At 38.5% G+C, this 67,699-nt stretch overlaps 3 protein-coding genes and 2 pseudogenes across 3 annotated transcripts; all 5 read right to left on the bottom strand.

Annotated features, from left to right (window-relative positions):
• Window positions 1–6,562: 6,562 nt before the first annotated feature.
• Window positions 6,563–7,495, bottom strand: LOC148776834 (olfactory receptor 4N2-like). The gene has a single exon (XM_088840119.1). The coding sequence runs from the start codon at window positions 7,487–7,489 to the stop codon at window positions 6,563–6,565; it is 927 nt and encodes a 308-aa protein (XP_088696245.1). The 5' UTR covers window positions 7,490–7,495.
• An 11,621-nt stretch (window positions 7,496–19,116) lies between these two features.
• On the bottom strand, window positions 19,117–20,082 carry LOC148776835 (olfactory receptor 4N4C-like). Its single transcript, XM_088840114.1, has one exon. The coding sequence runs from the start codon at window positions 20,041–20,043 to the stop codon at window positions 19,117–19,119; it is 927 nt and encodes a 308-aa protein (XP_088696240.1). The 5' UTR covers window positions 20,044–20,082.
• A 10,664-nt stretch (window positions 20,083–30,746) lies between these two features.
• LOC129550927 (olfactory receptor 4M1) lies at window positions 30,747–32,102 on the bottom strand. The gene is made up of 2 exons (XM_088840120.1): window positions 31,903–32,102; window positions 30,747–31,497 (listed from the first exon to the last, which is right to left on the bottom strand). The coding sequence occupies exons 1-2, from the start codon at window positions 32,091–32,093 to the stop codon at window positions 30,747–30,749; spliced, it is 942 nt and encodes a 313-aa protein (XP_088696246.1). The 5' UTR covers window positions 32,094–32,102.
• Window positions 32,103–44,374: 12,272 nt separating this feature from the next.
• LOC148776836 (olfactory receptor 4S2-like) lies at window positions 44,375–47,173 on the bottom strand (annotated as a pseudogene).
• A 13,057-nt stretch (window positions 47,174–60,230) lies between these two features.
• On the bottom strand, window positions 60,231–61,175 carry LOC148776837 (olfactory receptor 4Q3-like; annotated as a pseudogene).
• Window positions 61,176–67,699: the final 6,524 nt, after the last annotated feature.

A 67,699-nucleotide genomic window follows, 5' to 3' on the forward strand; every position in this document is an offset into this window, starting at 1 on the left:
TTAATAAAATAATTAATGGACAGTGGTGATATGAAGATCAAAACTGAGGTGATGATGGTAATAATAACTCATGCAAGTAAGTTCAAATCAAAAGTAGCCCTTCAAATATTTTATTAAAATAAATATTATATAGATGTGTCTAATGAAATTAAAAGACGCTTGCTCCTTGGAAGGAAAGTTATGACCAACCTTGATAGTATATTAAAAAGCAGAGACATTACTTTGCCAACCAAGGTCCGTCTAGTCAAGGCAATGGTTTTTCCCGTGGTCATGTATGGATGTGAGAGTTGGACTGTGAAGAAGGCTGATCGCCGAAGAATCGATGCTTTTGAACTGTGGTGTTGGAGAAGACTCTTGAGAGTCCCTTATACTGCAAGGAGATCCAACCAGTCCATTCTAAAGGAGATCAATCCTGGATGTTCATTGGAGGGACTGATGCTAAAGCTGAAACTGCAATACTTTGGCCACCTCATGCGACGAGTTGACTCACTGGAAAAGACTGTGATGCTGGGAAAGGTTGGGGGCGGGAGGAGAAGGGGACGACCGAGAACGAGATGGCTGGATGGCATCCCCGACTCTGTGGACATGAGTTTGAGTGAACTCCGGGAGTTGATGATGGAAAAGGAGGCCTGGCATGCTGTGATTCATGGGGTCGCGGAGAGTCGGACACGACTGAGCGACTGAACTGAACTGAACTGAACTGAATGAAAGGGCCTGGGCTTCCCTGGTGGCTCAGAGGTTAAAGCGTCTGCCCCCAATGTGGGAGACCCGGGTTCGATCCCTGGGTCGGGAAGATCCCCTGGAGAAGGAAACGGTAACCCACTCCAGTATTCTTACCTGGAGAATCCCATGGACGGAGAAGCCTGGTAGGCTACAGTCCACGGGGTCGCAAAAAGTCGGACACGACTGAGCGACGGAACGGAACGGAATGAAAGGGCATATTGCACTAGAGCCTTTGTCAGTGTCTTTAGGATGAACCCTGGGTGATGGTAGCTACACAAATCCAAATGTCTCATTCAGCGAAGCAACTAAAGATTAAATAGCTTTCATGTAAAGTTCCCAATGCAGTCAGCTGTTCGTGCATCAAGATTTTCTCAGTTTCACAACTTCCTATCTAACCATCAAAGTCCTATGTTGATGAATAATAGAATAGGGAACGGTTGAAACTATTAAGTATGTTGAGTATGGAAAATAAGAGATCTGGGCTAATGTTCTGCAAAACTCATAAAATCTTTAAATTATTTCTCTGGAGCCTTAGCCTTTTCATCTCTCTTTCATCTAAGTTTAAAAAGAAAAGAAAATATATCAGTAATTTGCATGCTTGTTGGGTTTTTTTTTCCTTTTTAAAACATTTTATTTTATATTTGCATATAGCTGATTGACAATATTGTGATAGTTTCAGGTGAACAGCAAAGCAACTCAGCCATAGTTATATACATATATATTCCATTTATCCCCAAACTGCACTCCCATCCAGCTTACCACATAACATTGAACAGAGTTCCCTGCACCATACCATAGGATCTTGTTGGTTATCAATTTTAAATATGTTCCTTGGTTTTAAACCACATGTCAATTCTCTGAAAGCTGCTGATCATTTCAATTATGGTAATAGAATTAAAATGTCCACCATTAAAGTATTTCTAAGCATCAAGAAGAGATGGAAGTCTATTGGGGAGAGGGTAGAAAATGCCACACTCATGAATTCAGACCTAAGCCTTTGACCATTCCTGCTCAAACTCTGACCTCTACTCCATTGCATTCCAAGGCAGCTGATGAATCAGTAGAATAGTTACAGTATTTTTTCTATTGTCCTCATCTTGTTTCTCATAAACATGAGTAGTTCCCAAACTCCAGAAATTTGAAACTCCAAGTTTTATGTTGCTCTCACAATGTTGCCAACATCCACATTCCCATAAAACATTAACTGACCATCCTTGTCATTGTTCAAAAATATTTGTCATCACATAGAAAACATTAGATTTTGAAATCTCCTCGAACTCTTTGTGATGCACTGGAGAAAGTGCTTTGGAGATTTGAGACTGCCACAACCCTACTGACTATCTCCAAAGCGAGTTATTATGTCAACTAAATTTGGCAAAGAAAATACCAAAGCTTTGTAAAGGGCAAATATTTTAGAATATGTCATCTAATGCCCCAGGGAGTTAATCCTGAATTCTAACACCAAAATCCTATTAGTGACAGATAATACAACTCTGTTGGAACCCTGTTAGTTAGGTCAAAAGTAAATAGAAAGTTAAGAAAAGTTTATTTTCATCTTAAAATAAAACCAAAAAGAGAAAAAGTGTAAATAAATGATGAGAGATTGTTGATATATATACCGAGGAAACAAGTAAGAGTCAAGATGAGGGTGAGACAGGTGAGGTATTGCCTCTGGCACAAAATTTATCCTGATACCAAATGCCTTAGTAATCAAGATGAATGCTATTTTAATGCAATATTTAAAAGTCAAAGTTAGTGTAGAAGCTATGAACAGAATATCACTTTTTTACAATAAAGCCATCAACATTACAGATTTTTTTCTTGTGCCTCAGGTTCCAATATGGTTCAAAATGATGCTATTACTAATTCAGACTTTATCTAAATTTAGTATTTATTTTATCATGGTTTTTAAATTACTTTTTATTTTTTAAAATATTGATGAGACCCAAAAATATTATTCTTAATAAGTCAGACAAAGAAAGACAAATATTGCATGATATCACTTATATGTGGAATGTAAAAAAGTATTACAAATGAATGTATATGCCAGAGATAGACTCAAGATATAGAATATAAACTAGTGCTCACCAAAGGTGGGAGGAAAGAGAAAAGGCACATTAGTGGTATGGATTAAGAGATACAAACTATTATGTACAAAATAGATAAGCAATAAGAATATATTGCACAGCACAAGGAATTATAGCCATTATATTGTAATAACTTTTAATGGAGTATAATCTATAAAGGAAATCAACTGAATATTCAGTAGAAAGACTGATGGTGAAGCTGAAGCTCCAATAATTTGCCACCTGATACAAAAAGCCAACTCATTGGAAAATACCATGATGCTGGGAAAGATTGAGGACAGGAGGAGAAGGGGGCAACAGAGAAATAATTGGTTGGATGGCATCATCGACTCAATGGACATGAGTTTGAGCAAACTCCAGGAGAGAGTGAAGGACAGGGAAGTCTGGCATGCTGTAGTTCATGGGGTCATGAACAGTCAGACACAACTTAGCGACTGAACAACAAATCTATAAAGACACTGAATATGTAACATTGCAAGTGAACTCTTCTTCAATATAAAAAATATACATAGAAGATAAATAATAATATCTAACTATACTTTGCCTAGTGTTTCAGAGAGTTAACTCCTTTTCTCCTATATAACAGGTAGAATGGGGATCTAATCTTTCAGATTCTTTCAAAGGGTCATTGAGCTGGAGCCTGAAATCATCTTTAATTATATGGAATTTAGCCAAGAGTAGTTTTACCTTCAGTATCTTGCCACTGCTACCAAAGAAGCTATATCTTCAATTTTGCCAGAACTGAAATGAGTTTGAGCCACAATTCTCCTAGTTTTGTTGCCCTTATGACAATTCTGTAGGCATCAACGTCAAGTACCATAATGATGGCTGAGAATATGCATCAGGCAATGTGAAGTGAAAGTCCCTCAGTCGTGTCCAGCTCTTTGCAGCCCCATGGACTGCAGCACAGCAGGCCTCTATTTCATATGCACCTAATAATGTTTTATACGTGTCAGTTCAGTCACTCAGTTATGTATGACTCTTTGCAACCCCATGAACCGCAAAACAGCAGGCCTCCCTGTCCATCACCAACTCCTGGAGTCCACCCAAACCCATGTCCCTCGAGTCGATGATGCCAGCCAACCATCTCATCCTCTGTCGTCCCCTTCTCCTCCTGCCCTCAATCTTTCCCAGCATCAGGGTCTTTTCCAATGAGTCAGCTCTTCGCATCAGGTGGCCAGAGTGTTGGAGTTTCAGCTTCAGCATCAGTCCTTCCAATGAACACCCAGGAATGATCTCCTTTAGGATGGACTGGTTGGATCTCCTTGCAGTCCAAGGGACTCTCAAGAGTCTTCTCCAGCACCACAGTTCAAAAGCATCAATTCTTCGGCGATCAGCTTTCTTCACAGTCCAAATCTCACATCCATACATGGCCACTGGAAAAACCATAGCCTTGACTAGATGGAACTTTGTTTGCAAAGTAATGTCTCTGCTTTTTAATATGTTGTCTAAGTTGGTCATAACTTTCCTTCCAAGGAGTAAGCGTCTTTTAATTTCATTGCTGCAATCGCCATCTGCAGTGATTTTGGAGTCCAGAAAAATAAAGTCAGCCACTGTTTCAACCGTTTCCCCATCTATCTGCCATGAAGCGATGGGACTGGATGCCATGATCTTACTTTTCTGAATGTTGAGCTTTACGCCAACTTTTTCACTCTCCTCTTTCACCTTCATCAAGAGGCTCTTTAGTTCTTCTTCACTTTCTGCCATAAGGGTGGTGTCATCTGCATATCTGAGGTTATTGATATTTCTCCCGGCAATCTTGATTCCAGCTTGTGCTTCATCCAGACCAGCGTTCCTCATGATGTACTCTGCCTGTAAGTTAAATAAGCAGGGTGACAATATACAACCTTGATGTAGTCCTTTTCCAATTTGGAACCAGTCTGTTGTTCCATGTCCAGTTCTAACTGTTGCTTCCTGACCTGCATACAGGTTTCTCAAGAGGCAGGTCAGGTGGTCTAGTATTCCCATCTCTTGAAGAATTTTCCACAGTTTATTGTGATCCACACAGTCAAAGGTTTTGGCAGAGTCAATAAAGCAGAAATAAATGTTTTTCTGGAACTCTTGCTTTTTTGATGATCCATCAGATGTTGGGAATTTGATCTCTGGTTGCTCTGCCTTTTCTGAAACCAGCTTAAACATCTGGAAGTTCAAGGTTCACGTATTGCTGAAGCCTGGCTTGGAGAATATAAGCATTACTTTACTAGCGTGTGAGATGAGTGAATTAATTTCTCATTTATATAAATTTCCTTAACAGTATTTTTACTTTAATTTTATGCATGGATGGTCCTTTATACCATCCTGAGTTAAGGAGGAAACCTCTGTAATTATGCAGAAACGAACTCACACATCCACATGGAATGGGCAGATTTTCATCACTCTTTGCCTTTTGGCCATACATATATTTTTTAACATGTCAAATGTAACCGTTTTTCTTTTCATTTTCTATTTTAATGTCAACTTGTCTTCTCACCTCTAAGATTATAAAACTATTATCCTGTGTTTTACAAGTATTTTTTGCATTGCTTCATTTTTTTTTGCAAAGAAGCTGTGAACATACTAACAGGTTCTTCTAGGATTATCGCATTTAGATTTCCAAATTCTGATTATCAAAAGTACTCATGTATCACTTGAATTGAGAAAAAATAACTGAAAAGAGAAGCAATAACATGAAATAGCCTGTATCATTCTCGTGATTCCACACCATGGTTAATTAATGTGTTCCTTTTAGTTAGACGCTGGCAAAGTGGCTTCTGTTATCCCAATTGCCTCATTACTGCATGGATAGATCATTCAGCAGATTGATTTTATAGTGCACTTATGGAAATCACTTATGGATGCTCAGAATTAAAAAATTGTCTTCAAGTCCTTAAAAGATTTTATAACTACCTAACTTCTTATATTAAAGCCTATTTTAGGTGACAACAGAGATTTATGTAATCTCCAACAAAATCAATAATACTAAATAACACATGTACACCCAGGGTGGATTCATGTCAATGTATGGCAAAACCAACCAATATAATATTGTAAAGTAATTAGCCTCCAATAAAAAAAATAAAAAAATAAATAACTATCATTGCAATAATCAGATGGAAATCAATTGAGAATAAGTTTTAACATCCAGGGAAGATTTGTAAAACCCGTTAATCATAATCAGGAAGCTCTGAAAACAATCAAGTGAAATAATTTCATGACATTTTTTTCCATAAGATCAATTATTTTCTTTTCTTATCATGGTGCCACATTTGGGTGAAGGAGGAAAATATATGTATTTCAAGAATATCAGGCTTTTAAATTGTTCAAAACAGGACTGTAACATAACATATGACTTGTGATGATTCCTTGTCTTTAATGGTCTTTGCCCAGAATCTTGATAATGTTGTCCTAAATCATAAAAGAACAATTGTGAATGCATCACTCACCTGCTTAAAATATTAAGATGAATTCTTACTTCAAATAGAATAGAATAAAACTTTTTTTTGGTGTAAAAAGCATTATTTACATGACACTATAGCCATATATAACTTAAGAACTAAATCTCTCACACTTACTCCTTACTCCAACTAGGCTGGTGTTTCCTTTATGTTCTTGAACAACATAGCATGTTTGTTTTCTTGTTACTATAACTTTCCCTCACTGACTACAATGGTACCTGACAATGGGAAGCACTCAATGAAAAACAATATTTTTTAAATAAGTGAATGATTTTCAGCCAGAATTTCCCCTTCATGACTTCTTATTATAAAATCCACTCAACAAACCATGCGTTGACTCAATATCCTCCTCATGGAAGCTTTTACTTCCTGGTTGCGAAGGGTATAAATCACAGGATTCATCAAAGGAAAGATCATTGTGTGGAAAAAGGAAACAACCTTGTCTGCTGATAAGGCTGTGAAGGGACGAGTGTAGATAAAGATGGCAGGCCCAAACATGAGAAATATAACGATGATGTGGGTGGTGCATGTGGACAGAGCCTTGCTCTTCCCCTCGGAGGAGGAACCATGCACACGGCAGAGGATGACTGCATAGGAGGCCAGAAGCCCCAGGAAACACAGCAGGGTCCTCAGGCCACTGTTGAAGACCATCAGGAGCTCCACCACAAAGGTGTCAGTGCAGGCCAGCTTGATGACCTGCGGCACATCACAGAAGAAGTTGTCCAAGTGGTTTGGACCACAGAAGGGCAAGCGCAGGATGAGGGCCACTTGGATAATGGAATGAACAAAGCCTCCAAACGACTGAGCCAACAACAAGGCATAGCAGGCTCTAGGGGTCATGACAGTTGAATAGTGTAAAGGACGACAGATGGCAATGTAGCGGTCAAAGGCCATCACGAGAAGGAGTAATCCCTCCCCTCCTCCAAGGAAGTGCAAGAAGAAGAGCTGAGTGATGCAGCCTCTATAGGAGATCACCTTCTTCTCAGAGAGGAAGTCCACCAGCATCCTGGGAGCCACAGTGAAGGAGTAGGATGCACCCAGGAAGGCCAGGTTGCCCAGGAAGAAGTAGAGGGGGGCCGTGAGGCCGGGGTCTGACCTGACGGTGAGGATGATGAGGACATTTCCAGGGAGGATGATGAGGTAGAAAAGTAAGACTAGCACAAACACCAGAAGCTGAATATTTTGAGACTGGGTCAGACCAGCAAGGATGAATTCTGTCACCACAGTACTGTTCTCTCGCTCCATGTTCTCTGCCTGTAGTACATAAAGCAGCAGAGTTTATTGTTATTACAATTTCTTACATCTAGACTTGGATTGTTCTCTAAGTAAAAATATCTGAAAAATTCATCACTTCAGTTATAAACAATATGTCTTAAGAAATTTTTTGGAACATGTACAAAGAGACACAAAAACCTTGACAAAATGCTAGTGACTTAGCCACCAGTAAAGAAGGACACAAAGAGAGAGGCATGAGTGAAAAATAAGAGGAACATAATACAAAGGAAAAAACAAAAAAACAAAACAATATGTACAGTGGTTTGTTATGGTACATATTTTAAGAAATATTAAAAATATCTGCTTTACATCTCTCAAAAAGTGAATGGAATGACTAATATACAGGTACTACCATCCACAGATGAAATTTTTGAAAATCTTCCTTTAAAATGTCAGCATACATATGTATAGAAACACTGCATGCATGCACACACACACACACACAGAGCCAAAGTGAGACTTAAAATTGCAATAAAAAATATCTTGTATGGCCTCCAATTAGCCTCTCTGCTTACTTCTTGTCTCTACTTCCACAGACACTTATCTACTTATTCATTCCATCTCCTGTCTATAAAAATACACCCAAGAAACCCAGGAGTGTAGTGAAGAGTTCCCTCTATTTCCTCTTCGGTTCACTGCATCCCACAAGCTCACTCAGAGTTGATGTGGGTGATGTGTCATTTCATGATGTGTCAGCATTTGATGGTATCCCTAAGACATCAGAAGATTTTGAAGGTTTTTATAATTGAGAGTTATAGGCTCTTCCACTCTGCCTATTTCTTGTCATCTCTGCTTTTTCATTGTTTTGCAACAAAAGGATTCCATGCTGCCTGACATACTCGATCCATTCCCTTCCCATATCCTGTTCTTGTCTATGTATTTTCCTGACTGTGATTCTGAAACGGTGCTTCACATCAATCCAGAGACTATGTATCAGGTGAACATTTCTCTAAGTAAAATAAAATACATTTCCAAAAAAAAAAGGCATACAAATTATGACCATCATCAGAATCAAAAATTATATGTTAGCCACATTAGTGGGAAAACTGTTGTCAGGCTGAGGGTGCCCCTGGTGGTTCAGTGGTAAAGAATCTGTCTACCAATGCAGGAGACATGAGTTTGATCCCTGGTCCAACATGCTGCTGTGCATCTAAGCCCATGTACCACAGCTACTGAGCCTGTGCTCTAGAGCCTAAGTACTGCAACTACTGAGCCTACATGTCACAACTACTGAAGCCCAAATACCCTAGAGCCTATACTCCACAGCAAGAGAAGTCACCACGGTGAGGAGCCCAGGCACCTCCCTTAACTCAAGCAGAGTAGACCCTGCTTGCCGCAGCTAGAGAAAAGCCCACACAGCAATGAAGACTTCACACAGCCAAAAATAAATAAATAAATAAAATTATTTTAAAAAGAGCACAAGAATCTTGAAAAAATGTATTTAAAAAACTAAAAAAGGAAGAGTCTGAAAGAGAAATCTCAATTCTCAGCACTATATCCCTAATCTCCCTTAGCACGTCAGCTAATTAAGAGACGCATCAGACTCTGACAGTGATGACACGGTGGAGGAACAGGAGGCCGGGAGGCAGCCTCCTCCACTCTTTGGGAAGAGACACAGTCATCACCAGGCAGCGCTGTGCCTGCCTTGAGGGGGAACTGTGGTCAGACCAGCTCCCGGAGCAAAGCACTCCCCGTCTTTGAACATTTCTTCACGCTTCCTTTCTCAGTTTCTCTCTTTTGTCTTTCTCTCCCCTGTTATTCATCAAGAAGCCTTTCATTTATGAGCTCGATTGTGGTTTGTTTTTCCCCTGTTAATTTATTGTCTCTCATTTTCTCCTAATTTTCTTTCCCATTTTATTTTGTTTTCTTTAAATCTCACTCTTTATCATTTTCTCTTCTTTCTCCCATTCTTTTGCTCAGATCCTTTCACCCTGAAATGTGTTCACTCTCTCCACTTCTCATGTTCATTGTTACCCCATTATGGGTCATGCCTGTCTTGCTATTTTATTTTAAAGAGCATCACTGTTGTTTCCTTTCAAGCAAGAATGAGCAATGTGTATGCTCTCCATCATCTTCCATTCTAAACATTTGGTCTACAAAAGAATACTTCAATATGGAGTACTAACCATTTTCCCGGATTGCCGGAAGAAATATCAATAACCTCAGATATGCAGATGACACCACTCTTATGGCAGAAAGCAAAGAACGAAAGAGCCTCTTGATGAAAGTGGAAGAGGAGAGTGAAAAAGTTGGCTTAAAGCTCAAATTCAGAAATCTAAGGTCATGGCATCCGGTCCCATCACTTCATGGGAAATAGATGGGGAAATAGTGGAAACAGTGGCAGACTTTATTTTTTTGAGCTCCAAAATCACTGCAGATGGTGACTCCAGCCATGAAATTAAGACTCTTACTCCTTGGAAGAAAAGTTACAACCATCCTAGACAGCATATTAAAAAGCAGAGACATTACTTTGCCAACAAAGGTCCGTCTAATCAAGGCTGTGGTTTTTCCAGTAATAATGTATGGATGTGAGAGTTGGACTGTGAAGAAAGCTGAGCCCCAAAGAATGATGCTTTTGAACTGTGGTGCTGGAGAAGACTCTTGAGAGTCCCTTGGACTGCAAGGAGATCCAACCAGTCCATTCTCAAGGAGATCAGTCCTGGGTGTTCACTGGAAGGACTGAAACTGAAAACTCCAATACTCTGGCCACCTGATGCGAAGAACTGACTCACTGGAAAAGCCCCTGATGCTGGGAGGGATTGGGGGCAGGAGGAGACGGGGCGACAAAGGGTGAGATGGCTGGATGGCATCACCGACTCAATGGACATGAGTTTGAGTGAACTCCGGAAGTTGGTGATGGACAGGGAGGCCTGCAGTCCATAGGGTCGCAAAGAGTCGGACATGACTGAGTGACTGAACTGAACTGAACTAACCATTTCCTCTTGAAAGAAGAAATTTATTTTCAATTTACCAAACTTGAACCACTCATTAATTACTATCCATTTCCTCATATATTTATTCTGCATATAAATGAACCTGATACAAAAAGTTGATAAAGAAAAATAAAATCTCATTACTATCATTCTAATGAAATGAATATATTTAACAATATTTCCAAAACTTTGAGTTTTGGAAACTCAACATCTGTCATCATATTGATTGAAGCTTGTAAATTATTTAAACATATATTAACAAGTTTACATATTCTGAAAAATGTCACTTAGGTGACATGATCAAATGTTTAATTGATACTTATGCTAATAATGAATATATAAACAATCAAACAAATGAATGCACCTTTAACAAGGAATTCCCTCATCAATAGAACACATTGGTTATTTAAATTACCTTTAATATCCTTCAAATGCTAGCTTTCTAGACAATGTCCTAACTGAATTTGATTTGGAATCATTTTATCTGATTATGATGACTCTGCTCAGCAATTCACTAACTCTTCACCTTGGACAAGTCACTTAGATTTCAGAAGTCTGAATTTTCATTCAAGAAATAGAATAATGTGTTGACTCTTTCTGACAGGGTTTAAATATCAGAATCAGATTGAGCTGATGATTGTAGTTATAGCTCATTTAAGTAAGTTTAAAGAAGAGCTAAAAACCTGGAAAATATTTAGACATTAAATGGTACCTCCAATGAATGGAGGTACTAGAGCCTCTGTAAATGTCTTTAGGATGAACCCTGGGTGATGGTAGCTGCACAAATCTGAGTGATAAATAGAGATAGGAAACTGTGGAGGTGAAAAAGACTTCATATAAAATTCTCAATGTCATCAGTTGTTTTTACAGGAAACTATTCTCTGTTTCACAACTTTCTATCTAACCATCAAAATCCTGTGTTGAAAAATAACAGAACCACAGGCAACACAAGAAGCTCTCATATATGTTGAGCATAGAAACTAAGATCTGGGCTAATGTTCTGCAAAACATAAAATCTGTGAAGCTTTTCTTTGGAACCCTTGGCCTACCCTCTTTGCATCTTCTTCATCCGTACTTTAAAAAGAAAAAAATATGTATCAGTCATTTGCATGCTTCTTGGTTTTAAATGAGATGTCAACTCTGAAAGCTATTGATCATTTCACTTAATTATGGAAATAGAATGAAAGGGTTTGTCCACCATTAAAATAATTCTAAGTATCAAAAATAAATGGAAATCTACTGGGGAGAGGGTAGAAAATGCCACACTCGTGAATTTAGACCTAAGCCTCTGACTATTCCTGCTCAAACTCTGACCTTTAGTCCATTGCATTCCAAGGCAGCCGATGAACCAGTAGAATAGTTATGGTATTTTTCCATTGTTCTCTCCTTCTTGTTTCTCAAAAATATGAATAGCTCCCAAACTTCAGAAATCTGAATCTCCAGCTTTTACACAACTCTCATAATGTTGCCTTCCTCTCTATTCCCATAAAACATTAACGGACCATCCTTGTCATTGTTCATAAATATTTGTCATCACGTAGAGAACATTAGATTTTGAAATCTCCTCTCTTTATGATGCAATGGAGAAACCGCTTTGGAGATTTGAGACTGCCACAACCCTGTTGACTATTTCCAAAGGGAGTGATTAGATTGTCAACTGAATTTGTCAAGGAAAATACCAGAGCTTTGTAAAGGGCAAATATTTTAGAATATGTCATCTACTGCCCCAGAGGGTTAATCCTGAATTCTGACACCAAAATCCTATCAATGACTGAGGTAGTATGACCTTGTTTGGAAGTCTATTAGAGCAAAAGTAAATAGAAAGTTAAGAAAAGTTTATTTACGTCTTATAATACAATCAAAAAGAGAAAAAAATGTAAATAAATGATGAGAGATTGATATATACATACCAAGGAAGCAAGCAGAATCAGGTTGAGGATGAAACATGTGAATTATTGCCTCAGGTGCAAAATTTACCCTGATACCAAAAGCCCTAGTAATCAAGGTAAATAAAATTTTAATGCAATGTTTAAAAGTCAGAGTCAATGTAAAAATTATGAACAAGAATATCAATTTTTCAAAATAAAGACACCAACATTACAAATGTTTCCTTTTATCTCAGTTTCCAATATGGCTCAAAATGGCACTATTACTAACCCAGCATTTATTTAAAATTTACTGTTTATTTTGTTTATCATAGTTTTGCAAAATTAATTTTGTTTTTTACAATATCAATTAGACCTAGAGAATATTATGCTTAGTGAAATGTCAGACAAATATGTAGAATCTTAAATACTAATGAATGTTTATGCTAAACAGAAACAGACTCACAAATACAGAACACAAACTAGTGGATATCATAGGGACAGGACAAATTAGGGGTATGGAATTAGGAGATACAAGCTCATATGTATAAAATAGATAGGCAACAGGATATATGGTATAGCACAGGGAATTATAGCCATTATCTTGAAATAGCTTTTAATGGTGTGTCTCTGAATCAGTATGCTATACAATTGAAACTAACAAAATATTGTCAATCGACCCCACTTCAAAAATTTGATTAGAATATTGTTTATTACTAAATTTTTGTCACTCCCTTAGATTTTGCCCTCACGGCATAGGCATTACTCATTCCTCTATCTTCACCATCATTCTGACCCCAAAAGCAAATAATGTGATCAAGTCAGTAATGAGTATGTAAGATTCAGCATGTTGCTGGTTGCTGGTGATGCAGACATAGCAGACGGAATATGAACAATGCTCATGAAGATATTCAAAGCCTAGTACTTCTTAGAAAAAAGAACTGTGCGGGGTAAAATGTATCACTTCCTCAAAGGTAAGTGAACTCCTAAACTGGATATGAAAAAATGTATCCTGATCTTGGTATTTGTTGTTTACTCACTTTTTCTTTCCTCAGCTAAAACAAGGAGTGGGGAGGTGGTGTTTTTTTCACTGACTATTACCAAAATAAAAAATTAATAAAAGTTCAGAGTAATTAAATGCAACTTAATTTAATCTTTTTATATCTGGTTGTTGTATTCATTGTTTTGCTTTAAAAGGAAATCTGAGTTTGTGGGTCACTTCAAAACCAAATCACTAAACACACATTTTTGTAAACTAAATAAAATTCATAATCAAATATGTATTTGTTCTAATCTGTTTTCATCTCAAGAACATAGTGTGAGAAATAAAAAAAGAGAAGAAAGAAAAAATAAAGAGGTACAAGGTTAGAAGGACCAAAACAGACCAAGAAAACAGGGAAAAGAAAGACTCATGGAGACATATGGAAAGACAATTGTAAAATTTTCAAAGGTCAAGAGACAGAGAGACACTGGTCTGTAATACACATTCCACAAATCCCCAAACTACAAAAGTAAACCAGTGATAAAGAGGCCTGTATATAGGAAAAAGAAAATACACCGGGTTAGATATGCACTTAGCTGGAGTAAGAGCCCCACTTTGAAGCAGGTTAAAGTTCTGCCCCCCAAAAGTCTTTGACTTTGAAAATTGCTTTTCCATAATTATAATCTGAGGCTTTCCTCATTTATTAAAATTCATCCCAATATGTAAGACAAAATTAATATGAAGATCTAAGCTAGTTCTTATGAGTCTTTTTAAAATGGGGTATTTTTTATTTTAAAAAATATTGAAATTATTTATCTCTATTACTGAGTTTTTTGACACATCCTTAGATTTTGCCCCAAACTCAATTAACTTATTGGGTGTCTCCCCTGAGCCTGACAGTATTGTGTCAACAGTACAGTACAAACAAGACAAAAGTCTTTTCCTTTAGAATTTTACATTCTAATTCAGGGAGACAGACAATAAGCAAACAAGCAGGAAAGTAAACATCAGATAGTAATGAGTGTGTGAAAGGAAATATAGCAGAGTGTGAGTAAGAGAGAGCTTGGGAAAGAGACTGCTGTTTTAGAAAGGATGGTCAGAGAGGATCTTACTGAGGAGGTTTCATTGAAGTAAAATCTGAGTGTCTAAAAGAAGCCATTCCAGTAAGTGGTCATCAAAAAGAAAGATCTGTATATCAAACAATAATATCCACCTTTTTCTGAAAAGGCTAGTAGTCTTCTCTTTTCCAATTTAAAAAGAAAGGAAGATCTGGTGTGTTAAGGAATAAAAAAGGGGTCAGAGTACCAAAAGAGTGAAAAAATTTATACAGAGAGAAAATTCCTTCCCATTTTTTATCCCCCACTCAAACTTCACAATAGGAAATAGCTATTACTCTTTGTGCATCTTCCCCAAAGCATTATGAATATAAAAACTAAAGTCATTATACAGTCTTTTCTCTCTATTAATAAAAAAAAGTGATAAATATGCAAACGTAGGGTTTGTTTAAATGAATTTTAATAGCTGCATACAACTCAATACTTTACAGGCGTTTGAAATATAATAGGCATGTATAACATATACATTCATGCATAATATAGCTTCCAGAATATTTTTTAAGAAGCAATTTAAAAAACAACATATATAATACGTCCTTATATTTAGACAAAAAAGTTTAAGTATGTACCAAAAATGTGGAAAAAATATTTTATGTACATCCTCTGACCTTTATTTTTATTGTATATATTGCTGTTGTTCAGTCACTAAGTCATGTCTGACCCTGTGACCCCATGGACTGCCATACACCAGGCCTCCCTGTCCTCCACTATCTCCCAGAGCATGCTCAGATTCATGTCCTTAGAGTTGATGATGCTGTCTAACCACCTCATCCTCTGACACCCTCTTCTTTTGCCTTTAATCTTTCCAGCATCAGGGTCTTTTTAATGAGCTGGCTCTTCTCATCAGGTGTTATATATGTTTCATCAATTCCTTTCTACCACAAACTCAGTTTTTAAAATTATTATTAAAATAATCACATTAAGCAAAACTCTATATTGGTTTCTATTTAAATTTTTCAAGTCAGCTTTGTACAATAAGAAATCATAATGCTTGCATTACTCATTCACTTCTTACTAGCCATTGTTGAGAATCTATCAGAGCAAGTCATTGTGATGAAACACAAATTTAATAGTACAAACTCTAATTTCAAAGAAGGAAAAAATTTTAAACACAGACACACATAAAATAATGGTAAAATCTTTGTAAAAGAACTGTGCTTAGAGCATCACGAGAGCAAAGAGGAGAAAACACTGGTGTGGGCGCTGGAAATGTATCAAGAAGCAGGAAGCACCACGGTTCAGTCTTCACTGAAAGGTTCATCAGCAAGAGGTAAAGGAGAACAGTGTGCAAAGTCACTCAAGAATCAGACTCCCTTCCTGTGCTGAAACAGTGAGAGGCAAGATTGGAAAAGTGGGTGATTTCTAATAGATTATATTTGATTATATTTATAATTCATTGGAAGAAATTCAGGAGATAATCCATGAGACTGCTGTTCTACACTACACATAAAGGATATATCTAACTGATGATACAATTGACAACTTCTCGGCTATGTTGTGGAGAAGGCAATGGCACCCCACTCCAGTACTCTTGCCTGGAAAATCCCAGGGACAGAGGAGCCTGGTAGGCTGCAGTCCATGGGGTCGCAAAGAGTCAGACATGACTAGGCGACTTCACGTTCACTTTTCACACTCATGCATTGGAGAAGGAAATGGCAACCCACTCAGTGTTCTTGCCTGGAGAATCCCAGGGATGGGGGAGCCTGGTGGGCTGCCTTCTATGGGGTCGCACAGAGTCAGACACAACTGAAGCGACTTAGCAGCAGCAGCAGCAGCTATGTTGAGCTATTGTTGCTGTGTCCTGTAGATATATCATGAGAATTTTTCAATATTTTTCAAAAGTATACTCTTATGTTTTAAATTCAAAACTTAATGATGGCATTCAACATGACAGGTATTAATCTGATAGATTTATTCTGGGACATGGGACAAATTTGAAACTTTTAAAAACTGAGATCATATTAAATATGTTCTTAGACTACAATAGAATTAAACTAGAAAGGTATTAGGCATATTCTCAAAACTTTAGGGAAAAACACACTCTGAATAACCCAAGAGTAAGAAAATCAAAGTCAAAATTAGGATATAATATTAATGGAATGCAAATGAGAACACAAATAAAAAATATGCAATATGTAGATAAAGTAGTGCTTAGAGGGAAATTTGTTGGAGAAGGCAATGGCAAGCCACTCCAGTACTCTTGCCTAGAAAATCCCATGAATAAGGAGCCTGGTAAGCTGAAGTCCATGGGGTCGCTAAGGGTCGGACAGGACTGAGCGACTTCACTTTCACTTTTCACTTTCACACATTGGAGACAGAAATGGCAACCCACTCCAGTGTTCTTGCCTGGAGAATCCCAGGGACGGGGGAGCCTGATGGGTTTCCATCTATGGGGTCACACAGAGTTGGACACGACTGAAGTGATTTAGCAGCAGCAGCAGCAGAGGGAAATTTGTAGCATCAACTGATTTCATTTAAAGGGTTTATAAGAAAGAATTTAAATCAATAACTTAACCTCCAAATTTAGGGAAAAAACATGAAATTAAATCCAAAGAAAGAAGAAACTAAATAATATAGGTAAAGGAAGAAATATATAAATTTCTTAAATAGAGAAAAATAAATGAATCCAAAAGTTAGTTCCGTGTAAAGGACAATAAAATTCATAAAAATTTAGACACATTTTCAAGGGGAAAAAGAGATTGCACAAATTAATAATATCAGGAGTTAAAAAACATTTATTATGAATATTACTGAAAGTAAAAGAATGCTAATGGAACATTCTGATCAGTTTCATGCCAATAAATTTGATAACTTAGCTCTAATGCACAAAATCCTAAGACCATTAATTACCAAAACTAACTCATGAAGAAACAGATAACTTGAATAGCTGTATATTTACCAAGGAAATTTAATTTGTACTTTAAAATCTTCCCACAAAGGAAGCTTCAGACCCAATTGTTCATCTGAAGTATCTGCCAAACAGTTATTCAAGAAATAATCAAATAAGAAATAATCAATTTTCAGAAGATAGATTATTAAAGGAAAAATATTTTTAATATCCCCTGTATTTCCTTTTGGTATACATTAAGTTATTAAAAGCATGTGAATATATTTGCACGTATTTGAGGAATATGTTTCTCTTCTCTGTCGTTTCCAATTTAGATTCATTATGGTCAGAGCATGTATTCTATATGAAATACAGTGAGACTTTTATGGGCTAGCGTATGATCTATCTTTGAGAATGACTGGTGCACTTGAGAAAAAAAACATTTGTTTGTCACTGTTGAGCGCAGTAGTCTATAAATAGCAACTAAGTCAAATTTGTAGATAGTGCTATTCAAATATCTTGTAAGCCTTAGTCGCTCATTTGTGTCCAACCCTTTGTGACCCCACAGACTGTAGCCCACCAGGCTCCTCTGTCCCTGGGATTTTCCAGGCAAAAATACTGAAATGGGTTGCCATACCCTCCTCCAGGGACTCTTTCCAACCCAGGGATTAAACCTGGGTCTCCTGCATTGCAGGCAGATTCCTTACCGTCTGAGCCACCAGGGAAGCCCATCTCTACAGACAACAGCTCACACATACTGTCAATTTTTAAAAAATTAATCTCAGTATAAGCTGTTGGATTCTCTATTTCTTTATTAATATATGTTTAAATGTCTATAGCCCAGCACATATAATGGTCTCCTACTCCATAAAAGATTTTATAAGTACCTAATTTCCCACATTAAACCCCACTATACTGAAAATAACTAGAGTGGTTTATGTAATCTCCAACAGAATACAATACCAATAAGTATCATTTTCATAATCAGATTGAAATCAGTTGAAAGCAGATTTTAACTTCCAGGGAGGATTTGTAATAACTCATTAGTAATGATCAGGAAGCTCTGAAAAACAATTAAGTGAAATAATTACATGATATTTTTCCATAAAACCAATTATTTTCCTTTCATGTCAGTCTACCAACATTGAGGGAGGAAGAATATATATGTTTTCAAGAATTTTCAAACTTTTTAAGCTGCTCAAAACAAGTCTGCAGCATAACATTTGGCTTTTAATGATGTTTTGCTGGTTATTGATCTCTGTCTAGAATCCTGATGATGTTCCTCTAAATCATAGAAGAAACTATTTCAGATAAGTCAACTCTCTTGCTTAAAGTATTAAAAATGAATTCTTACTGCAATTAGAATCAAATAGAACTTCTTATCTTAGCCCGAGACCTTAGTTATTTGACCCTTACATATAAATTAACACCTGAAATCTCTCACACTTATTCATTATACTGCAACCATTCTGGTGTTTCTTTTATGTTCTTTAAACACACAAAGTGTATTCTCTTGTTATGCATAACTTTCCCCCACTAGTTACAATAAAGTGAAGTGAAGTCTCTCAGTTGTGTCCGACTCTCTGCAACCCCATGGACTGTACCCTACCAGGCTCCTCCATCCATGGGATTTTCCAGGCAAGAATACTGGAGTGGGTTGCCATTTCTTTCTCCAGGGGATCTTCCTGGCCCAGGGATCGAACCCAGGTCTCCCACATTGTAGGCAGACACTTACCATCTGAGCCACCAGGGAAGTCCCAAGTTATAGTAGTACATGAAAAATGAAAGGCATTCAATGAAAAGCAGTATTTGTTAAATGAATGAAAGATTTGCAGCCAGAATTTCCCCTTCATGACTTCATATTATAAAACCAATTCAGAAAAACACATGCTGGCTCAATATCCTCCTCATGGAAACTTTCACTTCCTGGTTGCGAAGGGTATAAATCACAGGGTTCATCAAAGGAAAGATCACTGTGTGGAAAAAGGAATCCACCTTGTCTGCTGATAAGGCTGTGAAGGGACGAGTGTAGATAAAGATGGCAGGCCCAAACATGAGAAGTATAATAATGACATGAGTGGTGCATGTGGACAGCGCCTTGCTCTTCCCTTCAGAGGCAGACCCACTTACATGGCAGAGGATGACTGCATAGGAGGCCAGTAGGCCCAGGAAACACAGCAGGGTGAGCAGGCCACTGTTGAAGACCATTAGGAGCTCCACCACAAAGGTGTCAGTGCAGGCCAGCTTGATGACCAGCGGCGCATCACAGAAGAAGTTGTCCAAGTGGTTTGGACCACAGAAGGGTAAGCAGAGGATGAGGGCCACTTGGATAATGGAATGAACAAAGCCTCCAAGCCACAGAACCAATAGCAAGGCATAGCAGGTTCTAGGGTTCATGACAGTTGAATAGTGTAAAGGACGACAGATGGCAATGTAGCGGTCAAAGGCCATCGCGACAAGAAGCAATCCCTCCCCTCCTCCAAGGAAGTGCAAGAAGAAGAGCTGAGTGATGCAGCCTCTGTAGGAGATCATCTTCTTCTCAGAGAGGAAGTCCACCAGCATCCTGGGAGCCACAGTGAAGGAGCAGGATGCATCCAGGAAGGCCAGGTTGCCCAGGAAGAAGTAGAGGGGGGCTGTGAGGCCGGGGTCTGACCTGATGGTGAGGATGATGAGGACATTTCCAGGGAGGATGATGAGGTAGAAAAGTAAGATCAGGACACAGACCAGGAGCTGAATGTTTTGAGACTGGGTCAGACCAAGGAGAATGAATTCTGTCACCACTGTGCTGTTTTCTGTCTTCATCTCCTGTGCCTGTAGTACCTGGGAGAGTAGAGAGTTTGTTCCCAGTTCTTCTCCCACTAAAACCTGTGAATTCTACGTCTGTGTTACACCATTACTCTCCCACAAATGAAGAAAGCTCCTCTACTCTTCACCTGCATGCGTGCTACTGCTTCAGTCGTTTCTGACTCTTTGTGACCTATGACTGTAGCCCGCCAGGCTCCTCTGTCCACGGGATGCTCCAGGCAAGAATACTGGAGGGGGTTGCCATGCGCTACTCCAGGGAATCTTCCCTGACCCAGGGACTGAAGCCGCGTCTCCTGCACTGCAGGTGGATTCTTTACCCATGAGCCGCTGGGGAGGCCCCTTCCACCCTTTATTCTTCTATAAATCATTAAGTGCCAACACCGAAACCTTGACGCCACACTGTTCTGCTTCTGTCCGGTGCTCCTGTTAACTGCTCTCTCCTGCAGCACGCTGTCCTGCCCTGCATTTGTTTATGGTTCACATGAGGCGTATGAACTTCTTACAATTCTTCAAATTTTTATTTGAATGGGGGGAGGTGGTAAGATGGAAATTGACAGCAAAAAGGAATGGCAGAGTTTTTTAAGGCAAGAAACATTCCATATCTCGTCTGTAATGGTTACAAGTGTCTTTTTTCTTCAAAATTTATTGAACTATTAAACGATACAAAAATTAATACATTTACTGTATATAAATTATACCTTAGGGAATGTTTGCCTAAAAAGTTTTTAAAAACCTGCTTACTTAAAATATTTCCATTTTTTCTATTAACCCATCATCTTGGTCTTGATAAAAATAGTCCTGGTTGTTCTGGAGAAATTGAGATCTGTGGCTTATCTGTACAATTGTCTCTAAATTGGCAGTGTGCTTATGCAGTGTACAGGATAATTTATGGCTATGAAAATTTGAAGGCCCAGTGTAGACCACCTCAAAATGTGCCTCAATAGCATACTGATTATTTTGAATTAAAGTAACTTAAGAAATGGTCAATGCAAGGGAGACACTCTGATCCTTCTTTCTGTCTCCCTGAAAGCAGGAAAAAAAATCTCTTCATGTGAAAAGTGCACCACCTGCATCCAGGGGTAAGGGGACGCCCTTGTCCCTAGAGACAGGGATTCAAACGAGAAACTCATATAAACAAACCTTGTTATTTTTTATTTTTCTACCCCAAGCCCAGACTCCATTTAGATTCTTTACTAATTGACCACATAAAGCCTAAATTTCTTTGTCCTATCTGTTACAAAGTTGCCTTGAGTAAATTTTATTATAGTCCAGCCGCAAGAACTCAAGATTGATAGAGCAGAAATTTCCCCATCCTACACAAAAGCAATAACAGTAGAATTTCTATGTATATATGATGATATTCCATTATTTGCAATTCTATTTTTGAAAGTGTCATTATGAAAATGAATATTAAAATGTACAAATAAAATACACATGCTGTTTGCACATGCTAAAAAGTTGTTTATTTTTAGGATGAAACATTTTCAAAACTTGAAGACTTGAACTGGATGATAACACTGCCCTGTAATATAGAAGTATATCTACTCAAAATGTAAAAATGTCTGATTTTGTGTGTCTAAACCCAAATAGATTAATTAAAAGCAGATGTTTTTGCATATAGCTAAAACCTGGAATTATGAAAGAGGTGGTTTTCATCACATAGACACATAGATACGTGTACAAATGCACGTATGCACACACACATGCACAAGCACACGAATTGTTTCCTAAGCAAAACTGAAGCACCAACATTTACAAACGGCACAATCCAAATTAACTTTTCCATTCTGTTCTTTCCTTCCTTTCTTTTTTCCTTTCTCACTTCCTCTTTCCCTCCTTTCCTTCCTTCCTTCTTTCCTTTTTTCCTAGCATTCATTGGCTTAAATATTTATCACTTTTTTCTGTGTATAATAAAACCTCCTGCTCGAAAAGTAAGTCAGGACTCTGTCTGTACTTATTCCTAACTTATGTGCACCTTGCACTCTATTATACAATTGGTTATTTCATACTGTTTCAAACATCAGGACTGTCTTTAGGACATAAGGGAAAACTTTACGTATTAAAGGTTAAGGGTTGCAGATTTTTCCACTGTGCTTGGCTTTCCTGTCATGCACTTATGTTCTTCTATTGACTCCTTAACAGATCGTATTGATTACCATCTAACATCCCTCACTTCTTTCTCTAGTAATATGATATAGAAATTTAAGACCAAGAAAAGTGGTATCTTAATAAAAGTTTTATGTATTCTCAATAAAGTAATTCTAAATATTCAGAGGAACAAGAGTTATATCATTAAGAACAGATAAAAGATGTTACTGTATTACTGAAATCAGATTTCAAATAATAAAAAAAGTTTGTTTCTGCTATAACAGCTCACCATTGCATTATGAGATAGCAGATGTCCCACCAGAAAAGCTGTAAAATGTTTCCATTTATTCCTTCTTCCTATTCCTTATAATATGAAGATTGACAAATATATTTACCTCGCTAGCAATCCAGCATTGCTCTTACACAGCAAACTCCACCTCTTAACAGAAGGGACAATAAAATTTTATTTCCGCCGTTATTAAATTTAATTTCTCTCGAAGACAGACCTCTTAACATTTGAAAACAACAACCAATTTGTGATGCAACAGAGAATGCACTCTGGGAATTCTAAGGCTAACCAAACTATAGAACTCTTCTAAAGGGAATTTTTAGAATGCCAATGAAATCGAAATATTAGAGTAGAGATATCTTAGGTGCAAATACTCAGACATCAGTTAGAGAGACATGGCCTCTCTATTGGAATCTAAAATTAACATTCTATCAGTGACAGAAATGATGGAATGATGAGAATATTTATTGGGTCTGAATGAATAGAAAGTCAAGGGAGGTTTATATTTTATACTGTAATTCAAAAAAGAGAAAAGTAGTGCAACTGACAGGAAATCCAAGGTATATCAAGAAAGAGAATAATGTGGTCAAGTAGAGAGTAACCATGTTAGATTCAACATAACTTCTGGTGACAAAGGGATAAGCAGGGAGAAAATAAATGATGGTCACAAAGCCTCCTTTGAATCATCATTCTACAGAAAAAGAACTGCATGTTGTCGGACTAATTAAAACCTCAGAGATGTCCTCCATACAGAACCTATTTGGTCTTCATATTTGCTGTTTTTCATTTTAAGTTTTGTTCAAGCAATGATGGGGTTTCCTAGGTTGCAGAGTGGCAAAGAATCCTTGCCTATGCAGAAGACACGGGTTCAATTCCTGGGTCGGAAAGATGCCCTGGAGGAGTAATGGCAACCCACTCCAGTATTCTTGCCTGGAAAATTCCATGGACAGAGGAGCCTGGTGGGCTACTGTCCATGGGACCACAGAGTCAGACATAACTGAGTGACTGAGCATGCAAATCAATGATGCAGAGCTATTTATTTTTCAATTTAATATTATTAAGCAGAAGAAGAATAATTAGGAATCATGCAGGAGGCAACATAATTTAAGCTTTAGGGTTTTGATTTTGTTTTAAAGAGACAGATTTTCTATTTAAAAAATTAAAATACTAACCTCATATTTAAAAAATAAAAACAATACACAATCAAACATATTTCATTCAAATTTATAACCAGTTCATAAAAAGCAAGGTAGAAGGAATGACAAATGGGAAAAGTAAAGTAATAAAGAGATATACAAAGCTATGAAGATAAAAATCATACATAAAGAGTAAAGGGAAATTAAGGAATAGCAATACATGCAAACGTAGCCATGAAATTAAAAGACACTTACTCCTTGGAAGGAAAGTTATGACCAACGTAGATAGCATATTAAAAAGCAGAGACATTACTTTGGCAACAAAGGTCCAGCTACTCAAGGCTATGATTTCTCCAGGGGTCATGTATGGATGTGAGAGTTGGACTGTGAAGAAAGCTGATCCCTGAAGAACTGATGCTTTTGAATTATGCTGCTGGAGAAGAATCTTGAGAGTCCCTTGGACTGCAAGGAGATCCAACCAGTCCATCCTAAAGGAGATCAGTCCTGGGTGTTCATCAGGACTGATGTTGAAGCTGAAACTCCAATACTTTGGCCACCTGATGTGAAGAGCTGACTCATTAGAAAAGACCCTGATGCTGGGAAAGATTGAGGGCAGGAGGAGAAGGGGACGACAGAGGATAAGATGGTTGGATGGCATCACCAACTCAATGGACATGGGTTTGGGTGGACTCCAGGAGTTGGTGATGGACAGGGAGGCCTGGCATGTTGTGGTTCATGGGGTCGCAAAGAGTTGGACATGACTGAGCGATTGAACTGACTGAACTGAGTACATGAAAAGACTGTATTAGGAAAATAAGAAATAAATATGAAAGGATACAGAGGCATAAAAATGTATATTCTGAAAATCACATGTTAAAGTAGACAACAGATAAAAGAAAGTTATCTTTTAAAAAAAAAAACAAAAATTAAAGTTGCAGAAAAACACATAGGAAGAAAAATTCACATTTTCGGGTTCATTACAATCTTTATTGCCACCAAAGACTTTTTTAAATATTATTTTTTCATAACTATAGACATAATCAGGAACCTTGCTTCCTAATATTTGCCACAATACTTAAAATAAAATTAAGTTGATGATGTAACTAGTCCTCAGAACAGAGACTTCATATTATTGCTGGTAAAAATTGATAATTTTAGACAATCTTAGATATTAAAGTCATGAACCATGCTGTATTTTAGTGTTCAGTTCAGTTCAGTCACAGTCGTATCCAGCTCTTTGTGACCCCATGAATCACAGCACGCCAGGCCTCCCTGTCCAACACCAACTCCCGGAGTTCACCCAAACTCATGTCCATCGAGTCGGTGATGCCATCCAGCCATTTCGTTCTCTGTTGTCCCCTTCTTCTCCCGCCCCCAATCCCTCCCAGCATCAGGGTCTTTTCCAGTGAGTCAACTCTTCGCATGAGGTAGCCAAAGTATTGGAGTTTCAGCTTTAGCATCAGTCCTTCCAGTGAACACCCAGGACTGATCTCCTTTAGGATGCACTGGTTGGATCTCCTTGCAGTCCAAGGGACTCTCAAGAGTCTTCTCCAACACCACAGTTCAAAAGCATCAATTCTTTGGCGATCAGTTTTCTTCACAGTCCAACTCTCACATCCATCCATGACCACTGGAAAAACCATAGCCTTGACTAGACACACCTTTGTTGGCAATGCAATGCCTCTGCTTTTTATATGCTGTCTAGGTTGGTCATAGCTTTTCTTCCAAGGAGCAAGCATCTTTGAATTTCATGGCTGCAGTGATACTGGAACCAAGAAAATAAAGTCTCTCACTGTTTGCACTGTTTCCCCATCTCTTTGCCATGAAGTGATGGGACCAGATGATCTTAGTTTTTTGAATATTGAGTTTTAAGCCAACTTTTTCACTCTCCTCTTTCACTTTCATCAAGAGGCTCTTTAGTTCCTTTTCGTTTTCTGCCATAAAGGTAGTGTCATCTGTGTATCTGAGGTTATTGATATTTCTCCTGGAAATCATGATTCCAGCTTGTGCTTCCTCCAGCCTGGCATTTCACATGATGTACTCTTCATATAAGTTAAATAAGCAGGGTGACAATATACAGCCTTGATGTACTCCTTTCGCAATTTGGAACCAACCTGTTGTTCCATGTCCAGTTCTTGTTGCTTCTTGACCTGCTGTATCAGGAGGCAGATCAGGTGGTCTGGTATTCTCATCTCTTTGAGAATTTTCCACAGTTTGTTGTTATCCACACAGTCAAAGGTTTTGGCATAGTCAATAAAGGAGAAACAGATGTTTTTCTGAAACTCTCTTGCTTTTTCGATGATCCAACCTATGTTGGCAATTTAGTCTCTGGTTCCTCTGCCTTTGCTAAAACCAGCTTGAATTGGAAGTTCATGGTTCACACACTGTTGAAGCCTGACTTGAGGAATTTTGAGCATTACTTTGCTGGTGTGTGAGATGAGTACAATTGTGTGATAGTTTGAACATTCTTTGCCATTGCCTTTCTTTGGAATTAGAATGAAAACTGACCTCTTCCAGCCCTGTGGCCAGTGCTGAGTTTTCCAAATTTGCTGGCATATTGAGTACAGCACTTTCATAGCATCATCTTTTAGAATTTGAAATAGCTCAACTGGAATTCCATCACCTCCATTAGCTTTGTTTGTAGTGATGCTTTCTAAGGCCCACTTGACTTTGCATTCCAGGATGTCTGGCTCTAGGTGAGCAATCACACCCTTGTGGCTATCTGGGTCATACTACTACTACTACTACTACTAAGTCACTTCAGTCGTGTCCGACTCTGTGTGACCCCATAGACGGCAGCCCACCAGGCTCCCCCGTCCCTGGGATTCTCCAGGCAAGAACACTGGAGTGGGTTGCCATTTCCTTCTCCATCTGGGTCATGAAGATGTTTTTTGTATAGTTTTTTGTATTCTTGCCACCTCTTTTTAATATCTTCTGCTTCTGTTAGGTCCATACCACTTCTGTCCTTTATTGTGCCCATCTTTGCATGAAATGTTAATAAATAATACATTCATACATTTTAAAGTTAATTATTTAAAAATAATCTGTAGTGAGGCAATCTCCTTCCCATGTTAATTCTCCTGTGTCCATTTCTCCTCACATCTCACAGCAGAAAATTAATATTAATTCCTGTTGTGTCCTACAAAAATTGCATGCTTTACAAGAAAGCATGAAAATAAGTTCTTGATTATATTTCTTTAGATATAATTTATAAGCATGAAAAGGCACAGGTAAGTGCTGGACTTGAATATTTGTGTCAGATGTTAGCACTCAAGGAACCACTATTCCAAGCAAGATGTAGAATGTCTCCTTCATTCATTCCAGAAAATCTTTCTGTGATCTTTGTCATTCTCCTCTGCAAATACTACCATGGTTAGCAACCACTTTCTAATTTCTAACATCATAGACTAGTTTTGCTTTACCTTGCTGCTGCTGCTGCTAAGTCACTTCAGTCGTGTCCGACTCTGTGTGACCTCATAGACGGAAGCCCACCAGGCTCCCCCTTCCCTGGGATTCTCCAGGCAAGAACACTGGAGTGGGTTGCCATTTCCTTCTCCTTAGGTTTTATCAAAATGGAATCACATGACATGTATTCTTTTTTATCTGACTTTTAACTCAGCATTAAGATTTTAATGTTCATGCGTGTTGCATTATCTGCAGCTGTTCCTTTTAATTCAGAGAAGGCAATGGGGTTCCTTTTAATTACCAAATAATGTTCCATTGTGTGTATAGAATCCAAAGGTTTTATTCATTTTGTCCACAAGTTTCCATTTCTCTTGGCTAACCACTGAAGAGTAGGATCTCTGGATCCAAAGGTAGATGTAAACTAGCAACATATGAGAGAGTTCAAGTTCTTTCATCAGTTGACCAACGTTTGCTGTAGTGTGTTAATTGTGCCTTTTTATTTTTTGTATTTCTGATGCTTGGACATCTTGGGCCCTGCCAACCCCAGAGAGTCTGAGCCTCCCAGAGTTTTCCAGTTCCTACAGATAATTAATGACTCACCTGCAAAGCCACCTTTCATATGCAAATCAACAATTTAGAAATCAGTATTTCAATTGCTTCCTTTGTCAGGCTTTCACAGTTCTGATCCACTGGGCAACCTAGTCACTTATGTGAAAGTGTCTGGTATCTAGGATGTTATATACACCTGGGGGCACTTGATAAACTACATTTTTGTTGCCTTTTGAGTTTTACTGAGGCAAATTTATGCCTGTTCTGTGGAGTGGTGAGAGTGTGCTCTGTCTGAATACGTGGTCACATGTCTTGGGCCATTTCCCAGATGACTAATGATGTGCATCTTCCCAAGGACATAACGATCATTTGTATATTTCTTTTCTGAAGTGTCTGTCCCAATCTTTTTGGGGTGAGGGGCTGTGCTTAGCGACTTGCAGGATCTTAGTGCCCCAACCCAGGATCCAATCAGGGCCCTCTTCAGTAAGAGTCTTAACCACTGGACTACCAGGGAAATCCCCATTTAAATGGGATTAGGAAATTTCAAATTTCCCTCCCAGTGCATAATTTGCTTATTAATTTCATAACGGTATATTTTGATGAACAGTAATTTTTTATTTCTTAAGGTTTAATTTATCAGTTTTATGATTACAGCTTCTTTTGTGCTATTTAAGAAATCATTGCTCATCCCAAATATGAAAAAAAAAAAACCACTCTTCTACGTTTTCTCCAAGGAGCTTTATAGTTATAACTGCTATATTTAGATCTATGATCCAACTCCAAATTAATTTTGTATGTGCAGTGAGCTTGATGTCCAAGTTCATTGTTTTCCATACACATATTCAGTTGCTCTAGCGTTATTTGTTTAAAACTTTCCTTTCTTGGTGAATTGTATATGTATCTTTGACAAAAATGAATTTACTATTTGTGTGAGTCTGCTTCTGCCTACTCTGTTTTGGGCCAGCAGTCTGTCTTCACATCAATACCGTACTCTCTTGGTTAGTATAGCTTTTTAATGAGCCAATCATGTTTATGTAATGAAGCCTCCATAAAAACCCAGAAGGATAGATCTTTGGTCCTTTTTGGAGAATTTCCATATCCCAGAAACTCTAATCTTTAAACCATTAAAGAGCATTAATGGGTCCACATGCTCCTGTGCCAGGCTCCAAGCTCCTTTGTTCAGAACTTTACCCCATATGTCTCTTCATCTGGCTGTTGATGCATATCCTTTGATATCCTTTGTAACAAGTTGCTAATGGTGAGTAAATAGATTTCCCCAAGTTCTGTGTGCTGTTCTAAAAAATTGAACCCGGGGAAGGGATTATGGGAATCTCTGATTTATAGCCAATCAGGCAGAAGCACAGATGACAACCTGGGCTTGCACCTGGCATCTCCAGTGGAGGTTGTCCTTGTGGAACTGAGCAGTTTACCTGTGGAATCAGATTCTGTTTCCAAGGAGACAGTTTCCAGATTTGAGCTGAATTCTTGGACACCCTCCTGCAGTCCAGGAATTGCTTATTAGTGTGCAAAAGCTTCCACACAAACGTGGGGAACCCCACTGTGACATCATAGGGAAAGCTTCCCAAAGCAAAGAATAGACGGTCAGTACCATTATTCCTTCCTATGTGCCTGAGGTGCACTGGATCTGGAACAGATTACCTCCTCAATTGATAAATAGTATCCAAATAAAGAATAACCCTGGGATTATTTTAATCATTTATTTACACATATTCATTCCTGATACTGACAAGAACCTATTTCCCTCAAAATCTAATCATAGTACATTATCAAAAACATATGACTAAACTCAAAGCTCCCAAAGTGCTCTTGCCCTTGGATGAAATGATCCTCTAGTTTTGTTTTGTTGTTGTTGTTTTTTTTTTATTTCTAAAAAAGAATTTTATTAAAAAAGCACAAATGCAAAGAAATGAACAGAGGAAAATTTATGCATTGAACCTCTAGTTTTGAAATGGAAAAGTTCATTTAAATTTTTAAAAATTGCATGAACTCAAACATTACAATCTTTTATATTCTGAAGGATGGTCAGTAATTGGGTTCTGAGTATAGGGAATTAATTGATCACTAACAAATAATTCACTAAAGAATTCTCACTAGAGAGTTAAAAAATTATGGAAATTATAAGGCTCTTCCATTTATATTTTAAAGAAACATAAAATTTGATTTAATAAGAAAGAACTCTTAATTATAGTGCTAACAAAAACAACACACCACTAATTTAACTTTAACATAAATGGCAGAATAAGCAAATACAGAAGACATAAAGACTGACAAAAGAGGTGATCTTGAAAGCAATCACTCAGCTGGTTGTCTATCAATCCCAATCAGCCTAGAATCCCTTTCCTCCAAGTCTGTTTTCACACTGGAGGGTGTAAGGAGAGACTGACTTTAAAAACTACCATCTGACACAGTAATCAAACTACACTCAGCTATGAATTTATAAAATTGGTTTCCAACGTGTGACAAAATTTAACTTCTGTCACCAATACTGTTGAGTGGTTACCACCTGGCATGAGTTGAAATGGCTTATATGAATAAACACTCACTTTCCATTCTGTAAAGAGGAAGAAGATAAAGGAGTAAATAATCTATTTTTTCAGTACCAGGAAGATGGTTTACCAAACATCATCCCACTGGACTAAGACTGAAACATGACAATAATATTTAATTAGATCACTTGGAGAAGAAATTGGCAACCCACTCGAGTATTCTTGCTTGGTAAATCCCATGGACAGAGGAGCTTGGCAGGATACAGTCCCCTGGGGTCACAAAACAGTGGGACACAACTTAGCAACTAAACAAAAACATAGTCTCTTGAAACTACTCCTATTCATATACTAGCCACTTACTTCTTTATATTCATAGTGGACACATCTCCCAGGTCTTATTAGTTTTATTATTTTTCAACATACAGTCTCCTCGTAGCCAAATCCTCTCCAGAAAAGCCACTCAATAAGCAATTAGTGAAAATGTGTGTTTTAGCAGGTCATTATTATATCTTAAATTTTGAGGGTGATCTGCCAGAAATTTCAGGGAGAGTGTGAGTAAATTTATTTCCATCCCAATTTCTTTGTTTTTTCACCAATTAGAGGGAAACCTAGTGGGATTTAAGACCTCAGACAAAAGGAGGTCGTGAAAGAACCAATACTACTGCAAATACTTCCTTCTTTAGGACAAAAACCTTCAGAAGGACTATAGAAAATGCCATTAATCTTTCACTTCTCTTTACATAAAATGTATCGGCTGACCAGCTTCCTCATGGCCATTTTTACTTCCTTGTTTCGCAGTGTGTAGATGATGGGATTAAGTAAAGGGAATATCACAGTATGGAACACAGATACCACTTTATCCAGGGGGAAAGAGTCAAATGGGCGAGCATAAATGTAGATGGATGGCCCAAACATTAGTACCACAATGGTGATGTGGGAGTAGCAGATGGACACGGCCCGACTGGTACTCTCACCTGAACCCGAGTGCTTCTTGAGCATCACCAGGAGGAAGGCATAGGACATGAGAAGAGCAATGAAGCACACCACAGAGATCAGACCACTGCTAAAGATCATCACTAACTCCTCTGGGAAGGTGTTGGCACAGGCAATCCAGACAACCTGTGTAATGTCACAGAAGTAACTGTCTAACTCATTAGGCCCACAGAAGGGAAGTTGAACAATGAGAGCCACCTGTATTGTAGAGTGAATGAAGCCCCTCATCCAGGAGACAGCCACCAAGATACAGCAGAGATGTCGATTCATGATGGTAGCATAGTGGAGGGGGCGGCAGATAGCAGCATAGCGGTCAAAGGCCATCACCGTGAGCAGGAACATCTCGGAGGCCCCAACAAAGTGTAAGAAGAAGAGCTGAGCAATGCACCCACCAAAGGAAATGACCTTCCTTTCCACAAAGAAGTCTACAAGCATTTTAGGGGCTGTGATGGAAGAGTACCAAATGTCAAGGAAGGCCAGATTCAGTTCAGTTCAGTCGCTCAGTCGTGTCCGACTCTCCGCGATCCCATGAATCACAGCACGCCAGGCCTCCCTGTCCATCACCAACTCCCGGAGTTCACTCAAACTCATGTCCACAGAGTCGGGGATGCCATCTAGCCATCTCATTCTCCGTCGTCCCCTTCTCCTCCCGCCCCCAACCTTTCCCAGCATCAGAGTCTTTTCCAGTGAGTCAACTCGTCGCATGAGGTGGCCAAAGTATTGCAGCTTCAGCTTTAGCATCAGTCCCTCCAATGAACATCCAGGATTGATCTCCTCTAGAATGAACTGGTTGGATCTCCTTGCAGTATAAGGGACTCTCAAGAGTCTTCTCCAACACCACAGTTCAAAAGCATCGATTCTTCGGCGATCAGCTTTCTTCACAGGATTAGCCAACAGAAAATACATGGGTGAAGTCAGATGTGGGTCAAGCCTGATGGTGCAAATAATAAGAATATATACTGGAATAATGAACAAGTAGAAGGACAGAAATATAACAAATAGAACTAGTTGCACCTCCCGAGCCTGGGAGAGGCCAGTGAGAACAAATTCTGTCACCCTGGTGTAATTTGCAGTTTCCATTTCTTCACTCTTTTTTCATGATATGGCTATGAAAAATAAAGAAATTGTTATTACTCCAAATAGCATTCAACACTTTAAAAATCATCAAATCTGGTCTGCCATTAAGAGATTGTACTAGCATAAGTTCGGTTGCCTGATTTTATATTGTATAAACCAAGATAAGGAAAGAGTAAGTGATGAACTGAAAATTAGAAACATTGAAACTATATGAAATATGTCATATATCTGACACCAAAATCTCAACTTCTTACTGTTATTTCTATTTTTTACGAAACTCAGAAATGCACTAATCCTTCCCCTAAACATCTACTTTAGTAAGCAATATGTGCAACTTCTTCCAAGTTTAGCCAAATTTTAGACTGGTAATAAAAGATGCAACCTGTTCTTTCTAGATTTTTGTGGTTGTTGTTGCTGTTAATGATGATGTGAAATCTGATGGATTTGAAACTTGGGCCTATAGTCTAATATTGGGTGTGCTGATCTGATGATATTTTAGTTATAAACCATCAAAGAGATGCTAGGGCTTCAAGTTTAGTGAATGGATATCTTTTCCCTTTAACCAAAACTTAGAGAACTTAACCCTTGATTATATGTAAACAATCACAAAACACAACAATGCAGGGTTCTATATGAAAATTCTTTATGCGGATTACTCCACTGGCCATGCATTTTACCCCCTGTTTCAGGTAGGTAGGAAGAAGATGTAGTAATTAAGAAATGGATATGCTTGCCACCCAAGCCAACCCATTCTGTCATTTCAAGGTGGCAGTGGGAAAAAGATTATTGATAAAATTTTTCTTAAGGCCTAATGTTGAACCTATTTCTATTAGATCTAACAAAATCACTGAATAAAACTAAGACAATCATTTACTTTACCAAATATACTTCCTCTTTTAAGTAATGTAAAAACTGCCACACCAAAGTAACAGTTTCTTGTGAACAAAAGCCAATGCTAAAGAGTTGCTTCTACTCTACTGATGTGCTGTTTTATAGTATTGCCTTTCCTCAGGAAGTACATGTTTACAAAAGTTAGGGTTCTAGAAAACCAAATAGATACCACAGTGTCTGTGCACTAAAGCTTGTGTATAATATTGACCAAAGAAATTCAGTGTTTCCACCGTGGAACCTACAGCCTCAACTCGTGCATAATTTTAACAAACACAGACTTCCAAATGTGTTATAAAAGCATTTTATTATAATGAAGGGATGGTTCATTACAAGTGAACACCTCGCCCCCCACATTCTCTCAAAAAACAGTGTTTGCAAGGAATTTGACACAAGAGGCAGAAAAACAAAAACACCAAGGAAGGTCAGTGGAATTATTTAGTATTTAGCAAAGGGGAAATATTCTGACATTCATGAATGGCCCAGTATGGGTCCTCAGTGAGTTAATTAATCATGTTAAGTAAGACAGGAACATTTACAATTCAGTTTAGAAATATTTTAATCAAAAGAAAGATAGATGATGCTGCCAGTTTTCAATCCTCAACTTTCTTAAAAGAATGGTTATTCAGAATGACATATTTCCTAGGATAAAAAGTGTTACTGTACTTACTTGGAGCAGGTGCCCCATAGCCTCCATACTAAAAACAGAAAAAGTAAATAATTGCAAATTCACAGCATACTATTCATTTACACTCACTGATAAGACAGCTATAAGTTTCCAACAATAAAAAGTGTCTCTATCAAACGCATCCAGAACCTTATGATTACTTAGTTTACTTGGATATTTTGCTATTATGGTATGCCATTTTCAAACATGTGGAGTGATTGTTTGCTGTTAATAAAATAACTGCCCTCTTGTTACTAAAAGTAAATGAATATTTCAATGCAGTAAATACTGTTACAAGACACTAAGTATTTTTAATTCTCAAGGGGACACTGATACGATAATTCTGATTATTGTCACACAGGTCACGCTTTCCTCTTTGCCATACTCTGAACCTATCCCATCAAAAAGAAGAGAAAATGGCACTAATCTAGAAAGAAAGAATCTGGGTGAAAGTGTGTTGATGTACTAGGAAAGCAAGCATACTTCAGGTGTTATGAAATAGAAAGGATTATTTTACCAGAAAAATAGAGTTAAAGAGATTTATTTTTGTACCTCAATGTCTGATATACACCTCATGAAGATAACTTACCTGACTTATTCCTCGGGGAAAAAAATAGCAAAGCATTTCATCCTCCCTCCCTCCTTGGTGAATGCCTATCTCCTCTGCTAACAATCAGCAAGTTACCAAACTCCTACTCTCCAAGCCAGCACTCAGCTCCTACTCATGAAACACAGACACACATGCAGCGCTCTATCGAGGACAAGCCAACATATATACACCCTACATGAACACGGCCACGGCCTGAATATTATAGAACCCACAGCAATCCTGACCCTGGTCTGTATTTGTGATTTGTGCTGTGTGCTCAGTCAGTACTGTTGTGTCCGACTTTGTGACCCTGTGGACTGTAGCCTGCCAGGCTCCTCTGTCCATGGGATTCTCCAGGCAAGAATACTGGAGTGGGTTGCCGTGTCCCCCTCCAGGGGATCGTCCCAATTTCAGGATCAAACCCATGTCTCCCGGGTCTCCTGCATTACAAGTGGATTCTGTACCTGCTGAGCTACCAGGGAAGCCCACATTTGTGATTTAATGTGTATAAAGCAAAACTTCACACATGACATTGAAAGCTCTGTCTCAAAATGTGTAGCTTCTCTGTCATTTCTCTAGTGTTCACTTGCTCACCCAACCAGTATTTAGGGAATATTGACCACTTGTTAACACATGAGAAGACCACAGTGAACAAAGGAGACTTTCTGCCTCATTGAGCTGCCATTTCAGAAATATATACAGATGATAAATGAGTCACCAAACAGTGAGTAAATAAAAGAAATATAAATAAGTGAAAATAAAATAAACATCACTATTGATAAAAGAAGTAACTAAAAAGGAAATTATGGTTAAATAAATGATGGTGGCGTGTGGCAATGTGTAGTGGTGGCTTTCTTTAGGAAAGATTCTCGGATTGGCATTTCAGTTAAATTTGAAATTCAGGAGAAAAGCATTTTAGGAATAGAGAACAACACATATAAAGAATGTGGCAAGGAAGAGTCTCTATGGACTCCAGAAGACCCGTGACTGATTGAAGTACAAACAGAATAAAGAGACTAGACAAAGACCAAGCCTTTGAGTCTTTGTTAAGGAATTGGATTTGAGCCGTTTCCGATACATTTTAGAGTAAAATCTCGAGAATGGCTGATTGCTTTGTGGGTAAATTGCAGTGGAATTACATGCAGGAAAAACGTTGTGGTTTAATCTTTAAGTTTAATCTTCAGTAGCTATTTAGAGAAAAGAATTGCCTGTTTAGAAAATTATTTAGGATTGGCAATTGGCAGGATTTAATGTTGAATTGTATGTTATTTCCACACCACCAAAGTCAGCTGGAATGTGAGCACCATAATGACAAAATTTTTTAAAAAATGTATCTTTATATCTTTTATGTCTGAAATGAGGTTCATCTAGCACATTTCAGGTTCTTAATAAAATTTGACTGTCTGCCAAAAATACTTAGACGTGTTGTGTCACACTCTAAAAAATCTTGGGATTGTGCCAATAAAATCCAGAACAAGGAATTATGTTTGTGGGGAATTCTTGGAGGGAAATTCTTACGGTAATTCATGGAAATTGAGTCAAGACATTTCTTAAGAGTCGGGCACGACTGAACGACTAAACTGAACTGAACTGAATGATTCCAAGCCAAGAAGTTCTTACTCAGAGCAGGGGTCAAGAGGGTTTTACTTCATTCTGCATTCACCCACCTATACCTCCTAAGCTTCTGGATGCAAGTCTGCTTGTTGGTTTTTTTTTTTTTTTTGGGGGGGAGCTTTTTTAAAAGATAAAAGTTTGATACGTTAAGGTGTCCTACATGATGATTTCATATACATATACACAGTGAAATGATAGGGTAAACAAGTGAACACTTTGTAGAAATGACAGAGAAGTTACACATTTTGAGACAGAGCTTTCAATGTCATGTGTGAAGTTTTGCTTTGATACACATTAAATCATGCCGCAGTGAAATGATAAGCTATTGAATACATAATCACTTCCACAGAGTTACAATTTTTTCCTATGATGGGAGCACCTGAAATCTATTATGTTAGCAAATTTTCAGTATCCCAATAGAGCATTATTAACTGTAATCATCTTGTACATCGGATCTCTAGACTTATTTATTCATTCTGCATAACTGCAACTTTGTACATTTTGACCAGTATCTCCCTATTTCCCCCACCTCCCTACCTCTGATAACTGCCATACTATTTTTAAATGGATAAAGAGATTATGATTGTGTATATACATTTATACACACATATTATTCAGTGTTAAAAAAAAGGAGATCCTACCATTTGCAAAAAAAAAAAAATTGATGAAACTGGAGGATGTTATGCTAGAGAATGTAAGTCAGACAAAGACAGAAAAAAATATTGCATAATCTTATCCGTAGAATCTTTAAAATGTCTGCTCCTCCTTTAACAGTATCTTGTGAATTTCCATTCTGTGTTTACTCTGCAGGGATGAAGTATCTGGAGGATGACCTTAGAGATACCTAGGGGTACAGAGGCCCTCCCTATAAATGGGTGAACTGTGAACTCTCCTCAAGGGAGTAAATGCTTTGGGGAAAAACAATAATCTGTGAAGAATTTCTTTGTTACTAACAATATAATGTTCATACGTGTACCTAGCCAAGCTCTCTATAGCCACATGTAGAATAGCTGTCTTGTCAATTTAAGTAACTTAGGGAGGGTTTCACATAGATCTTGAAATAGCAAAAGATTAAATGACTCAAGTTACACTCATCAGTTCAGTTCAGTTCAGTTGCTCAGTCGTGTCTGACTCTCCGCAACCCCATGAATCACAGCACGCCAGGCCTCCCTGTCCATCACCAACTCCCGGAGTTCACTCAAACTCATGTCCACAGAGTCGGTGATGCCATCCAGCCATCTCATTCTCGGTCATCCCCTTCTCCTCCCACCCCCAACCTTTCCCCTCATAGTAGAGGCTTAAAAGAAATTAGCTATCATCTACAACCATTGTCCATTCTCTTTGCTTAGATGAGGATGTGAATGAAGAAAGTAGTATCTCTAAGAGTAAAAGTCACCTATCCTAGCCCATCTTGATAACCAAAACCCAAAAACTCACAACTGAAAGAAATGCTTTTAGATTGTACTTCAATAGCGTTGAATAGGATTGTGCTGTCACTGAGAAATGGGTGAAAATGGAAGACAAGGAAAGGTTATATTGATGAGAAGGAAGGAAGCTGTGAAAGAAAGAGGAAGTTATTATCCTGTATTTCTTCTGCAGATGAAAATAGCCCATCTTTATGGCTTACATTGCCACCAGTGGAATGTTCATTTAAAGGAAACAAAACAATTAAAAAAACTATAAAATTTCAAGTTATGATTAATTGAAAACCATTTTATAGAGAAAAAAGGGCACTTTAAAGCCTCTCAAACTTGCTAATTAGGGGAATATGGTACAGGTTGGGGAGCAGAACTTTCACTGTACTGAGCCATGGGCAAGAAGAGCCAAGAAAACACCAAAATGGAGACTAGGGGTTGGGGAGGGCGTGCAGGTAAGTACAGCAGGAAGGTGCTAGATATTTAGAAACTTTAAAGATATGGATGTTTATTTTTAGAGAGTATTCCACCTGAGTAAGATCTGTGTTAGAGCACAACACTCAAAAAATACATTTTTTATAACAATGGAATGAGGAATAAAGTCATTATTTAAAGGCTTTTATCTTTATAACTCTTCTAATGCTTCTTACAAGCTCAATACTTTTTAAAAAATTCTCCAAAATCTTCACAAAGAGTCACATTTTAGAAAGTGTAGGATTTAAAAAAAAATTTTTTTTTGCTGGAGGAAAATTGCTCTACAATGTTGTGTTGGTTTTTGCCATAACCTAGAGCCTCTTATACAAAAGTGTAGGGTCTTAACTGACACACACACCAGTTTGAAAAGCAGCTGTAAAGAGCACTGAGCAAGAATTGAGAGACTTGGCTTCTCATTAGATCTCAGCCACCAAAATCTGTGTGATGTTGGAAAGGTCATCGACCTCCCGCTGTGTCAGTTTCTTCCTAACAACATAATGGATTTTAACACTAGAATTTTAAGAAATCTTCTAGCTCTATAATCCTAATATTCTCTGAAAATTAAAGTAGATTGAAAGTAAAGGTTCCAGAAAAGTTAATTAACAACTTTTTGTGGTTGGCACTTTGGAGGGACAGTAATGTAATCTTTCTGAATATATCCATATATAAAAGAAATTTGAATTAATTTCTCCTATTCCCTAGATATTAAGCTCAACTATCTTCTTCTATAAGATAGTGAAGAGGTAGTATATGAAAAATTTTCCCCATATAGATGGGTATGTGGAGACCAAGTTCCCTGAGTCTCATGATTAAACCAGTAGCAGAAAATACCAAGTATACGTCTCTCGATTTCCTATATACTCTGTTGCCCACAGTAAGCTAAGGAAGAAGAAAGCCTTAGAATCAGAGAAGGGCTGATCTCAGTATGAGTGTTTTGAGGATTATTTGCTGCTTGAGCATTTCTCGTACAATAGACTGAGATACGGAGCATCAGTGCCCTGGTTTGAAACACAGCTGACCACTTACTAGCTCCTGTAGCTCCTGTGATCATCAGTGACTTGCTTCACTCTGCCTGAAATGCCCAGTGCTACAATGCAGATAATAATCATATCTTGATCATAGGTATTATTGTAGGGATTAATGAGCTAATGCATACAAAACTCAGGAAAATGTCAGGCAAATAGCTCACACTTTCTTAAATTATTATCATTATTGCTGTTGCTGTCATTGTTATATTTCCCCAGCAAAATAGCAAGTCCAGTAGAGAAACTATCATCCTAATACATGATTCCCAGAGTATTATCCTTAACATCTGTTTATACTTCTCTATTCCCAGCCACTATCCTTGGACTTGGAAGACTAAGATCAAGTTTAGGAACGAGCTTAGAGAGGAGGACAAGAACATCTGATTTCTACAAGCTACCATCTCCTCCTGTTTTCTCCAGACTACGGTCCTATGTGATTGTTGATATATCACTACTATTAAATCTACCAGCTATTCTCAGAAGGCCTTCTTTCCAAAACACCTGGAAGTTTGCATGAGTAATTTCTAACAAGTGCCATAGAAATTTGGGCTCCTATAGCAGGACTCTGTTCACATCTCCAATAGCAATTTATCCATTGCATTGTAATTTTCAACTTGTGTTTTGGCCAGAGTAGAACAGACACTCTGATCCTCTTGAGGTCATGAAGCATGTCTCCTTTATACATCTCTCTAGTGCTTAGATTATTCCTAGCACACTAAGATCTTTAATAAATGTTTATTGAATAAATAAATGAATGATTAAATCAATTTTAAGTGAATACATCAATGACTTATTAAGAAAAATTGTCAAATACTTCCAAATCTAATTGTTTTATTAATTCATTTGATGTTTTTGGATTCTGCTTCATGATTCCTGGCTTTGTTTCCTGGAGTCTTCTTTTGAGATTAAGAATCTCAAAAGAATTCATCTCCAAGAATCTCCTGAGAGTAAGAATGGTTGATCCTGTAGGCAGGAGATGACTAAAGTATCTTCTCAGTCCCCTGCTGAACCTTTAGTTATGAAGATCAAGCAAAAGACATCGTTTGTCCAAGCCCATGCTTAAGATCTGGTCTATATGACCACCATGTTTTCCCTAAGATATTTCATGACTTGAGGCTTTCTGCTTCTTACCACTGTTCTCTGAGAATTTTACTTAATCATCCCCATCATTATATTCACCCCATGTCTCAAAAATATAGTGGTTTATGTAATTATTCCAGCGCCATTTTCTACCTACCCATCAGAGGTGCCAGTCTTGGTGTAGTCAGGAACTATAGACAGGGGAGAAGGTGCCTCTTTCCCCATCCACAACAGAAAGCTTTGTCTTCTATATTTTGGTGTGTGTCAGTTCCTTCCCTGATGTAACAGTGAGCTAACTACGACTGCAGGTTGTGACTAAGAAAACTGATTCTCTGGAGGCCAGGACCAGCCAGCTAGGAATCAAAACCCTGAGGGAATAATTTAAAAGTTGATGTGTATTTCACCCAAAAAGCATGGAAACACAATTTCTGAATTGCCCACACCAAGTAAAATGGCTAAGGATTCAGTTCAGTTCAGTTCAGTTCAGTCGCTCAGTCGTGTCCGACTCTCCGCGACCCCATGAATCACAGCACGCCAGGCCTCCCTGTCCATCACCAACTCCCGGAGCTCACTCAAACTCATGTTCACAGAGTCGGCGATGCCATCCAGCCATCTCACTCTCGGTCGTCCCCTTCTCCTCCCGCCCCCAACCTTTCCCAACATCAGAGTCTTTTCCAGTGAGTCAACTCGTCGCATAAGGTGGCCAAAGTATTAGAGGTGGAAAATGTTGTGATGTGTGATATGCCTTCTAGACTATGCCATTCATTTCTAATTTTACTATCCTATAGAACGATATCACTCAGAGATACTGGGTCATTAGGAAAACAGGGACCTGTCCAAACCATTATTAATACTACATAATTTTCTTGAACAGTTTATCCATGTTTGCACTGAGGGCCTTAAATGATAACTCGATAACATTTCTAACTTTATTCAATGTCTTCGATATGTGTTTAGTATTAATCTATTCAATACTACTTGTCAGTCACTGTACTAGGCACCAGGTATACAATGATTAACAAGAGAGAAACTGCCCTCATTTTTCTAAATAAGTTGATTATGAATCCTTAAAAACTTGTATCACTCACCCAGAAATGTTCTATGATAATTAACATTAGGTTCTATCTCAATTTTATTCCATCAGCCTGATTGCTATCTCATCTTTCTCAGAATTTTTTCCCCAGATTATCTTCATATTTTACTCTCAATAACCATACCTGATGCTTGTGTAGTGAGGATGACAGAATTTTGTTTTAATTTAAAAAAAAATACATTCTCACTGATCTGGGGATTCTTCCACAAACTGTTGAAAATTTAAACTGGAAATGAAAAGACACAGAGAGGGCTTAAAATATAATTTGTTCTGAATGGCCTCAAAGGACAAACAGAACAAACATGTATTTTTAGAGAGGTTAAACACAGAAATTTTCAAAAACTTTGTTTTAAATAGTTGAAAAACACTTCACTTTCTTCCAAATTTTTAGTAAAGGTACAAGAATATACAAAATAATAAAAGTGTCAGGTTACCTATAAATGCTGACAAAAATAAATGATCACAAAAATAGTAGAAAAAAAAACATGCTTCTTTCCATCTTTTTTTTTTTTTTAAGACTTCCTAACTCCATTTCATTGGGCAAGTTAATATCTCTTAGAACTTAATTTTTCTTATCTGAGAACTAAAGATGCTAAGAACATATAGAATTGTTACAAAGTAAAATTGAAAAGCCATATGTCACAAGTCCAGCAGAGTCTGGTGCATATTAGAGGCATAAATTGTAACCATGACAATGAAAAAACAAAAGAAATAATGAGAGTGTCAATAAGACTAAAGATAATATATTCCAAATTCAAGTGAGAATAAGCATTGATTAACAAGGAAACACTACCAAATTGACCGTGTTAAAAATCTACCTAAATTTCAGCATGTGGCAAGGCCTAGGACTGCTTGATGAAATAGAGACCAGTTGAAGAATTCATGGCAGTTGCCCTGGACCAGAGAACCTGAGTCATCATACTCTTTCTCTTCCAAATGTTCTTTGAAGGAAAAACAATCACAGTAACGTAATTCCAGTAGCAAATTAGGAAGTTAGAGGTAGATCATATCTAGTCTGTACAGGTATGGCGCCATAAGTGTAAGCTGTGGGAGGAAGGATTGTGACTGTAAGGCAGGCTGGAAGACTCATCTTTCTTGTGTCAGATTTGCTTAGTAATGAGTTCAGCAGTTGAGATAAGAGAAAGACAGATCAATAACAAAGTAGGAGTACTCAAATTTAAATCATGCCAGCCCCTGGAAACTGGACTAGTTGCCAAAATTGGTTCATCAGGTATATTTTTGAGAAGAAGGCTATAGAGACATCCAAGCAGGATATAGAGTCTAAGTACTTAAGTCCTTGTTTGAGATTGAATTAGAATAAAATAAGTACTATGAGATTAATAGAAAAGCAGTTAGGAACAATGGAAAAGAAAAGTGTGAAAGTTTAAACAAAAGACAATACATGTAGAAAAATGCTCTAAACAATTTTTTTATTAAAAAGAAAGCTTTAGGCTTGCATCTTTATACAAATAATTTAATTCCCACTTTTACAAACAGTATCTTTTATGTTGTTGCTTTGCTAAATATTCATACAAAGTTTGACTGACAAACATGAGAGTAGATATCCATTTTTATTTCTAATTATATTTGCAGACTCTAAAATTTGCAATATTTTAACCAACTTTAGCATGAAAATTAATAAGCAAAATATATGCCTAATTTAAAAAGCACAAAGGACTTATATGACTAAATGACAATTTCTGCTAGAATACATGAATAATTTGAATAAATAGAAAGAGATAACATAGTCTTGAATAGACAAAAGTAATACTGAAAAATAATATAACTTTTTAAATTTATGTAGGTATAAGGCATAAAGGGCTATTTCCCCTGTGGTTCAGTAGTAAAGAATCTGCCTGCATTGCCTTATACCTACATAAATTTAAAAAGTTATATTTTATTAAGTTAAAGAAGCACTTTAAAACACTAAACAAAAAAAATAAATAAAATAAAATAAAACACTAAACAAAAGACAAACTCAAAATTTTTAAAAATGTGTTGAGGAACTACAAACTTTTCAGGTGGGCTAAAGCTTAAGTAAACATACCATACATGCATACACTGAGCTTTAGCTTATGCTCCTAATTTTAGTAGGCTTTCCTGGTGGCTCAGCTGTAAAAGAATCTGCCTGCAAAATTGGAGACGCAGGTTACTGAGGGTTCAATTCCTGGGTCAGGAAAATCCCCTGGAGTAGGAAATGGCAACCCACTCCAGTATTCTTACCTGGAAAATTCCAAGGACAGAGGAGAGTGGCCAGCTACAGTCTGTGGGGTCACAAAGAGCTGGACACAACTGAGCATGTACACACACCTCATTTAATTATTCAAGGACATAAAATCTAATTGGAACGAAGGTGACAACATACAGCATTACTCTTTCGCTGTCCTGATCACCAAATTCTGATATTTGTGTGTGGAGAAGGTTTACCCTGACACATTCAACACACAATGCTCTGAAAACCAGCTGAGTGTCGCTACAATTTAACTCAGTTCAGACACTATTTATCCTGAGAAGGCATATCCCACAGGTTAAGGGTTTCTTCTTAACAAGGCTGATCTTCCACACGCACACAGCTCAGATGTCAATTGAGTGTAACCTGTGCTTCTGACCAACCAGCAATAAATTAAAGGTTCCCATGACCCCCTCCCTGGTTTCAGTTAATTTGCTGGAGTGACTCTCAGTACTCAAAAAACTGACTTTACTGACACTGGTTTATGGTTTATTATAGAAGTTATAACTTAGGAGCAACCAGATGGAAGAGATACATATGACAGGCTAGGAGGAAAGGGAGCAGGGTTTTCATGCCCTCTCCAGAGAGCCCCTCTTGAGGCACTGCTGCATGTTCACCAACCTATAAGCTCTCTGTACCTAATCCTTCTGGGCTTTTGTGGAGGCTTCATTGTATAGCCATGATTTATTAAATAATTGACCACTGTTGATTGAGTCAGCCTCCAGACCTCTCCCCTATCCGAGGCCAAGGAGTGAGACATGGAAGTTCCAGCCCTTTCATCACAAAGTTGGTTCTCCTGGCAATCAGCCCCATCCTGTCTATGGGTGCTTTCCAAAAGTCAGCTCATTAAATGTAATGTCATCATATTTCATTAGCATAAAAAAAACACTTTACAGCTTTCATTACCAGGAAATTCCAAGGGTTTTAGGAGCTCTGTGTCAGAAGTGAAGACAAAGACAAGTGTATGTTTTTCATTAAAAATCAGTTTCACAACTAAAAGTGTAATTCCCCTGGACTCCAGAGCCCTGGTACTGACAATACAGTGCGCCATTGGTAGTTTCACCTAAGATCTTGAATACGAAACTCTAAGTTTTATAAAATAGGGGCCCAGTTTCATTCCTTTGAATGTGGATTATCCAGGTTTTCCAGCACCATTCACTGAAGACACTCTTCTTTTTTCATTGTATATTCTTGGTGCTTTTTCAAAAATCAGTTCATCATATATACACGGGTTTGTTTCTGGGCTTTCTGTTCTATTCCACGGATCCGTTTCTGTTTTTGTATCAATATCGTATTGTTTTGATTACCATAGTTTTGTATATAGTTTGCAATCAGAAAGTATGAGGCTGCCAGTTTCTTCTTCCTGGAGATTTTTAAACTATTCACTCTCTCTTAAGGTTCCAAAAGAATTTTAGACTTGTGTTTTCTAGTTCTGTAAAAAAAATAAAAAATACCACTGGAATTTGGATAGGGACTATGTTTAATCTGTAGATCACTTTGGGTAATATGGACATCTTAACAATATGTTAAAGACATTTTAGTCTTCTGATCTGTGAATATGGAATTATTTTTCCACTTAACTGTATCTTCAATATCTTTCATGAATGTCTTACACTTTGAAGTGTACAGATCTTTCATGGTTAAATTTATTTCTAAATATTGTCAGGGACAGCCCATGGTGTTGCAAAGAGTCAGATATGACTTAGCGACTCAATGACAAATTGTCAGAAAGGGGGATATACCCTTCTACCTGTCTTAAATTCTTGTGCCTAGACTAATAATAAAATTGACACAAGACAGATTAACAGGAGAAAAATAAACATTTTAATTCATGCACATGGTGGTCTCATAGAAATGGGACCTAAAGAAGTGGCCAAGGGCAGCAGTCTTTATACTTTTTGAACAAAGAAACACATTCATGAGGAATTAGCAAGACAAAAAAAAAAAAAAACGTAGGCTCTGGGTACTTAGTTAGTGAAATCTAAATTCAGTCTGGACTTGGGGCAGTCACTTAAAGCAATCGGCTTGTTCACACAGGTCTCTCACCTGGATCCCCGTCTCTGGCAGTAAGGTTGTCCTGCCTCCACATGGGAGGTTTACTGCCTGATTTTGGGAAACAAAGGAGGGTCAGATAAAGGAGGGCAGGAGGGAAGGATAAAAAGGAAAAACAGCAGGGAAGGAGGAGGGAGAGAGAGAGGGAAAAGGAAGGCAGCTCCTAGGAAGATGGACTTTTTTTAAGGAGAAATTATCCAATTCCTCAGAGATAGCTTTTTCTTGTAACTCCATTCTAAACTATTGAATTATATCTTAAGAGTGTTGGATTTTAATTGAAGGGATAGTATATGAAAAAGCAGAGACATTACTTTGCCAACAAAGGTCCGTCTAGTCAAGGCTATGGTTTTTCTAGTGGTCATGTATGGATGTGAGAGTTGGACTGTGAAGAAAGCTGACCACCGAAGAATTGATGCTTTTGAACTGTGGTGCTGGAGAAGACTCTTGAGAGTCCCTTGGACTGCAAGGAGATCCAAACAGTCCATTCTAAAGGAGATAAGTCCTGGGTGTTCATTGAAAGGACTGATACTAAAGCTGAAACTCCAATACTTTGACCACCTCATGAGACGAGTTGACTCACTGGAAAAGACTCTGATGCTGGGAGGGATTGGGGGCGGGAGGAGAAGGGGATGACAGAGAATGTGATGGCTGGATGGCATCACCGACTCGATGGACATGAGTTTGAGTGAACTCCGGGAGTTGGTGATGGACAGGGAGGCCTGGCGTGCTGTGATTCATGGGGTCACAAAGAGTCGGACACGGCTGAGCAACTGCACTGAACTGACTGAACTGAAAGTACTTAAATGAGATATGAGCAGAAATGTTTACTCTTCCACTCTAGAAATAAGCGAGGATAAGCCTAGCCAGTATGGAAAGGTTTAAGTTTTGCTCACCTAGAAGCAGAAAGATGAAATAGCCTCAAATTATTCCCCTTTAAAAGAGAAATATGACATAGTTGAATGTTAGAGACTATTCCTTTAAATTATTAATAAGTTAAGGGCCTTAGAAGGTATCAACTAATTCTGATTTTGTAATTCTAACAAACTGTGCCTTCTGCTTTTCCTTCAAGGAGACTCATGGCGTTCTCTACATCCTTATTCCTCAGAGTGTGGATGAGCGGGTTTAGCACTGGGGTGATGGCAGTATAGAACACAGACACTGCCTCATCCAGTGGGAAAGTGCTGGATGGACGGAGGTAAATAAAGATACAAGGGCAAAGAAGAAAGTTACTGCAGTGAAGCGAGACCCGCAGGTAGAGAGAGCCCTGCGCCGGCCCTCAGCAGACTGCTTCCGAAGACGAGGTGAAACGACTGTGTCGGGGCCAGAAGATGAGCAAACCCCCCGGGGGACGAGGCCACAACCGGCAGTCAGCGGCGTGTTTACTAGGCTGTGTCAGCGCAGCGAGGTTAGAACAGCGTGGACATCGCAAAAGCAGTGGTCAGTGATCTGAGAGCTGCAGAGGGGTAACTGGAAGGTCAGGAGGGTCTGAACAAAGGAGTGGGCCAGGGCTCCCAGCCAGGACAGTGATGCCAGCACAGTGCAAGCAGTGGAACTCATGGTGGTGGGATAACGGAGCGGCTGGCAGATGGCAGCATAACTGTCGAAAGCCATGACAGTCAAAACAAAAACCTCAGCACAACCAAAAAAGTGGAAGGCAAACATCTGAGTTACACAGCCCCAGTAGGAAATAATCTTTTTCTCAGAAACAAAGTCTGCAATCATTTTAGGTGCTGTTGCTGAGGAATAGGCAATGTCCCCAAAGGACAAGTTACTGAGGAAGAAATACATGGGTGTGTGAAGCCGGGGATCAGAGAAAACCGTGAGCAAAATGAGAAGGTTTCTCCCCGGGATCACCGTGTAGAAGAGGAGGAACAGAGCAAAGAGTATCAGTTGCACTCCAGGATCTTGGGAAAGTCCTAAAAATATAAACTCGGTAACATTGTTGACTACTTCCATGGAGATCCAGGCAGAACTGGTTGAGTGGCTCTGGTTCTCTGCAAAAATAAATGTTATAAACCATTGTAAGCAAATAAAGCCTAACAGGAACAGCCTTCTGGAAACATTTAAGTGATGTTAAATATAGCAGAGGAAAATATTTATATTTCTTGAGTATAGTTCATGGATATTTTTTCATCATTAATTGTCTTACCACATTATTGACTCCCATTTGATTTTCTATTATGCTTAGACCTACAGTTCTTTTCTCCCAAATGTTTTCCTTCATAATTATCTTGTCCTTTTCCCCTCAGTCTCTCTCTCTCTGATCTCACACTGCTCACCCCCACATCAGAAATTCTCTTTGATATGAAAAGACTTTAAGTATTAAATAGATAAATTAATTTTTGAGGCTAAAATACAAGCAAGGAGTTAGCATTTTAGATTTGATCTCTAAAATTCCTAAATAAACCTTTTAATATAATATATACAGATCAACTTTAAAAGAATAACATTCTACTTAATCAAGTGAGAATGACTCAGTTTCTAGTTTCTAAATTAGGTTGGAAGTTTCAATGCAATTAAAAATTAAGTTAATTTTAGTGACAGAACCACATATACATTGATTCCCTGGGTCACCAACAACCTATGCTTGTAAATTTACATTGGAAGAGTTTGAGTCCTAGTCTTTGACCTGCATGAAGAAGTTCAGCTTCACTTGCCAGTAAGGAATACATCAAACTGCACAGAGAAATAATTTGTCCTATGTATTGGACAGAATACCATACAATCCAAAGTATTTTACATAGGAAAGTACTTTGTCCTATGTGGTAGCTCAGATGGTAAAGAATCTGCCTACAATGCAGGAGACCTGGATTCAATCCCTGGGTCAGGAAGCTTCCCTGGAGAAGGGAAGGGCTACCCACTCCAGTATTCTTTCTTGGAGAATTCCATGGACAGAGGAGTCCGGTGGGCTACAGTCTATGGGGTGAAAAGAGTCAGACATGACCGAATGACTAGCATACACGTTTTGTGCTAAAGAGTTGAAAATTTTTTAAATTACTGAAACTTCTATCATCCTTAATACTTTTGCCTTGAAAAGTGAAAGTGAAGTCACTCAGTTGTGTCCAACTCTTTGTGACCCCATGGACTGTAGCCTGCCAGGCTTCTCTGTCCATGGAATTTTCCAGGCAAGAATACTGAAGTGGGTTGCCATGCCCTCCTCCAGGGGATCATCCTGACCCAGGGATCAAGCCCGAGTCTCCTGCATTGCAGGTGGATTCTTTACCACTGAGCAGAAGGGGCTGATAATTGAATTGCTTTATTCTGATCCTAGAACCCACCAAATACATGAGCTCTTAAATAAATGATGAAAGACAGAATGATAAATAGGAAGATGACAGATAATTGATAATGATAGTTTGATGATTACAGATGGACAGATAGATGATAGATGATAAATAGATCAGAGAAAGATAAACTTCTCATGAAAAAACAATTACATTTAAAAAAACAATTGTTCTCTTATGGTGTAAAATCCTTTGATAGGAAGATATGCTCTGTGTCCTTAAATCTTCAAACACTCTATGACACTATAACAGTAAAGCCAACCTGTACTCAGTTATCACCAGCTGGTAAGATCATAAGGATTGAAAAATATTTAGATAATAAGAGAAAACACTTATATTGTACTTACTATGTGCCAGTTATTGCTCACATTTAATTCTCACACAAATCTTATGAGATAGGCTGTCATCTTTATTCCCACTTTAGAGATGAGGAAACTGAAGACCAAAGAGAGGAGATAACTTGCCCAAGGTCATGGAGCTTGTGACTGGCATTACTACTTGAACCTAGGAAATGGGAACTCAATTTTTTTAAATCAATATTCATGCTTCTGGGGTTGATGGCATCAAAGTCACCATATCTTCTTTCTCATTGGAAAGTCTTAAACCTTCTGTGTAGTCAAAATACTGTATCACTTTTCTGCTAATCATGAAGGGTTTATTTACGTTTTAATTATATATAATATTTGGAGAGAAAGACTACTGTTGCAACTGGCAAGATCATCGCAACATACACAGTTTCTGTCCAACTTTGCTCAAATTTAATTTACAATGAGAATGCAATAGCAAGTGATGTGGTATTGATCACTAGTCTAGATATCATTTTTATTTGCCATGAACTGACAATCAAATAGAGGAGGTCCACTCGAAAACTTACAATCACAGTTCTCTGAGATAAGGGTAAACAAGTCCAGGAGAGTCAGGAACACCTTTCCACACAAGGTCATCACTGAGTGGGATTTTGGAATGTGAATTAGAGCTAACCTGAAGATGACCCTGCAGGGTGTGGGCGCAGAAAAGTGGACAAGGCAGGAAGTGAATAGTGAATCGAATATATGATGCAAATATAGGATGTAAATCATCACAGCATCCTCTATGTCAACAAGTTTGATGTGATTCAGCACAGAATCCATGGATGGAAGTGTCAGGAAATGAGGATGAAAAGGAAGAGTTTCTCATGTTATAAAATAGCTCTGTGAGTTAAGTTGAAGTGTTGGAATTTATTTTGGATGACTTGGGGGATTATAAGTAAAGATTCCCAGGGTAGGAGGACAGCAGGAACAGGAGGTGGTAAAGACCACCTGTTAAAAGAGGTCTGCAACCGAGTTTTCCTAGATTCAAATTCTACCTCTACTACAATTCTTGCTAGCACTATGACTTTAGGAAAGTTACTTAACTCCCTTTGCCTGTTTTTTCAAATGCAAAAGGTGGGTAAGATTAATATATACCTCATAAGTATTGTAAAGATTACATATGTGTTCCATATAAAGCACTTATGTACATAGCACAGTGTTAAGAGAATATATAATTAGCATTGCCTGTGACTGGAGAAAGGGAAGCCTGTACAGCAGCCAAGTTAGGACACTAACCTTCTTACTGTGTCCATCTCCTAATTCCCATTTATATTCATTTCCAAACTTGTCAAAATCTTAGAAAATACATCTACTTCTGCAACAAACCTTTCAAATACATTTTTAGCTGAAATAAGAACAATGTTTTCCAGTAGTCATGTATGGATGAGACTTGGACCATAAATAAGGCTGAGTGCTGAAGAAGATAAATGTTTTTGAACTGTGGTGCTGGAGAAGACTCTTGAGAGTGCCTTGGACAGCAAGGAGATCAAACTGGTCAATCCTAAAGGAAATCAATCCTTAATATTCATTGGGAGGACTGATGCTGAAGCCGAAACTCTCTAACACTTTGGCTATCTGATACAAATAGCCAAATCATTAGAAAAGGGCCTGATGCTGGGAAAGATTGAAGTCAGGAGGAGAAAACAACAGAGAATGAAATGGTTTGATGGCATCACCGACTCAATGGATGTGAGTTTGAACAAGCTCCGGGAGATGGTGAAGGACAGGGAAGCCTGATGTGCTGCAGTCCATGGGGTTGCAAAGAGCTGGACACTACTGAGCAACTGAACAAAAAAGAACAATGTAGTTTATGTCCCTGCAAGGCTTTCTTTAGGAGTCAAGCAAGGATACCCAAAGATACTTATACAGCTGTTTAATTTTTCCTAAATAGTGACTATCTCAACTTTATTTTGAATCTACCTCAGTAGCCCATGAAATTAATCCAAGTCTAAGGCTCAAGAGCCTTTCTACTATCTTCATTAGGAGAAAGAGCACAGAAATTGAAAAACGGCTTGACTCATAGCTCGGCTTCTTACAGGCTGTGTGATTTAAGATTGTCCTCACTTCTATTAACTTCAGTCCTCCTCTGTGAGAGAACAATTCCACAAATGCTGAGGATCAAGTCAATTAACAGATATAGAAACAATGTGATCTGCAAATCTAAGTCAAGATCATTTTCATGATGGAATTTCAGGAGCATCAGTATGAGACTGGTGCAAAGTCTACCTTTTCAGGAGCATTAGTATCAGACTAGGTCGAATTTGGCCTCTCCACAAAGATGCCAAAGGTATATAGGTATAGGTATAGGTATAGGTATAATGGAATCTATGCTGCTAAAGAAACAGTGTTGCTACTATTCCACAGACCTACCTAAATCATTTCAAATAGAATAAATAGCAAGATTGCAACTCCCTAAAATTTTCTGAGAGAAAAGGCTGTCTTAGTTTCTCCTATGAGCAATTTGCAAATGACAGAGACCAAACATTCTGGACCTTTTTCCTAACAGTAAGCTCCATCCCACAGCAAATTCTTTCTTTATACAATAGTGTCTAAACAAAAGTAGAGTTGAAAAATCTGCAAATGAGTTAATGTAACACAATGCAGACTATACACGCATTTCTATATTTCACACAGCAGGAATATTTATTTGTCCTTTCACTTAGTAATTGCTCAATCTCAGATGGTAAAGAATTTGCCTGCAATGCAGGAGACCTGAGTTCAATTCCTGGGTCAGGAAGATCCCCTGGAAAAGGAAATGGCAACCCACTCCAGTATTCTTGATTGGAGAATACCATGGACAGAGGAGCCTGGCAGGCTACAGTCCATGTGGTCACAAAAGGTGGACATGACTTAGCAACTAAACAGTCACTTAGTAATTATTTATTGAGCATTTCTGGTACTGTGTTGTGAACATAGAAAGATGAATAAAAACCTATTCTTGACATAAAACCATTCATTTTAGAGTAATACCTTTAAAAGACTTTCTCAAAGCCTTATAGATTTATGTAAAATCTCAAATCTAAATGTAAAGATGGTGAAGGACAGGGAAGCCTGGAATGCTGCAGTCCATGGGGTTGCAAAGAGTGAGACACAACTGTGTGACTGAACAACAATAAGTAAAAATAATCTGAGAGGTCGCTTGACTTGCTTTATGCCACTTCTTTAACCACTGGTGAAACAAACGAAATGCAGAGAGGAAAATGAATTATCGAGGTTCCACTGTTAGTGGTGAAACTAGGACTAAACTCCAACTGAATAATAGGATAGACGCTTTAAACTGCAATAAACTTCTTCCTTAATTAACAGCATTACTAGAACAAAAATTACAAAGTGGATGAAGAATTTAAGATCTCCCTTTATGCGTGAATATGATTTACATCAATAACATTACCTCTGTCTCTTTCACTAGTTGTTAACCTGGCATTCCAGGTAAAATCTTACTCTGGCTGTCTTCCTGAGTGTGGTCTCACGACATGGATTTGGACAACCTGAGATCTTCTTGGATCAATAAAATTTTCTGAGATAAAAATGTGACATATATCCAGATATCCACACTAAAAACCTGAGATCTGTATAGTGATGCTTCTCTTATGTATGTGCCACATTTCACAGAAAGGACTACCCCACAGCCTAAGATAAAGTCCTGAGTTTGATAATCTGTTTGTTTTTCTTCTCTCTCTTTCTCCCTTTTTTTCTCAAAGACAGAACTTCATGAGTTTAGAACCATGCCATAGCTTCTGATCTTGGTCTCAAGAACTTCTTTCTATATTCCTGTCTGCAAAAGAAAGAAACCATCAGCAATCTTTATGCCTCATCACAACCCTGAGGGAATTGTGGGGCCAGTGATTCGGTAGCAGCTGGAAAGACAAAGTACAAGTGTAATGACCTCTAAACCGCTCCTTATAAAACTATATTGAAGGCTACATGATAAATAACTAGGTAATAAGTACACAGGCCATTTCCACAGTTTTACACAATTTACTCAAAATCGGGGCAAGAGAAGGGAGAAGGTGATTCTCAGTATCACTGTATTGGTCCCTTTCTCAGCAATAAATATTTGCTTAGAAGACTAATAGAATATTTTACTTCATTTTAAAATTTGCAGAAGTTCTGGAAGATAAGCAAAGTGTTTAACAGCACTATGAAGACAGTCCTATTAGTACATGAACCAGCTTCTTAGGGATCTGGGTCAGGGAGGCTTGACTCGAGTTGAGGGTTACACCACTAAAATTGAGTAAAAAATGTACTCAGTGAATTACAGTGTGAACTTTCAGGTCGAGGCTAAAGTTCCGTGTGTTTGAATGGTACCACCATACACCATGAAAGATATAATAACCCAAATAACGTGAAAATGCACCTTGGCTAGTGATTTTTCTGAGGCAAAAAGCACTTACGTTGCAGCATAAAAAAAGTGTCTTTTGTTGTTGTGTCAACAGTTGATTGTTCTGTGATAGGGCTAGAGTAACGATAAAGGGGTGTTTAGTTAATGTAGCAGTATTGGTTGATTAGTGTGACAACTGTACCATAGTAATGTAAGAAATTAACGACAGAGGAAATGAAGTGGAGTACACAGAAACTGTCTGCACTGTCTTTGCAACTATTCTGTAAATTTGAAACTGCTGTGAAATTTTAACAAAATACTTAGATTTTAAAAAGATGGTATAAAAGCCTTGAAAGTACTGAACACTTTTTAATATTCCAAATGTGATTATTTTTACCTAATTTTGAGTACACATATATCACCTAACATGAAATTTCCTAAATCAAAGCTAGTTGCAGTATGAATGAAGGAGTTATCAGGAGTTTTATTGTCATGTGGCAGAGGACTAGGGTTAAAATCTCTAATTCCTCCTTGTTTCCTTTGATTCTCTAGGGTCAAAAAATTGTAGAATCTTCTTTCAGCTTTTATTTCCCATTAAACAGAACAGTTAGCAATAATGTTAATATAATCAGTCAGTATTTAGTAAGTTCTGACCACCTGTAGACACACTTTTTAGAACGTTACAAGTCTTATTTTTTGTTATCATTTCAAGTTGTTTATTTGTTTAAGCTTCCTGAGAACCCTGTGGGACAGATACTATTATTTTCCTCATTGAACAAATCGATATTGAGACAAGTTAAGTCACTTGTCCTCTGCTAAATGGTGGAGCTAGAACATGACGAAAATGTCCAACTCCGGCATCCACACTTCTCACATATCTACTCCCCCAGCCATCTGGGCTCACATATTGTCTTCAAATACTATTCACCTCCTCCTGGTGAATATTGAGAGCCTTTACAATTAGATATTTGGGTGACCTGTTGATGCCTGGGGGAACCCCCAAATGGCAAAATGACTACCACATTTCCAAGCACATAATAGGCTTTCAGCAAAGAGCTGCTCAATCAATGAATGGATAATAATAATGAGTTCACAAAGGAATAATGAATGAATGAATATAAAAGGATCCAAAAATAGGATTTATTTATTAAAGGAACATCTGCCTGGAAATGTTTCCTCTAGATGAGGAGTAAACACTGTGATAGCACGCTGACTTCTTTTCCATAACACTGAATAATTTCTAGGGCTCTAAAAGGGAAGGAATCATTTGACCATAAGAAAGCTTCCGTTTCTCCCAAATAAATGACTCTGTAAAACTATATTGAAGATGACTTGGTAAATAGCTAATTAAAATTCAAATCATTCCTATATAGTTGTGCACAATTTGCTCAAAGTTGGCACAAGGTAAAGGGAAGGATGGTACTCAGTATTACTATTTTGGACCACTAATCCTACAAGGACAAATAAAACCTTGCTTTTCTTATTATTGGCTTCCTTACTTTGTTTTTACTATTATTGACTCATTCACAAGGTGTTTAGAGCTAGGCCATAAATGTGCAGTCTTGGCTCCCACGTGTTCTGGAAATATGAGGTCGATAATCCTCCCATGACGTCACGGATCAGATTTGTCTTTGTCGTCTCTCATTTATTTCAGTCCCCAAAGGACTCCCAGAGCTTGAAAGAAGGGGCGGACCCAGCTCGAATATCTGTGGGACTCAAAGCAAGAGCACAAATAGAACCCATGCACCATGTCTAAAAGCTATTGGTTATTTGTGAAATCTAACACGGGTACAAATGAACTTATCTACAAAATAGAAAAAGAATTACAGAAAATAAATATCATTTCAAGGGAATAAAGGAGGGAATAGACTGGGAGAGCAGAGAAGGCAATGGCAACCCACTCCAGTGCTCTTGCCTGGAGAATCCCAGGGACGGGGGAGCCTGGTGGGCTGCCGTCTATGGGGTCACGCAGAGTCGGACATGACTGACATGACTTAGCAGCAGAAGCAGACTGGGAGAGAGGGGAGATTTAGTTGGGAGGTTAGGATTGACATATAAATACTACTATAGAAATATATAACTAATAAGGACCTAATGTATAACACAGGGAACTCTATTCATCACTCTGTAATGACCTATGTGGGAAAAGAATCAAAAAGAAGAGCGTGTATATGTATATGTATAACTGATTCACTTTGTTGTACAGCAGAAACTGACACAGCGTTGTAAATCAAATATAATTGGGAGGATAAGGGGAGGAGGGAGGTGGGAGGGGGGTTTGGGAGGGGGAACTCATGTACACCCGGGGCAGATTCATGTCAATGTCTGGCAAAACCAACAAATATAATATTGTAAAATAATTAGCCTCCAATAAAAATTTTAAAAAAAATCCAACAAAAATTAAAAAAAAACTATGAATCAAGGTAACAAAATTTAAATGAGTTTTAGTTTTGTCATAGAAAATAATGTTCTCATACTCGTAACTAACTACTGGAAGGCCAGGTTCAAATTTAAAACCCATCAGACATGGCAGTATGGATATAGCAAGTTTTGGTTCTCAGTCCCCAGCCCACATTTTCTGGTTCCAAATCCCAATACAAGAGATCTCTCATGTATGAATGTTGATTCTGCAGCCCAGATGTCCAGGCTCTAGTCACACACTTTGCACTCACTGCCCTTCAGTCCGAAGGTGCACACAAAAACAGTGCTATGATTCAGCCTCAGGGAGGTAGACCTGAAGAAGCTCAGGCAAGCCAGCCATGGAAGTGGTCTTAGGGCATTTGAATTGTGAACTCTGTGTATGCATGCTTGCTAAGTCACTTCAGTTTTGTCTGACTCTGTGATCCTATGCACTGTAGCCCACCAGGTTCCTCTGTCCATGGGATTCTTCAGGCAAGAATACTGGAGGGGTTGCCGTTTCCTTCCCCAGGGAATTTCCCGACCCAGGGATCAAACCTGTTATCTTTTATGTCTCCTACTTTGGGAGGTGGGTTCTTAGCACTAGTGTCACCTGAGAAGCTCCGTGAATTCTGTAGATAATATCAACCATGGATAGTCTGAAAAACAGAAATTTTATAAGGCTATTAATAAAACATTTTGGTGGTGCTAATGATAAAGAACCTATCTGCCAATAAGGAGACATAAAGGACGTGGGTGGGTTCCATCCCTGGGTCAGAAAGATCCTCTGGGAAAGGTCATGGCGACCCAGCCAGTGTTCCTGCTGGAGAGTCTCATGGACAAAGACGGGCCGGCTCCAGTCCACAGGGTCGCGAAGAGCCGGACACACTGAAGCGACCAGCGCTCAGCAGAGAGCTGATGACGCAAAGGCAGTATCCTGCTTTTCTGAATATCATACGTCCAGTTCCAGATATCAACAGGACTTTTAAAATGTGGTCAGAACACAGGATATCACATGTTGGGTCATGTATGTGTGTGTGTGTACACATACACAATACATAAGACAAAACTTTCTGATTGCCAAATTATCCCCTCTCAGAGCCCTAGAAACTATGACGTGTTATGGATAAGAAGTCAGCATGCCTTCACAGTGTTCACTCTTCATCTAGTAGAAGCATTTCCAGGCAGGTGTTCCTTTCGTAAATAAATCCTATTTTTGGATACTTTTATATTCATTCATTCATTATTCCTTTGTGAACTCACTAGTAATTTATTATCCATTCATTGATTGAGCCGCTATTTGCTGAAAGCCTATTATGTGCTTGGAAATGTGGTAGTCATTTTGCCATTTGGAGGTTCCCCCAGGCATCAACAGGTCACCCAAATATCTAATTGTATGGCTCTCACTATCCACTGGGGAAGGTGAATAGTATTTGAAGACAGTATGTGAGCGCAGATGCCTGGGGGAGTAGAACAGAGAGTGAGAAGTGTGGACGTTGGAGTTTGACATCCTCATCATGGTCCAGCTCCACTATTTACCAGAGGACAAGAGACTTAACCTCTCAATTATCTCTTTGTTCGATGAGGACAATAAAATAATAGTACCTTCCCCACAGGGTTCTCAGGAAAGTTAAACAAAATAACGCTTGTTACCCTCTAAGTGTGATTTCCTAAGGCCTTCAACTTTCCTATGAAAGAGAGACATCAGCAAAAGGGGCTGTTGCAGTTATCTGATACAATAAGAAAGCCTGGAGCTTCACGTTCCCCCAATGTTCCTGCAGTGTGCCTGGATGACTCTCAGCACCACTTAGTCCCTCCTGTCAACTCATACACTACTCTGACTGGCAGTTTCCTCATGTCAGCCCTTCTGGATGTCTATGCTAGACAATAGTTCTCTGTGGAAATATCATGGAGTGAAGGGAAAGAGAAAGAGGAGAGTGAAAAGGTTGGCTTGAAGCTCAACATTCAGAAAATAAAGATCATGGCATCTGGTCCCATCACTTCATGGGAAATAGATGGAAAAACACTGGAAACAGTGTCAGACTTTGTTTTTTTGGGCTCCAAAATCACTGCAGATGCTGATTGCAGCCATGAAATTAAAAGACGCTTACTCCTTGGAAGGAAAGTTATGACCAACCTTGATAGTATATTAAAAAGCAGAGACATTACTTTGCCAACCAAGGTCCGTCTAGTCAAGGCAATGGTTTTTCCCGTGGTCATGTATGGATGTGAGAGTTGGACTGTGAAGAAAGCTGATCACAGAAGAATCGATGCTTTTGAATTGTGGTGTTGGAGAAGACTCTTGAGAGTCCCTTATACTGCAAGGAGATCCAACCAGTCCATTCTAGAGGAGATCAATCCTGGATGTTCATTGGAGGGACTGATGCTAAAGCTGAAGCTGCAATACTTTGGCCACCTCATGCGACGAGTTGACTCACTGGAAAAGACTCTGATGCTGGGAAAGGTTAGGGGCAGGAGGAGAAGGGGACAACGGAGAATGAGATGGCTGGATGGCATCACCAACTCTGTGGACATGAGTTTGAGTGAACTCCGGGAATTGGTGATGGACAGGGAGGCCTGGCGTGCTGTGATTCATGGGGTCGCGGAGAGTCGGACATGACTGACGACTGAACTGAACTGAACTGAAGGGAAAGAGGAGGGCATAATCTGTACCAGGATGCCATGCACCCTCATTCATCCTGTTAAGAAATCACCCAAATGGTAACTTTGTTCCTGGTCTTTGAGAATTCCTTCTGTAACCACATACACACACACACACACACACACACACACACACATATAAACAGTTTCTTAAACATAAAGTCACTAACTTCCAGCATAAAAATGAAAATCCAGTCTTTATTCCAATGTAAAGAAAACTCTTATATGATGAGGAGTGTTGCAAATTATGTAATAAATCATGGTATTAGGTAGAATTTCAGACATTTTTTTCCTGAAGTATGCTTTTTAACTAAGTAATCAGAAAAGCCTCCCTATAGCAATTGATTAGGAAATAAAGAGAACAAATATAAAAATATTCTTCAAAGTCCATCATTCTATTATTATTTAGTAAATAGAATAAATTCCTTCCATAGGCATAAAAAGTTGCAAAGAGCCTTATGTCATAGGTTTGTTGTAGTTGTTTAATCGCTGTCATGTCTGACCCTTTGCGACCCTGTAGCCCTCCAGGATCCTCTATCTATGCGGTTTCCGAGGCAAGAATACTGGAGTGTGTTGCCATTTCCTTCTTCAGGGGATCTTCCTGACCCAGGGATCGAACCCACATCTCCTGCTTGGCAGGCAGATTTTGACCACTGAGTCACCTAGATAATCTTAAATATAAATGTTCTGGTGAATATTTTTGTAAGGATCTCCTAGGTCTCACGATCCTATGCAGGTATAATTGAAATAAAGCAGTTAGTTCATCTGATTGTATTAATACTCTTCCTGGGGAGAAAAAATATTAATTTAGACTTAATAAAGTTTCTAGCTTTCTTGGTTAATTATACTTTTTCTACATGATCTTGGGCAAGATATTATTTAACAAAATTGAGTTGGTAAAAACAAAGTTGAATAATATTACTTTTCAAAGCACTTCTGGGCAGAGCAATATTTCCTCAATGGCAAGAACCAGGTAGGTGGGTGCTTTAAACCATAGTTCATTTCTTTCTCTTTTTCCTTTAGAGTTTAGAGCTCTTAAACATTGTGAACCGTTAAAGAGCAATCTTTTCAATCCTCTCCCAATAATTCAGCTAAAAGAAAAACTCTAGGTGAAATGGAATGCCTCTTCTAAAGAATTCTCTACAGCAGAATGCTGAGAGCTTCCCTCACTCCAGCACCCTTAGACTTTCCTTTACACATAAACTTCATTAAGAACTTATTTTCAATCAAATGAGTTGTTCAACTGCATTTCTAAAAATTGGCACAATGCACACCATAGCTCCTGGGTGAACACTAATACTCAGGCTACTTTGTGATGTTTTCAAGCTTTGTTATGGACAAGACAAAAGGGATTCACATTGCCCTGGACTCTGATGAGACCTCAGAAGGAACTTCTGGACACCAGGAAATGTTATACCCTAGAGGAGTAGGACACAAAAGGAGCTGTACAATCTCCTTTCATTTGAAAAGAGCTTAAAAGGGAAATGAATAAAGGAAAACCACTTATAGGCAAAAGGCTAGAATAGTTGATCTTTCAACGTGTCCCTTTGACCCTAGTACTCAATTCCTATTATCATTTGTGGGCCAATAAACACTACTGAGAGTCAGACATGACTGAGCAACTTCACTTTCACTTTTCACTTTCATGCATTGGAGAAGGAAATGGCAACCCACTCCAGTATTCTTGCCTGGAGAATCCCAGGGACGGGGCAGCCTGGTGGGCTGCCGTCTATGGGGTCGCACAGAGTCGGACAAGACTGAAGCAACTTAGCAGCAGCAGCAGCAGCAACAAACACTACTGAGGTCCTTGCTTAATAGTTAACAGCTGATAAAGTCACCTATGCCTCCCAACTATAATCAAGAACAATGCATTATAATTTTTATACTACCTTCTCTTTTATACCAAAGTCATCAAATTTGTTCTCATGCATGTATTCAGGTACAGGATGAGTTAAGAGTGTGTTAAGAAAGAATATATTTTCTAAATCACCTCTTCCTGTTCATTCTTTGACATGTCATGACATGACATGTTTTTTTCTCAGCTTCTTCATGGCTGTCTTCATATCAGTGTTTCTGAGAGTATAAATGAGGGGATTCAACATAGGTGTGACCACTGTGTAGAAGACAGAGAAAACCTTGTCCACAGAGAAGCTGCAGAAAGGTCTCAGGTAGATGAATACACATGGCACAAAGATCAGACTGACCACTGTTAGATGGGAGGCACAGGTAGAGAGTGCCCTGCTCTGACCCTGGCGGAAGCGAGTTCTCAGGGTGACCAGGATGACAGCATAAGAGAAGAGCAAGACCAAGAAACAGACAAGAGACAACAGACCACTGTTCGAGACCATCAGCACCTCTACTACAGACGTGTCTGTGCAGGCTAGCTTGATGACCTGTGGGACGTCACAGTAGAAGTTGTCCAGTTTATTGGGCCCACAGAAGGGCAGCTGAATGACCAGTGTGACCTGTGTGATAGAGTGGACAAAACCCCCACACCAACAGGCAAAAACCATCTGAAAGCAGAGCTGGCGGTTCATGACTGTCAGGTAGTGCAAAGGATTACATATGGCAACATACCTATCGTAGGCCATGGCTGTCAGCAGAAACATCTCACTGGCTCCCAGAAAGTGCAGGAAGTAGATCTGGACCAGGCATCCTGAAAAAGAGATGATCTTGTCCTCCTGTAGAAAATCTCCTAACATCTTGGGCACAGTAACACAGCTCAGGCATAGGTCAATGAAGGACAGGTGGCCCAAAAAATAGTACATAGGAGATTGGAGCAGGTGAGCATCAACTCTCACTGTTACCACTATCAAGAGGTTTCCCAGGACAATGGCCATGTAAACCAACAGAAATATTAAGAAGAGAACTAGCTGCAGCTCCAAGGATGATGATAGACCCAGAAGAACAAATTCTGTCACCTTAGAATCATTTTCTTTTTTCATCAGGTCAAGCATACCAAGTGACCTAAGAAAGATGAACTAAATTAGAACAAGAGAGGTTTAAGCTAGACAAAAGGAAAAAAAAATGAGGCAACTGAAATAATTCAAGAAATGGGAATTAGGATCTAGATGGGTTATGTTAGAATTAAGTAGGCTCAGGACAGAATTGGCACGAATCCAGCTGTTGCTGTATTGTCGCTAAGTAGTGTCCAACTCTTTTGTGACCCCATGGACTGTAGCCAGCCAGCTTCCTTTGTCCATGGGATTTCCCAGTTGACGAACCCACTGCAGTGGGTTAGCATTTCCTTCTTCAGGGGATCTTCCCACCCTGGGGATTGAACCTGCATCTCCTAAATTGTCAGATGAATTCTTTACTGTTGAGCTTCCAGGGAAGCCCCCATGAATCCAGTGCCTTCTGTTATGTAAATTTGATCCTATCTTATCCAAATCCTGTAGTCACCTTCTAAAATACTGCTTTCCCTAGAATTCCCTGATGCTGTGGGAATTTCACTGTTCTGTGAATGCTTCTAAGTGTATAAACAGAGAACAAGACTCAAATGATTTCTTAAATTTAAGATTGATAAAAGTCAGTGTATAGAGAAAAAGAGTATGAACAACAGGAGGTATAAAAAGGTTTAGAGTCAGAAAGAGGTGTAAGGGAGGAGACTGGAGATCTGAGAAACTTACATCATTGCGTATCAGGATCTATGCAGTTTCAAAGAAAAAACATTTTACCCTGCTCTTCATTCCACCAGCCCCTTCTTCATAGTCTCAGGTGAGCAAAATGAGAAATCCTCAGATGACCATCAAAGTTGCCCTGTCTGTGCCCTAATGGTGTTCTTATGAGTCAAGCCCTAACTGAGGGCTGGCTGTAAGGACTGGAGAGATCTCCTTTCCCTTGGGCTTTGTCTGTATCTGAAGCTTTTATGGTCCTTATGCCACCATTCAGCCTAATGAGCCCTGGGATTCCCTGGGCTGCTGTTGTTTGAGTTGTCTGTACGTCAGTTCTTGCTGGAAAGCTGACCAGGGCTCTGAAGGTTCTGAAACAGTCAGACCTTATTGTACAACACAGCCGTCCCATTTACCTACTCCGTGTTGATTAATTTGACACTACGTGTACTCCCAGTTTTCCATATGTCAGTCTGTTATCTGAGTAAAACAATTCTCAGTGGTTTCCCAACCATGCTTCCTATGGTGGGTTAGCTGAATGATAAGTGCCACATTACCATAGGAAGCTGTACAAGCAGGAGCACTTCCTTCAGGGTGTTACAGAGCCTTAATACCACACAAGTCTCTTGATGATACTTCAAGCATCTTCTCTAACTGGTGCCTATGTATGGATCTTATCCAGAAAACAAAGATGCTATCTTTAGTAACTGACTGTGTTGCTGTCAAAGTAAAAATTTTTTATGTTATAAAACATAATTCTGATATGGCTGATTCATGTTGAGGTTTGACAGAAAACAACAAAATTCTGTAAAGCAATCATCCTTCAATAAAAAAGAAATAAAAAAACATAATTCTGAAATAGATGATGAACACATGTCAAAATTGTATTTAATTCTTTAATGAGGGATGGTAGGATGACAAAGCCACTTCAAAAAACAATATAAATAATGACTTTATATAATTACAGTATAAAAAAGAACACTGAAGTAAAATTTCTAAGGTAGTTCAGTTCAGTTCAGTCGCTCAGTTGTGTCCGACTCTTTGCGACCCCATGAATCACAGCACACCAGGCCTCCTTGTCCATCACCAACTCCTGGAGTTCACTCAAACTCATGTCCATCGAGTCGGTGATGCCATCCAGCCATCTCATTCTCTGTCGTCCCCGTCTCCTCCCACCCCCAATCCCTCCCAGCATCAGACTCTTTTCTAGTGAGTCTAAACCAGTTAATGCCCTAAAGGAAAACATAACCTTAACATTTGGGACTTTTCCCCCACACTAACAAGAAAATTAACACAGTTTAGCAGTTTTCTATTATATCTGACTATGTAATTGTACACATCTGAAATCCCATAAATAGCAAATACTAGGTTAAAATTACATCCTTCTAGAGTTAGACGAGCCTTAAGTAGGCTTGTTAAATAATATTTTAACATGACATTAAAAGGTCACACTTATACTTAGATTTCACTTTAGGATAAGAATAAGAAATAAGGCATACCAACAGGATAATATCAGACATGTCTCTTTTGCAGAAGTTCTCATGGCAGACAGGTTTTTAGATTTTTTTTTTCCCTCCCACTGAAAAGTGACAGTTCAAGGGAAAAGATGAGATACACACAGGTGAGAGTAGGACCCACACCGAGTTAGATTACTCAGGCATTGTAAAGGTCAATACTGCCCATCCAACTGCATCAGCAGAGCTTCCAGGGTCCCTGAAAGAAACATACCCAGTCATTAGAGTCAGTGCTCTCCAGAATGCCCAGATCTTTGGCTTCTCATCGGCCTCATCTATGGCTTCTTAATAGGCCATTCATTATCTTCTTACTCGAGATAAAAATTTCCGAATCAGTTTTATCCTAAGAATTACTTCCCATTAACATAGTTGACATTCCACCATTTTTTAGGTTTTCAATGAACAGAGATAGAAAATTAACCCAAAATAATATTTATTTAGAAAAAATTATTGCAGTTACTTTGAACTAAAGTGAATAATTTACTTTCCTTCAAGCTTCTAAATCTTTCTGTTTCATCTCAAGTTTTATGTTTTATCATTTTTAGTTTATATATATCTGGCATAAGGAGATCAGTCCTGGGTGTTCATTGGAAGGACTGATGCTAAAGCTGAAACTCCAATACTTTGGCCACCTGATGCGAAGAGCTGACTCATTGGAAAAGACCCTGATGCTGGGAAAGAGTGAGGGCAGGAGGAGAAAGGGACAACAGAGGATGAGATGGTTGGATGGCATATCGACTCAATGGACATGGGTTTGGGTGGACTCCAGGAGTTGGCGATGGACAGAGAGGCCTGGCGTGCTGCGGTTCATGGGATTGCAAAGAGTTGGACACGACTGAGCAACTGAATTGAACTGAATTAGCCATTTATGTTTTCAAACAAATTACTCTTCTTTGCTCTTAATAAGTAAAAACATATCCATTATCTTGCACATACATTCGTATTTCCTTGCCACCTATGTATCTAGTAGAGTCTCAACCAGCTATACTACTTACACTTGTCAACAAAACGATACTTGAGGATTTTTGTCATACACAAACATCTCAGCAGATTAGGAATAAACACACATTTCATGAATTCCTATAGTCACAAAAATTCCTTTTTGTTTCTTAAAGAGGTGAAAATAAAAATGTGCCGTAACATGGTTTCAGAGTAGCTAAACACCCTATCAAACTATTATCAAATAGCCATTCTATAATATATATAATGCATAAAAATAGAAAAATCAGAACTGAGCATGCTTCTTACTCCAGTTCTAGGGAACTGTATACAGGGAAGGTTGCCTTGGTAATAAGTAGATGGGAAGAAAAAAAAAGCCCTTGAGAAGCTAGGGTAACGGAGAGGCCCTCACGAATGTGGCAGCCTTAGTTTACATATCAGGAATCTCAGACTTTGCTTTCATTTAAGGATATCCTTAACAAACAGTGTCCTCTGGTGCCTGACAGCCACAAGCCCAAACTCTGGGTAAGGAAGGGATTTTCCTCCTCTGTCTCACAGGATCCACACTAACATCTCTTTCAAGGACAATGAGCAGACAAAGCCAAAAATAACTGTATTACTTTAAAAAAAATTTTTTTTAGTTGTAATACTTTTGTACTGCTACAGTAATGCAACAAACTACCACCAACTCACTGGCTTAAACAAATAAATTTATTATCTTTACAATTCTATAGGTCAGAAGTCTAACGATGTCTTGCTGTGCTAAAAATCAGTGTTGGCAGGGCTATAGTCCTTTCTGGAGGCTTTGGCAAGAATCTTCAAAGCCTGCAACACTAAATCAAGCCTTGTCTCACACCTACCATCTTTCTGGTTCCTGAAACAGATGCTTTTAAGGACACAAGGATACACCTTGAATGGGGCCACCTAGAAACTGAAAGTTTTCCCAGCTGAAACTCCTTATCTTAGTACATCAAAGTCCATTTCACCAGGTGAAGTAGCAGATTCACAGGTTTGGTAGTCTGAGGATTAGGCCTCTGATATCTTTGGCGCTGTTATTTTTCTTACCACAATATATAGTATAACAAAGTGTCACAAACTACAGCCAACAAAAAACTCAGACAGCAGAGACAGACTCCCAGACTTCAGACACTGGGCTTATCACACGTGGTTTATAAAAGAACTCTCAGATATAGATGGTTTAAAAATTATGTCTAAAGAAGTGAAACACAAAGTGTGGATATTTATTAGAGCTAGGAAGGGTACACCTCACATGTTTTTCCACACTGCTTTTATTTAACGTGTCTTTGTTTAACACCGATCCTCCATGGATGTTGCTCCAGCTGATGTGGTTCTAATTTGGCAGTTTCCCTCACAGAATATGCAAGATATAATTCCACATCTGGTTTCCACTGTAGATATTGAGAAATCAACTCTCTGCATAAGTCCTACTTCTGGAGACATAATCAATCAATTTTTTTCTCTTGTTCCTTTTCAAGTAATATTTTTGTCTTTAGTTTTCTGTTGCTTACATATAACTCATATAGGTTGCTTACATATAACTCATATAAGCATGAGTTATATTCTTATTTATACTGTTTGTAATGTGTTAGGCTTGCTCTTTGAGACTGTAGATTTTTGTACTTGACCAAATCTATAAAAATTTTCAAACATTTTGTCTTTAAATATTTGCTTCTGTCTGCTTTTCTCATCTTTTTCAGTTGTCAAACTAATATTGGACTTCCACCTTAACTTCTCTTTCATTTTTCCCTTTTTTATCTATTCAGAATGCATTACTTATTCTTCTGATGTAGTCTCAAGTTAATATATTTTTTATCTGCTCTCCAATCTGCTGTTAAACTAGACCATTAAATTTCTTGTTTTAAATTTCTGGATGGTTATTAAATTTTATCCAAAGAATATTTCCACATCCATTAATCAACATGTTGACACATCTACCTGAAGCTAGTGGGTAAGCAAGAATACTGGAGTGGGTTGCCATTTCCTGCTGCAAGTGATCTTCCTGACCCAGGGATCAAGCCCACATCTCCTGCACTGGCAGGTGAATTCTTTACCATTGAGCCTTAGCTTTTAGGGAGAAGAGAAAAAGATGCCTTCTGGTTGCTAAACCCAATGCTAGGGAACAGTAGCTTCCCCCAGGAGCAAGAAGAGGGACGGTATCAGCTAAAATGACTCTAAATATCATAGAAAACAAATCTACATGTCAAGTGTTTCTGTCCACTAAACAGAAGATACGTCCAATGGATTCCCAATTTGTGAAATAGAATAGATATCTTTGCACACTTGATACTAATGAAAATATTTGCATCACAGTGGAAAACCTCCCACCACAATGCACATGAAGTTTGAAACACTGGTCTTATTTCATCACAACGCAGAAAGAGTTTTCCTGGGGACAGGGTAAAAACCAAGAGTTGGCAACCTATGGCGTGCCCGGCACAGAAGAAATTAAGGCAGAACCGACCCGACAAAACCGTTCAGGAGGGAGCGTGCGTCTCGGTCACGTTCACGCCGCCTTGGGTCCTCCATTCCTCGTCAGACACAGGCTGTAGTTCTGCCTCCTCAGACGCTCTGGATGCTCACGGCTCCCCACCTTGCACTATGATGACCTATAAACACTTTAAACTTCTAATACTTTTTGCTCAACCTTTCACTACCACATAGAAATAGACACTAATAGACTGATTATATCGATCTGTGTTACTATAGCTGACTCCAGAGATCCTCTAACAGGTCATTCAAGGAATGTGTCCAGTGGTTAGGACTTCACATTCTCACTGCAAAGGGCTTGGGTACAGTCTCTGGTTGAGGAACTAAAACCACACACGGTGCACAGCATGACCAGAGTTACTTTTTTAAATTAAGGTATAAAAAAATGGTCATTCACAACTGATTTTTGTGTTTCCTTCTGTCTTTTTCCACGTCTGTATGTACTGCCTCATTTTGATTTATAAGCAAAACTACAAAAATAAGTGTTTTGTGGTTTATCCAGGAATAATACAGAAAATATTCCCGTTATATTTTTTGGTGAAAAATTTAATTTTGTAAAGTTTATTTCAACCTAAATGAAATGTGATTTTTGTTTAAAGAAATAAATGGTCATTCAGAGAGTGACTCTGAAAATATATGTAGGTAACACCTCAGGGAAGATATTTTTGGAATAGCATTATTGGGCCTATTATATTGATCAAAAAAGATAATTGTTTTTTGTACACAAAATGTTAGAATAATATTGGGAATAATTTCAAGAATCTTAACAGAAACCTCATCATACTATGATGTGTGCTAAGTTGCTTCAGTCGTGTTCAAATCTGTGAATCTATGGACTATAGCCTGCCAGGCTTCTCTGTCCATGGGATTCTCCAGGCAAGAATGCTGGAACGGGTT

This window comes from Moschus berezovskii, chromosome 9, assembly GCF_049115385.1.
Source record: "Moschus berezovskii isolate FMDL1 chromosome 9, NW_MosBer_1.0, whole genome shotgun sequence".
Classification (NCBI taxonomy): domain Eukaryota; kingdom Metazoa; phylum Chordata; class Mammalia; order Artiodactyla; family Moschidae; genus Moschus; species Moschus berezovskii.

Coding starts and splice junctions, on each gene's coding strand:
- LOC148776834 (XM_088840119.1), bottom strand. CDS start 7,489: ATGGAGCGAGAGAACAGTACTGTGGTGACAGAATTCATCCTTGCTGGT.
- LOC148776835 (XM_088840114.1), bottom strand. CDS start 20,043: ATGAAGACAGAAAACAGCACAGTGGTGACAGAATTCATTCTCCTTGGT.
- LOC129550927 (XM_088840120.1), bottom strand. CDS start 32,093: ATGGAAACTGCAAATTACACCAGGGTGACAGAATTTGTTCTCACTGGC. Junction 31,498..31,902: donor CCCATGTATTTTCTGTTGGC/TAATCCTGTGAA, acceptor CTGAACTGAACT/GAATCTGGCCTTCCTTGACA.